Raw genomic sequence first — 72,089 nt, 5'->3', positions numbered from 1 at the left:
GATGGAAAATTATGGAATTATGTGTTTATGTGCATTATTATGTGATTAAGTGAGTTATATTATAACATGACTTGATATGCATGTTTAGGTGTATTAAATATGCATGTGGGCCCATTTCTATTTAATTGGGCAATTTTCATAATTTGGCCCGTTTTTTGTATATTTGGCATATATGTGATATATGTGCGAGACCACATAATTATGTGAGTATGTTTGGGTTACTCGGCACAAGACGATCCTAGAAAGCAAGCTAGTGGGAAAGTCACAACGGGATCCATACTTGACTTGGAGTGAGTCAGGGGTATTTTGGGTATTTAGCACATTACTGGGATATTGGGTAATAGGAATAAATATTTAATGATAAATTGGGAGTTAGTGAGATCAGGAGGGAATTCTGGGAATTTTGGCTATTTTACATCGAGGGAGTTTTTGGGACCCCAAGCATTAGGATTTGCTTGAGGTTATTGAAGCTTGAAGTAACCTGTTAAAATTATAAAAGAACGTTCAAAACGTTCTCTCTCTCTCTCTCTCTCTCTCTCTCTCTCTCTCTCTCTCTCTCTCTCTCTCCCGTTCCCTTTTCGACACTCATTTGCATTTTCGAGGGAAACTCGAGTTTTAGGAATCGGATTCAAGCAAGGATCGAGGCATAGAGATTCTAGGGAAGATTAGAAGCTTATTAGCTAGAGGATTTAGTTGGGAAACGACTCAATCGGAGGTAATCTAAGTTTTAAGTTTTAAATTTTCAAGTTTTTAAGCTTTGATTGGATTTTATGTTTTGATGAGTTTTTGGATGGTTTGAGACTTGGGTTTTAATGGTTTTGGATAATTAGGATGTTTGGGAACTTTGATTTTGGGATTTGGTATGTTTGGATAGGTTTTTGGAAGGTTTTAAGTGGGAAAAACGTAGGAAATGGCTGATTTTGTGGTCAAGTCGCAACTTGGATGAAGCCAAAACTAGGAGGAGGCTGCCTTGGGGGGGGCACTCAAGGTGGGCCAAGTCGTGGCCCGTACCCTGATGCCCGGCAGAGGCTCTCTGTTTGGGGGCAAGCGCAACCCGCCTGTGTAGTTTTGCCCAAATTTGGTTTTTATTCATGGGAACTTAACTCTAAGGGCCTCGGATCGATCCTGCTACCCAGTTTGGTAGGATTCGACATCCCGGAGGCTAGGATTTGTTTGGAAGTATTTATTTGCTCATTTTTTTATGGAATTTTATATTATGGTTGTGACTAGGTTATCACTAGGGGCTTGGAAACAGAATCGTGCTTGAGGGTCATTTATTGGTAACCTGTGCTTGGACCAAAGGTAAGAAAGTTACACCCAGTATGTGATGCATGTGATGCATATGATACATGTGGATATGGCATGGCATAAATGTTAAATATGCAATAATTGATTTAATTATGTTAATATGTGAATTTAATGTTTATGTGATTAGAAATGCATGTTTATGTGAATTAAATATGCAAGCAGGCCCCATCTGGTTATTAGGGGCATATTTGTTATGTAGCCCGTTGAGGGCATATATGTGATATATGTGTGTGTTCTGATTGAGACCACGAGTGAGTGGTGATTTACTTGTGATGTACGATTTGAGACAGTCCTAGGAAGCAGTTTAGTTAAATAGTCACAACGGGGTTGAATACCCGGCTTGGGAGGAGCCTAGGGGTATTTTGGGAATATAATATGTGTTCGGGAATTACTGGGTAGCGGGTAGTAATTTAGCAATTATATGATTATGTCGGAATTGAATGGGGATGTATAGGAATACTCGAGGATTTATCGGGAAGTGGCATATGATGAAATTTCCCTTGGTGGCACTTGAGGACTAAGATAAGCTTAAGGGCATTTTAGACTTTTGGCAAAGGAATATACATGGTTTAGGAAGCTGAGACTCTAGAGGGACTTAGAAGAAACAGAAGGAAAAGAAACAACAAGAACTCTCAACTCTCTCTCCCTCTCTATGGTGCTTGAAGCTTTTGGTAAAACCTTGAGGATTTTAGGCTAAAGAACTAGGGGATTGGACTTGCTGAGCTTAAGGTAAACAGTTCAAGGGAGTAGAAACCACAGAGGTAAGGGCTAAATTTGACTTTTTTTCACTAAATTCTGTTGTGAATTGAAGGTTGCATGAGAGGTAAACTCTAAGTTTGATTTTGAGTGTTGATGAGTGTATGGAGTTGTTTATGAATTTGTTATGATGTTTAGGTTGAGTGAAAAAGAATTCTAGGCTTAATTCTGAGTTTAAATGGTGTTTGGGGTATGAATTTGCAGTTTAGGCTCGAGGGAAAACACAAAAAATAGCTAGAATTTCTAGGTTTGGAGGCTCGGACCGCGGCCCTATTCTTCAGGCGCCGTGGCCCGCGTGCTCGAAGAGGCTGGAGAAGCCTCTGGTTTGCCTAGGCGCCGCGGCCCTTGAGGAGCGCGTCACGGTCTGTGTCCTCCAGTAGGGAGGGCCTCGCCTCTAACCAAGTAGCAGGTCGCGACTCTATAGGGCATGTCGAGGCCCTAAATAGAAAGAAAAGGGGAATTAAGGTTTTAAGCTCGGGAATTCAAAAGTTAAGGCTCAAGAAGGATCCTACTACCCGGATTAGTGGAATTCAAGGTCCTGCAGGCTAGATTAATATTCTGAAGTTATTTGTTGGTTTAGAACTTGATGGATGGTTACTGTGAATGCGTTGTGACTAGGTTTTCAAGGAGGTTTAGGGTAGAGGATTGTGCTCGAGATCGCAGTATTCAGATAGCTCATAACATAGATAAGAAAACTGTTGTACCCATAGAGCAGGGCATGGCCCTAGTGTTTGTATTGCAGGGCATGACCCTAATGTTCATGTTTAATATGCGTTTAAATATTTGTGCATATTATGTATGTTTATGAATGAACGACGAGGACCGAGAACGGCGAAGGCCGAGAATGACGAGGGTCGGGATCAGCTTGAGCACGCTGAGTGTAGGCTGCTAGGGCGAGACCCTTTTAGGGTGCTGCATCCACCCGCTCAGTGAAGACCGCGAACCCAGGGCCTGGGACGGCGTAGGCCACTATGTGTTTAGCCCATTGGCTACTTTGCTATATACTATTAAATGTTATGTTATATATTATATGTTGAGTTATCTTGCTGGGCTTTGGCTCATGAGTGCTCTATGGTGCAGGTAAGGGCAAAGGAAAGGTTGACCAACCATGATTACGGAGAGCGTGGAGTGAAGGGTACATGTTTGGCCTGCCTGGCTGCTAGGGCCATGGTTATTTTTTGGGAAAATGTAATGTAATGGTTGTTTTGTCGCCTAGGTCAGCCATGTGTATACTTTGAGTTATAGTGCAATTTTCTAAACAATATTTTTGGGATCCCAACTGTATAAATTTCTATAATTTCAATGAATGTCCAAATTTTATAATTTTTGTTATTAAATGAGTTTAACTTTAGTTTAGCCACACTTTTAACCAAAAACCTCGATTAGCAAGCTAATGGCACATTTTCAACTCACATAGTAACGACTCTAAGGAAGTAAGGTGTTACAACTAGGGTTCAATTTTCTTACCTCGAATCCCAAGCAGATGGCATATGACAATCCCAAGAGTGATCGTTACTTCCGACCCCTAACGGTATAACCTAGTCACAACACAATAATGGACAACCATCAAGCATTAGACTATTTAAAAGCTTCAGGGTTAATTCCTAGTCTTCGGGATTTCGATTCTACTAAACCGGATAGTAGAACCCTTCCCGAGCCTTTAGATTTAAGTTCCCGAGCTTAAAGACCCCATTTGGAAAAAATCCCAAATTTGAGTCGCGACACCCCACACAAGCGTCGCGGTCCTCTACCAGTCAGAGAGTAAATCCCCTTAATTTCCTAGACATGTGTTGCGGCGTAACCCACCCAGCGTTGCTGCGCTAAGGCAGTTCAGAGAACCACCCCAAGCCTTGAGTTCAAGCAGGCCGCTGCGCTCCAAGATCAGCGCCATGGCGCGACCCCGCAAACCTAGAAATATTAGCAATTTCAGAAATCACAATCTCCTCCAAAACCCTTACAAACTCAGTTTTTACCTCAAATTGACTACCCAAACTATTCCAACAATTCAGATACACAATAGATAACAACCTATAGCTTCTGAAACATCCCCAAACATCAAAATTGACAAAATTACCATTGAGCTTAAACTTTAAGAACTTACCCAAAATATTCTAAAAATTCAACTCTAACTCTGAGTTTCAAGCTTGATTATGAGCTTCTTAAGGGTTTGATAGTATCTAACCACCACCAACACCACTCTAACTATTTGGAAACATCAATGATTTCGAAAAATTAAGAAAGCCTTAATTATTTTCCTCAAAACATGAAGAACACAAAGGAACTTAAAAGATCCTCACCTGAGCTGCAAAATTTGAATCCTTTGGCTAGCTAATACTTCCAAAGCTCCCAATCTCCTCAAATCTTCCAAACCTCCCCAACAATCTCCTTAAATTTCCTAGCAAATCCACTCCAAACTTAAGGAAAAATTTCAAGTGTTTCAAGAGAGAGAAAAGTGAGATGGAGAGAACCTGTAACATCCCAAAAATTCTAATAAGGTTTAGTGCCTTGATTCGCATGTTGGGAAGGCATAGGGGTGGAAATTCGTGTAAACATATCAGATTCATGTCGACACGATTATGACACGACACGATTACGTTAAACATGAACACGACAAGATTATTAAATGTGTCAAAAATACGAACACGACACGATTATTAAACGGGTCAACAAGACATGAACACGACACGATAACACGATTATGACATGATTATTCATAACTATATGAAAAAAAATCATAAAACCTATGAAAATTATTCATGTTATCGTGTCTAACACGATTATTAAACGGGTCAATACGATTATGACACGACATGATTAAGGTAAATACGAACACGACACGATTATTAAATTTGTCACTCAGACCCATTTATTTTCGTGTCGTGTTGTAGAGTCGAAGAACTTTACTTAGCTAAGTTAGATAGTAGTATTATAGTAATTATAGTATTATCTTTATGACTGTGGATTTTTGGTTCAGACCGGGATTTATTTGGACACTCATAGTAGTACTTGTAGATTTTCTAAGTTTAACCTATAGTTTAAGAATATTAATTTTAACCTAAGGTTTGATTAATATGGCTGATGTTGAGGATAATATTTATTATACTATAAGGTTTAGATAAGAACCAATAGGATTTTAAGCACATGTTATGTATGGGTGATTAATGATTAAGTATTTTGAGGATTAAATTTATTAAAGGTAAAGTTTGAATACTCTAAGGTCAGTCAGCAGCTTTGAAAACGTTTGAGGGCTTAGTCAAGGCTGTTTACTCAATTTGAATTAAGCTAAAAATGTGTAATTTCGTGTTTAAATAATCAGCGTATGCCGATATATCGCAGCTATAGGGGGCGATATATCGCAGCACGTAGATACGGAAAACACGAAACGATGCACGTTTGCCTCGGGCATAATGGTCCAGGCGATATATCGCCTATAGGGGGCGATATATCGCCTCCTTCAGCATATTTTGAATGTTTTCAAAATCGTTTCCCATTCAAACCTTCAACCTCTTGATAAGTCCAGCACCTTTCTGAATGAGTCTTCAGCCTCTGCTGAACGATAATTCAAATTATTTTCACTTAAAAAGCCATTATTTTTATTCAAGTTAAATTAAGATCCTTTCATTCCTAAACTCTATAAATAGGACCTAGTACCCAGCCATTATTCATCTTTTGCTCTAAGCTCAGAGGCTGCAAGTTGCTAGGTGAGTGTGAGAGTGTAAACACTTGGGTTGGGAATCATAAGCTTGATCATCATAAGCTTATCAAACACTTGGGGAAGTAAGGTTTTATTGTATTTCAGTTCGAGGTTTAGATTGGTCTTACAAGTCTTCAAGGTATTTCCACACCTTAGTTCATTGGTATTATTTTATTTTAAAAGTTCTCATAGTCTTCTACTCATTCTAACCTTATTCTTATTTTGGTTAGGAAATCTAAGTTCTTGAGCAAAAGTTTTTGGTAAGTATATTTTAAAAGCATAGTTCTTTCACCTCTTTTTCTTCAATAGACTCACCCTTTCATAAATGGTTTTTAGGAGTGTTCCAAAGTCCCAACTCTGTCCTCATATCCCGGTAATTTTGGTAAGGAAAATAGGATAGAATTCATATGTTATATGTTTTATATGTTATCTTATGGTTTTTATGTTATGATATGTATGTTTGTAGGCTTGGGCATATGACCCATATGACTAACAAGCCCCAAATAGATTATGGGCATATGACCTGCTTAGCTAGTAGGACCCCAAATAAATTATGGGCATATGACCTGCTTAGCTAGTAGGACCCCACTAATCTAATGGGCATATGACTTGTTTAGTCTATGGGACCCCAAGTAATAATGGCCATTATAGTATGTGTAAGATATAAGTGTTATGTTATGTTTTTATGTTTCTTATGAAATTTATGTATATGAACTATGTGTTAGATTTTCCTTGCTGGGCATTAGGCTCATTCCTTTTTGTTTATATGTTCAGGAAAATAGTCTTAGTGGCGGGAAAGGTTCTTGGAAGCTTGGAGAATGTGTATTGAGGTCGAATGGATTCAAGAGCCGAGCGTTACGATTCGAGGATGTAGTCTTGTTTTTATGGTTTTACATGTATTTTTCCGCACTTGTTATGTAATTCCTTTTTATTTTAAATTATGTTTTGTTCTGTTTTTAAAACAATGGGATCTCATATCCTAACCTAAATTTTATGTAAGTTTAACTCTTATTTTTATAAGTTTCTTAATAAAGTTATGGTATTTTCACTTGTAAGTTTTATTAAGGACTAATATGTATAGTTTTCGTTAATGGTCCAAGAGTCTAGAGTAGTTGGGTCATTACACGTGTCATCATGTCGTGGCCCAAATTGCCACCCCTAGGAGGGCATAATTGGACACATGTGTGATTAATTGATTAAATGCGTGACAATATGGGATGCATGATTTTTATGATAATATGAATATATATATATATTTATATGCATGTCTGTGTGTACTAAATATGCATGTGGGCCCGTTCTTTTTTAAAATAGTATATTTGTAATTTTTGCCCGTTAAGGGCATAAATGTGATTATATGTGTTAACTGGTTGGGACCACATTATTATGTGAATATATTCGCAGTATACGACTTGAGGCGATCCTAGTGAGTGGATTAGTGGAATATTCACAGCAGTGTTTAATACCCGGCTCGGGGTGAGTCTAAGGGGTATTTTGGGAAGCTTAACAAATATTTGGGATTGATCGAGTAACGGATAAGTATGTGGTAATTAGTTGGGCATGTCGGGATCAATTGGGAATTTGTAGGATGACTCGAGGAATTAGCGGGAAACGGGGCAAATGATTGTTTTTCCCTTAAGGGAAAAAAAGGGGCTAAGTTATTATAAGGGCATTTTGGTTTGTATGTGATAGGATATGGATGGATTAAACTTCAAGAATATGTTAGAATATATCATAAGTCTCACACTCTCCCTCTCTCTCACGTTCTTGTCTCTCTCTCTCTCTCTCTCTCTCTCTCTCTCTCTCTCTCTCTCTCTCTCTCTCTCTCTCTCTTTCTCTCTCTCTCCATCCTTGTGTGACTTGAAGGCTTAGGAAAAAATTGTTGAGGAAAAGGGCTTAGGAATTGAAGCTAGGAGTAAGCAAGGAACAGCTGAGTATTAAGCTATCACTGAGGTAAGATTATAAGCCCTAATATGTTGAATTCTGGTTGGGTTTGGATATGTTTAGTGATGCTTGGGTTAGTGTCTAAATTTGGGTTTTGAGGAAGAATGAACTAATGTTTAGGCTATTGGTGCTGTTTGTAATGTAATATTAAGATTTCTGGACCTAATATTGGCTTGGGTATATGATTAAAGTTGAATTTTGAGGCTTGAGTTTGGGACAAATGCAAAAAAAAAACCCAGATATTTTTGGGTTCACGGGGGCGCGCCGCGACCCAGTTCATGGGCACCATGACCGGCGTGACCCAAAAGGCCCTAGGGATCTTGTTGATTCATGGGTGTGTCGCGGCCCTATAGGACGAGTCATGGCCCGCCTACCCCTAGAGCTAGAGACTAGCGCCTCTAACTTGGGGGCGCGCCGCGACCCTTAGTGCCAGGTCGCAGCCCGCCTAGGTAGCCTTAGCCAAGATTGGTTTTTAGGCTCGGGGACTTAAACCTAAGCACTCAGGGCGAATTCTACTACCCGATTTAGTAGAATTCGAGGTCTCGAACGCTAGTATTTTATTCCAAAGCATTTAGTTGGATTAGATTTTAATAGTTATCCATTGTCGCTTGTGACTAGGGTTACTGTTAAGGCTCGGGAATGAGGATCGTGCTCGGGACCGCTCCACATCCTCCGCACAGGACTCAAGGTAAGAAAATTGCACTCGAGTTGTGATGGGGGCTGAGATCCCCTGTAAATGAATATATGTGAGATCATGAATGATTGTGAATGGAAATATCTGGATAGGCAGGTTAGTTTATGCCACTTTCGATTGCGTGCTTCGCAACTTATATGTATTCTATGTTGATGTGAAAGTCAGGCCTAAAGGAATCGGAGCTGATGTTATTCACACAACTCGGCCTAAGTGAGTCGGGGTCAGCTAAATAACTAGAGGGCTTGGCCTAAGGGTGCCAACACCTAATTAATTGTATCAAGATTGATTTTTATGTTCGGATTAAACTATTATTGTTGCCTAGTTTAGCACTTGTATTCTACTGTTAATTGAACTGGTTGATCTAAAGTTTACTATGTACACTCTGTTGTTATCTATGCTTGTTGAATTTAGTTTTCTTGTTGAGCCTTGGCTCACGGGTGCTACGTGGTGCAGGTAAAGGCAAGGGGAAGTTGGACCAACCATGAGTTGGAGAGCTTTGGGGGCAGTGTATAGATCGACAGCAACTCGGCTGCCACGGTCGAGGGATGTACATGGACTAGAGCCAAAAAAATTATTTTACCATTTAGGCTGGCTGCGGTTGTATTTACCTTTGAGGGTTGTATCCGCCTTGCAAACATTATTTTTGGGATCCCATGTATCAAACTCTTATTTTAATGAAAATCAACCGTAATACGATCAAAATATTTTAACCCTAACCCATCAATTGACTTTAGAAACATGTTTATGTTCAAACGACTTGATTAGCAAGTCTTGCACTATTTTAAACACAAAGTGTAACAGACTTGGTTATCTAGGGCATTACAACTTGGTATTAGAGTGGACTAGGTTTAAGGGTTCTTGAAGATTGGCTAGACATGTACACTCGTCGCTAAGGACAAGCTCGACTCAGGGTTTGATAACCATATATGTGATTGTATGTTTGAGTGTTTAAATGAAATATAAATGCTTTATATGCATGATTATTAGAAAGCATGAGATATACTGATAGGGCTTGGCCCTTGACTGTTATTTGAATATGATAAGGCATGCTTATTAGCATTACTACTGTATGTGAATGGTTGCTTGAATGCTTGTTTGCATTATAACTGTGTGATGTTGGTTGAGTTTCGACGTTGGACCGTGGGGTGATTATAAACCTGCTATCATTGCCTGGCTAGCCAAGTCGTTGATTGCAGATAAACTTGGAGAGTTATACCTCCAAGGTGATCAATTCGACTATCCGGCATTGGGTTTGGAGCTAGAGATGATGAGCAGGACCAGAACCCTCCACCAGTTCCTGGGAACTTGCAGCGATTGCTTGCTGACATGCAAGCTAGACTTCAGAGTCAGGAAGAGGAGATTCGCCTTCTGAGGCAGTAGGCTCCGCCAGGGAGTGCTGCACCTAACTTGCCACCTATTGTGGCACCAATTGTACAGCTGCCTGAGATTAGGAACAGGTGGGAGCCGCTTTACGAAAGTTTAAGGAAGCAACGTCCTCCAACTTTTAAGGGAGGACCAGATCCACTTAAGGCTAAACACTGGATGAGTTTGATTACCTCCATCCTGGATTTCATGAGGTGGAAGGTAACGACAAGGTGGCATGTGCCACCTATATGCTTCGTGATGATGCCCGCATCTAGTGGGAGGTAGCATCACAGACTCGAGATTTTTCTGCAATGAGTTGGGATGGATTTAGAGACTTGTTCAACCAGAAATACTACAATATTGTCGTCAGGGGGAAAAGGTGAATGAGTTCACTAGGTTGGTACAGGGCATCATGACAGTTACTGAGAATGCCCTAAAGTTTGACAGGCTAGTGAAGTTTGCACCTGATCTAGTGCCTACAGATGCAACTAGGCAGGACATGTTTGTTCGAGGGCTTAATGCTATGATAGCCTGAGATGTGAGGATCACATCAGTACCTGGGGAGACAACTTATGCTCAGGCGGTTGAGAAGGCCCTCACTGCTGAGGAAACAAAGAATAAGATTTGGAGAGAGAAAGATGTGAGACGGGATGGTCACAGGGCAGTGCCTCTACTTATAGGGTATGGTAGGGGTAGAGGCCCCAGTGATCAGAAGAGGAAGACCCTTGACTCCTTGACCACTACTTGTCCTGATAGGAGGGGCCAGGGTGCCCAAGGTGGCTGCCAGGGAGGCGGTGAGACATGGAGGAGCTACGCGAAGTGTGCTAGATGCAGGAAGCGCCATCTGGGCGAATGTTGGGCAAAGGCCTGTTACTTGTGCGGGGTGGTTGGACACCTCAAGAAAGATTTCCTGACCTTGAAGAAAGAGTAACTAGGGAAGGCGAAGAACTTGACTCCAGCTCGAGTGTTCGCCCTAACACATGCACAGGTTGAGGCTAGTCCCTCGGTGGTGATATGTCATCTTTCTAGTGTTGGCTCTTCATATACTGTATTGATTGACTCTGGTGCTACATGTTCATTTGTTTCTAGTAAATTTATTGATAGATTGTGTAGACCTAGTGAGTATTATACTGCGGGGTTTGGGACTATATTGCCTACATGGGAATTGGTAGTTTCTAGGAGATGGATTAGAGCACTGCTAGTGATGGTGGATAGTAGAGAATTATCATTAGATTTGATTGAGTTGGGTATGGATGATTTTGATATGATTTTGGGGATGGATTGGCTAGTTAGATATGGGGCCACTATAGATTGCAGGAAGAAGATGGTGACTTTCGAGCCAGAGGGTGAGGACTCCTTTGTTTTTGTGGGTACTATGCACGGACCCCGCATTCATATGACATCGGTGTTGTGGGCTATGGACCTACTACAAGGAGGTTGTATGGGTTTTCTAGCCAGTGTGGTGGATACCACTAGAGTTACGGCAGTGGGGCCAGGAGAGACTAGACTGGCATACGAGTTTTTGGATGTGTTTCCTGAGGATTTACCGGAACTGTCGCCACATAGGGAGATTCAATTCGTCATTGAGTTAGCACCGGTTACTTAACCAGTGTCGAGGGCACCATACAGGATGGCTCTGGCCAAGCTAAAAGAGTTGAAGATACAGTTGCAGGAGCTGCTGGATTTGGGGTTTATCAGACCTAGCTTTTCGCCATAGGGTGCTCCAGTTTTATTTGTGAAGAAGAAGGATGGGACTCTACGGATGTGTATAGACTACAGGGAGTTGAACAAGTTGACTATCAAGAACAAGTACCCCTACTGAGGATAGATGACTTGTTTGATTAGCTGTAGGGTAAGACGGTATTCTCGAAGATTATTCTTCGATCTGGTTATCACCAACTGAGGATCAAGGACGAGAATATTCTGAAGAAGGCCTTCCGTACGAGGTACGGGCATTATGAGTTCTTGGTCTTGTCGTTTAGATTGACCAATGGCCCAGTAGCATTTATAGACCTAATGAACAAGGTATTCAAGGCTTCCTAGATCAGTTTGTGATTGTCTTTATCGACGACATTCTGGTATACTCTTGCTCAGAGGCAGAGCATGAGCAGCATCTCTGACAGGTATTGTAGAGATTGAGGGAGCATCAGTTGTACGCTAAATTTAAGAAGTGTGAGCTCTGGTTACCAGAGGTAACATTCCTTGGACATATTGTTAGTGGAGATAGGATTAAGGTGGATCCAACCAAGGTTGAAGCGGTTAGGGATTGGCCGAGGCCAAGGAACGCCTCGGAGGTTAGAAGTTTCCTTGAACTAGCCAGATATTACAGACGGTTCAGGGAAAGAATTTTTGAAGATTGCCACACCATTGACTGAGTTGACACAGAAGAATATGAAGTTCATATGGTCAAACAAATGCGAGGGTAGTTTCCAGGAATTGAAGCGATGATTGATTACTGCTCTAGTGCTGAGTCTTCCTTCAGATGGGGACAAGTTTGTAGTGTACTACAACGCGTCGAGACTGGGATTAGGATGTATGTTGATGCAGAGTGGGAAGGTTATTGCCTTCGCATCGCGACAGCTTAAGGAATACGAGCAGCGGTACCCTACCCATGATTTGTAGCTAGCAGCAATGGTATTCGCACTGAAAGTATGGCGACATTATTTTTATGGAGAGAAGTGTGAGATATACACCGATCATTAGAGTTTGAAGTATTTCTTCACCCAGAAGGACCTAAATATGAGACAAAGACGTTGGCTAGATTGGTGAAGGATTATGAGTGTGACATCCTTTACCACCCAAGAAAAGCCAATGTAGTGGTGGATGCTTTAAGCCGGAGGGGTCCAGGACAGTTGTTTAGCTCGAAGCAAATATCAAAGGAATTAGCAGAGGAAATGACCAAAGTAAGGATAGAATCAGTTGTGGGCCAGGTTGCCAATATTACTTTACAGTCTACCCTAGTGGAGAGGATAAGAGAGGGTCAGATGGGTGATGCGCAGTTGCAGGAGGTTAGAGGAAATGTCCTAGCTGGAGCGGCTAAGGATTATTCCATTTCAGGGATGAGTTTGTTGAGGTATAAGGATCAGATCTATGTTCCGAAGGATATGGGTATTAGACTGGAGATTCTTGATAAATCCCATATTACACCATACTCACTCCATCTAGGCACCACAAAGATGTATCAGGATCTACAGACTTTGTATTGGTGGCCTGGGATGAAGAAGAATGTGGTTGAGTATGTAGCCAAGTGCCTGTCAACAGGTTAAGGCTGAACATCAGCGACCAGCAAGGTTGTTATAGCCTTTGGGTATTCCCGAGTGGAAATGGGAAGATATTACCATGGATTTTGTAGGAGGGTTGCCAAGGACGGAGGGGCAACATGACTCAGTGTGGGTGATAGTAGACAGATACACCAAGTCAGCTCACTTTTTGCCAGTGAGGATGACCTATATTGTGAATCAGTATGCAGAACTATATGTGAGGGAGATTGTACGTCTCCATGGGATTTTTCGGACCTTTTGAGATCCTGGAGAGGATCGGGCAGGTAGCTTACATATTGGCTTTGCCACCGTCAATGCCAGGAGTTCACGGCGTGTTCCACATCTCAATGCTTCGGAAGTACGTCTCATATACGACCCATGTATTGGGATATGAGGATCTAGAGCTACAGACAGATTTGTCATATGAGGAGAGACCAGTTCAGATCCTAGACAGAAAGGATAAAGTTATGAGGAACAAGACGATTCCTCTAGTCAAAGTTCTATGGAGGAATAGTAGGGTTGAGGAAGTGACCTGGGAGCTAGAGTCAGCTATGCAGGATCTATATCCCGAGTTATTTAGGTAAATTTCGAGGAAGAAATTTTCAGTAGGAGGGGATAGTTGTAACGTCCCAAAAATGCTAATAAGGTTTAGTGCTTTGATTAGCGTACTGGGAGGGCATAATTGGATATATGTGTGATTAATTGATTAAATGTGTGACTACGTGGCATGCATGATTTATATGATAATATGAATATATATTTATATGCATGTTTATGTGTACTAAATATGCATGTGGGCCCGTTCTTGTTTATAAGGCATATTTGTAATTTTGGCTCATTAAGGGCATAAATGTGATTATATGTGTTAAATGGTTGGGACCACATTATTATGTGGATATATTCACAATATACAGCTCAAGGCGATCCTAGTGAGCGGATTAGCAGAATAGTTACAGCAGGGTTTAATACCCGTCTCGGGGTGAGCTTAGGGGGTATTTTGGGAAGCTTAACGAATATTTGGGATTTATCGAGTAACGGGTAAGTATGTGGTAGTTAGTTGGGCATGTCAAGATCAATTGGGAATTTTTAGGACGACTTGAGAAATTATCAGTAAACGGGGGAAATGACAGTTTTGCCGTTAAGGGAAACAAAGGGGCTGAGTTATTATATGGGCATTTTGGTCTTTGTGTGATAGGATATGGATGGATTAAACTTCAAGAATATGTTAGAATGGATATTTCCAATCACAATACATTCGGGTGCAGTTTTCTTACCTCGAGTCATGTGTGGAGGATGTGTGATAGGCTAAGATCCCTTGTAAATGAATATATGTGAAATCATGAATGTATTGTGATTGGAAATATCTGGAAAGGCAGGTTAGTACGTGCCGCTTTCAATTGCGTGCTTCGCAACTTATATGTATACTATGTTGATGTTAAAGTCCGGCCTAAGGGAGTCGGAGCTGATGTTATGCGTACTGAACGTAACTTGGCCTAAGCGAGCCGAGGTCAGCTAAATAACTAAAAGGCTCAGCCTAAGAGCACCAACACCTAATTAACTGCATCAAGATTGATTTTTATGTTTGGATTCAACTATTATTGTTGCCTAGTTTAGTACTTGTAGTCTACTGTTAATTGAACTGGTTGATCTAAAGTTTACTATGCACACTCTGTTGTTATCTATGCTTGTTGAATTTAGTTTTCTTGATGAGTCTTGGCTCACGGGTCCTACGTGGTCCGGGTAAAGGCAAGGGGAAGCTGCACCAACCATGAGTTGGAGAGCTTTGGGGGCAGTGTGTACATCGGTAGCTGCTCGACCGCCGCGGGCGAGAGATGTACAGGGACTAGAGCCAAAATTTGTGTTTTGCCATTTAGGCTGATTGTGGTTGTATTTACTTTTGAGGGTTGTATTCGCCTTGTAAACATTATTTTTGGGATCTCATGTATCAAACTCTTATTTTAATGAAAGTCAACCGTAATACGATCAAATTCTTTTATACCTAACCCGTCAGTTGACTTTAGAAACACGTTTTTGTTCAAACGACTTGATTAGCAAGTCTTGCACTATTTTAAACACAAAGTGTAACGATCTTGGTTATCCATGGCGTTAGAGAACCACAACTGAGTGTTTTGCTTGAATGACTAAACCCCCATCAAAGGGTGGTCAAATGACCAATTTGCCCCTACACACTCTAACCTTCAAGGTAACCTCCAAGGTTAATTCAGTCATTTTGCCACTACTTCCTGCTAATCCTCAAATTATACTTAAGGTTCTCAATTAATCCCAACATACCCAAATAATCACCAAATAACTACCCATCACCCGATAAATCCTGACTACGTACTAGATTACTAAAAACCCCTAGGCTTACTCTGAGTTTGGTATTTGACCACGTTGTGACTTTACCGTTAACTCGCTCACTAGGATCAACTCGTGCCAAATATCGCGAATATATCCACATAATAATGTGGTCTCAATCACATAACACATACAATTACAATTATACCATTAATGGGTCAAAATTACAAATATGCCCTTATTAACGAAAACGAACTCACATGCATATTTAATACACATAAACATGCATATAATTCATATATGCCACATAGTCTTACATATATTCTTAATTTCACATAATTCGCATATAAATCCAATTATGTCCTCCCTGCACACTCATCAAGACACTAAGTCTTATTAGCAAATTTGGGACGTTACAATACGTATCTTCTTTGTTTTACAAAATATAAAAGAAAAATTATAAGAAAATGAAACGATTGGAGTCATGCAACTCAAAACCCAGTATGAAGGAATCTTTTATTTTTAATTTATAACAAAATTAAATAGGTTGTTAATATGGGTCTATTGAATTAATTAAGATGTTATTTATATTTAACTTGTTTATTCAATTTATATTTGATTTTTTAATATCTGGAGTAAATTTTAATTTGATATTTGATTTTTTATTTCATTCATATTCGGTAGATATTTGATTTTTTTTTAATATCTAGAGTGAATTTTATTTAATTTTTTAAGAATTCAATTAAGAATTTGAATTATTTTTATAAGAATTAATAAAAAATATTTTTTTTTATTTTAAATTTTTTTAATAAAAAGGGGCACAATTTTGTAGTAATCAAAGTTGAGCGGGCAAAAATGTTAATTATTCTACACGCGGGATTGACGTGGCAATGCCACATCAGCATTTAAACGGAAAAATACAACGAAAGCTAACAAAATGACTATGTTTCTGTGAATGGAAAAGTTCGAGGAGAATTTTTTAACATGTCGTATATTTTAGGGGCACATTCTAGTAGTGTCATAAATTTGAGGGGCAAAAATGCTAATTATTCTTATTTTAATTAATTATTATAATAAATAGTATTTTTACCCCCGAATTATTATAATTTCAAATTTTGATCCCGAATTATTCGCGATATTAAAAATTCCCCATGAACTATGAACGTTAATGAAACATGGATTTCTGTTAGATTTTGTCCAATGTGACTAACAGAATGTTGACGTATCACTTTAAATTATGATTGCTAGATGTGTAATTCAAAATAAAATTTGAAAAGTTATTTTAAAAGATTTAAAAATTAAAATTAAATTTTTTTTTTGAAAGAGAATAAAAAATAGAATTTTAAATTAAAAAAAATATTTTTATTAATAAAAACAAATAAAAATAAAAAATAAAAATTTACTTTCTCTCTCTAACTACTTCCTTCACCCTCTCTCTACGATAACTTCTTATTTCCTCTACGATTTCACCAAACCGAGATTTTTTTTTTTTTTTTAAGTTAACTTCTTCATTCAACAACACAACCAACCAAAGGATAACTCATACATATACGCAATATATGCACCAGAGGCACAACCCCAATCTAAGTAGCAACAACTTTGTTCAGAAAAATTCAATACACAAACCAAAGAAATCATATATAGAATAAAAAATTCATACACAAACCAAAAAACATTCAAATAAAAAATAAATCATACAAAAACACAAACCCAAAATTGGATTTGAATTTATAGATCTTCAAGCAAAACTTTTACCAAATTTACATCATCAAACCCCAATAGTACGTAGGATACAAAACTCAAATCTATTTCTAAGTGTGAACAAAATTCAGATTTTCAAAATATTTAACAAATTTACAAGTAAAATCCTCAATACTTTACAACACAAAACTCATATTTGTTACAAAGTGTGAACAAAACTCAAATATATAAAGTATAAGCTCAGATTTACTGCAACCACACCCAGCCTTTGGAAACCCACACTTGCAATGATGACATCGCCGCTTCAAAGCCCTAGACGACGACGAACTTGGCTTCAAATCTAGTGTTCTTCGTTTCGAAGCCCACGACGAAGAACCTAGACCAAATTCATTGTCCCTTGTACATTAAGGATTAGGGATCTCAAATTGCATTGTACCCAGAAAAGAGGAGTTGAGGAAGATGAAGATAGGAGTTGAAGAAGACGAAAGGATTGAAGAAGAGAAATCAGGTAAAGAAGAAAAGAAAAATATATGTCACGTCAGCATTCTCTTAGTACATTGGGTTGAATCTAACAGAAGTTTTATGTTGCAATAACGTATCTAGTTTAGAAAAAAAATTTAACATCGCAAATCATTCAGGGAGCATGATTTGAAATAGTAACAATTCGGGGGAAAAATGATATTTGTTTAATAAATATATAAACACACTAATATATAAATTATAATATATTAGTTTATAAAATATATTTATAATTAAGAAAAAATGGGGAAAATAAAATTTTGGATTAGTAGATTTGTAACACATAAATATATATATAATTAACTTTTATTTATTAAAAATAAACAAAGTAGAGAGCTTTGTTTTTCTTTAAAAAAATTGATTTTTGGCCCTAAGAATCAATGGGCTAGTAGATGATATCTATTTTTGAATAAAATGGGACAAGTGGGCACCAATGCAAAAATTATGGGGTAAGGGAGAACTCTCAACAAAATTGAGGGGGGTAGAGGGTCATTTGTCCTAACAATTATTTAGATTGTGATAATTTCTTTTAACCATATAATTTTGAAATATCGTCACTGAATTTATGATGTGATAATTTAACATTGTAGGGTCTACCTATATTAGTCATGCTTACTAGTATCCTATAACATTACTTTATAATTTGTATAAGATGGAAGGATGTTTTAATAAGTTGTTAATAAAATTGTTATATCAATATGTGCACAATTTATGTGTAAAAAATATGTGTTCTAATCTCTATTCAAACAAATACTAAATATATACCTATGTATACTTTTTCTATTTACAATTAGTATTATATGTTTATATTTACTTCCAGCATGTACATATTTGAAAAGGCTTTTCTGAGGCTCACCTCAAAGTGAAGAGTGAGAAGGTGCCCCCAAAAAATGGACGCCTCAAACATTTTCACAAGACTAGGATTGCACTTATTATTCTTTATTGGGAATTTACTTATTAGGTACCCTTTGTTTTCACAAAGTATCATTTTGATACCCTTTATTTTTAATAATACTTATATGGTACTCTGTATTTTGAAAACATAGAGATTTGGTATCCTAATTGATAAAATTTTGTCAATATGACCAAATTGTCAGCAGTTATATATAATTTGTAGCTCGTATAATTGAGAGTAATTTGATTAAATTAGTAAAATTTTATTAAATAAATTTAAGTTTAGAGTACTAAATATGTACGATTTTAAAATGCGTATACAAAAAATGTACAATTTTAAAATGCAGGGTACCAAATATATATGATTTCAAAATGTAGAGTATCAAAAACACAAGGTACCAAAATGATATTTTGCAAAAATACAGAATAACAAATGGTTACCTACATTTATTGCGCCCAACAAAACTAGTCAAATAATAATATTGGGCCTAACAATAGTGCCCAGAAGCTAAAATAGTAATTTTTGGAGTTTTTTTTAATTAAATACATATCTTTTTTTACTTTTTAAGTATTCTTATTTTTTTTAAAATATGTAATCAAGTTTTCAAAAATACAATTTTCAAAATTTTATAATTATAAAAATGCGGTTTCAGGAAAAATAACTAAAAAACAACAAGAAAATAATTCATTGCATCAATCTAAAATAAATTTTTAAAAAAATAAAATATATATACATTTAAACAACTAAACATCGATCTAAAATAAACTTAAAAATAACGTGAAAATAACATACACAAAAAATCTTTAAAATATAAAAATTTACCTAAAATCATAAAATTAAAAGGAAATATTATGTGACCTTAAAATTTTAATTTTTTAGAAATTAAGTATTTTTTGTAAATAAACCTATTTTTTTTATATAAAATCCTAGCGTTAGTTAGAAAATATCACACGAAAACACTTAGTTCCTAGATCAAATATTCAATTGATTTTTTTTTTTTTTGCAATTTAGCCTTAATTTTTTGTGTTATGATTTTATTAATTTTAATTATGAGTGTTTAGAAGTTTACAATTTAAAAAATATAATTTTAATATAAAATTTGATGAGAATTACGCCTCATCTTACCAAGTCAAAATGCCTTGAGTCTTAAACAAGTTTTTAAATATCACATAGACCCTCTAAAATAAGTTGGACATAGTTCAACAACTTGTCTAATTATGAATTTTTCTCCACAAGTAGATACCATTTGGCTAAACAAATTGCAGATATTTATGAACTAAAAAAATAGAACTTAGAATAATACCATACAATAACGTGTTATGCTAGCACTAAAATCATTAAGTTATTTTTATTTTATGCACCAAATTAAGCACATGTCCATAGTGGTTGCCGTATTCAATACACAAATTGTCATACGTAAGACTTCCAAATATCCAATTCTCAATAAACAGTTGACTTATCAATTAATAGGAGCAAAAAATAATAATAATTAAATAGACCTGTTGAATTTAGTAATTAATAACTTTTCGTGTTAATCATAAGATTAACATAGATTTGACAGTGATGGTCCAACTTTATGATCAACATTTTCTGTTTTGGCTCCTGGTACGTTGCCATGCGCATGAGTAGTCGATCTTCAATCATTGGAAAAACAGTGTAACTTGCATCATCATAGTATATGAGTTTATACCTTTCAATCAAAGCTCAACAAAATTGTCATCATATTCCAATTATTTAGGTATGGAATCATAGAATATGATTTTTAATATTTTTGCTTATGAATCATCATCTTCGGCCATTTTCTGATTTAGTCAAGTTTGGAGGCTCCATTATCATCATCATCATCATCATTATTATAATAATTCTATCTTAGTGGTCCCAAACTTAAATTATTACTTCTTTACAACTATGTAAAAAGGAAAGAAAATAACACACATAAACAGTCAATTAATTGAGTTGTTAGCTAGCACCAAACCAAACCCTCCACTTGGAATTCAAAGAAATGTTATTCTAACACGAGAAACTGCAACTACGTTTCTTTTGTTTTTGTCTAATCGAAACCTTCACGAAGGTGTAATCGACACTGAACAAAGTTGGCTTTGACCATTTATTAAGAAATACATTGCACCTCGCCCCATCACCATTGCAACTTAAGAACAAGGACATTGCTATACATATTTATGTCACAGATGTATCTTTTTTCCGATTCAAATGTTTGATTGTCATTGGATTTTATAAATTTTTAAATGATTGGCTAATGTATAAAAGCCTAATAATAGAGACAAACCAACTCAGCTTCGCACAAAAATATTCAAGCACTTATAAGATTGTTGTAAAAGGAATAATGGGAAAAGGTGACATTTAAGTAATTACAAATATTTCTTTTCCCAACTTGTATGCATCGCTAAAACACCTACCTAAAAGTCTGTTTAGATAGGGTTTGTGGTAGGACAAAAGTAGATTATTTTGTACCAATCGGGAGAATTAAGCTGTAGAGATACCCGATTTTATTATCAGGTTATTCTGCCAATTATTTTAGTATAATTATATTAATGCACGTCACTTTATTAAAATTTAATAAAATAAGAATAAACTTTTTCATTATGCCTAGTACTAGTAGGGCCTTCCCTGGCCCACATCCTCAACACCTCACGGCTCATGCTCCTCCATTCTACAAACATCTTCAGACTGACTGTTATTCATGTCAGCATGGCACTCTTTCCCACATCTAAAGAGTCAGATTAGAGAGCATCCATACTATACTTGGCTGCCTTTCGCGTGCATTAGTACGAAGATGCTTTCCACAGAAGAGAAAATTGTCCCCACACTTATGCGTGGTGGAGATTTTGCTCTATGGCAACAATAGGACAACGTACCCTACAAAAGATTCTACTACTACAAAATCTTTCCCAAGTAGAAGTGCTGTGTGAGATATTTAGTGATGATAATCAAATTTAATGACCATTGATAGAGTAGAGACATCGGGAAAAGCAGTGGATTCAAATCGACATAATCCATGAACAACGTAAATATAATAACACATTCATTTATTTATTTAGATAGGACCAATACTCTCAACTCTAGAAGATTAAAAAGCATCTCGCCTATACCATATCAGAAACAGACATTCAAACGGAACAGTAGTAGTTCAAATACATAAAAACAATGACAAAAGAACAAACCATAACCCCAAAAGTTTGTTTTATTCAACGACAATACTAATAGAAAAACCACATCCGAAATAAACGAAGGAAGAAAGAAACTAATTCTCGTCGGATTCACCTCCTGAATCCTTCTCGTCCTCGCTCCAACAGCGTTTCAGAATTGACCGGGGAGATGCACTCTCTGCATCCTTAACAAAGCTGTAGTAGATGATACTTCCACCCATGCCGAGCGCTTCAGTGTTCTTTTCTCCAACAGAGTAGCCCTTCAGGTGCACTGGGAACTTGTGTACAAGGTCTTCGTTCACAACATTAGAGTGCAGAGCCACGGAGAATTCATTTGGCTGGAAGCAAACCAAGACCCTCTCAAGCAGCTGGCTCAGATCAACCTTTTCGAAATCATACCCCATCGTTTCAAAGCTTGCATAGCTGAACCCATCTTCCGGGGTCACATGGATAGTAGAGATTGCGTCCCCTTCAATAGAGTTCATGGAGTAGCCACATGGCTCAAACTCAAAATCACATATTTCAGATTGGGGGAGAATCTTCCTGATTCCAGAATTCTCAGTCATCCCAGTGGCAGAGCTGGCTTGGGTTTTGTAAAAGACAGAAGCACTTTCTCTATCGAGACCTGTCATGCACATCTCGAGAGTATGCACTGACCCAGTCTGCTGAGAACCGAAAACCAGGCTAGCCAATTCAGCGTGGGCAGAGTACACATGCCACTTCTGTGGTTGATCAGGGCTGCCCATCATGTAAGCACTGCTGGACAAACCAAGCTTGCCAAAGTAGCTATCGAGGACAGCAACTTCCTCTGAAAAGCTACGGTGGGGATAAGACTGAGCACCGGGAAAGATAAAGTTCCCACGAGTGTATTTCACAGATCTTACAGCAAGAGATAGGGAGCTAGCCAGCTTCAGTATGGCAGGGATAGAGAGTAGCAGTTTAGTAGTCCCGCAAGTTTTGATAATGACTTTGTAAGGGTACACAAAGAAGCTAGATTCTGAGAGAACATATGAATCAAGTTGATCATTAGACAGCGAAGAAACAATAGTGCACTCAGCTGGCTTTAGAATCTCATCCAATTGAGACTTAGACAGAGATCGGAAGCCCATACCCCCTGGATCAGCGAAGAGTCCAGGCTCAAAAAATGAAACTTCGAGCCTCTTCTCAAAGCCTTCAAACCCGATTGCAGAAACTTGATCGGCCATTTTTAAGCGAACAAATAAAAAAACGCTGAAAGGAGCAAAGGACGAGCGAAGGATGCAGAAAGTTGAAACGGACGAGAGTTAAAGAGAGTAGACAGCAAGAGAAGAGGGGAAGAGAGGGAGGAAAGAAAGAGAGACAGTGTATTGTTTGGATGCAGTTTAAACGAGCTCAAGGGGTTATATCAGAGCACGGGAGAGTCAGGATGGCTTGCGAACGCACTGCAAAAAACACAAAAGTTAAATAAGGTTAGCAAAGCCATTTAGACACAAAAATGCAAGAACGTCCGTGTAAAGAGTAAAGCTAAACCAAAAACTTACGTTGGAGTATGCAGCTGATCTGAATTTCTTGATTCCACCGGCAGGGCGAAGGTCTTCAATGCTGTATCCGAGGGGTGCTTCGTAGATCAATGATTTATTACTACTACTACTACTAGACTTCTTTTTCCCACCCTTAGACTCCATCAGTTCATTCAGATATCTGCAAAACCATTCAAAACAGAGTTAGCAAATGAAAAGCATTACAGAAACAAGACATGAAAAAAGAAACCTGTAAAACTCAGAACAAATTGTTACAATATTATATACGTATGAATCACAATCATACCAAAATAAAAATTAATATTAAAACAAAGACCAAAAGTTTGTCCTTCACAAACAAAAAGGCACAACAATCATTAACGAAGACCAGTAGTTGATCCTTCCCAAAACATAAAGACACAATAATTAAAAGTTATAATTATCTCATACGAGATCCCAAAAGACGAAACATATAAACGTTAAATTCCTAGCAATTTATAATTTTCTAATATTAAAAAAAAACCCTAGTTTCAATACGAGTATAATAGAAATCAAATATCACCTATATCAATTAAATTATTTCACAATATAAAGTTCCGAAATAAAAATCATAATACGAAAATAAAAACAAATCATGAACGGTAGCAATACTTACAAATTAATATGATATCGTGAACCAGAATACGAACTCCTTCACGAATCCCCTTTTGTAACTTTTCGAAGAAAACCTGAAACAATATTTTAAAACAGAACCCAAAATTAAAATTGTAAAAAAAGCGATTAAAGAAACGAAACAACAATTTAAAATATAAGTAAGAAAGACTTACGGATCAAAGAGAAATATAAGGGAAAAAAGTTGAGAACGATTCTGCGGAAACCCTAGAGAATTGAGGAAACGAAGAAAATAACAAAAAATGCGAAATAAGCGTTGTAGAAGTAAAGAATGGAGAAACTTATGGGGAGACTGGCTTTATATAGGGGGGAGAGAGAATGCGAGTTTGCGAAATTGCCAAGCAGTTTCTAACGAAATTACTAAGATACCCTTTTCCAGGCTGGCTGATGGTTTCTTCTCAGCCACGAGTTCTCTACGGTTACTCTAATTGTACCCATTCATGCTTTTAGGTGCCGATAAGTTAGGCGCGTGTAAGCCACGCTAGACGAGAAGATAGATGGTCCTAGATTATCAGTAATATTTAGCCGTGTTATCTGGAAAAAGGGTAGTTTCGACATCCTGATTATGTGCCACGTGGTTTATTTTTATTGGTTAGAGAAAAAGGACAAAAAATTTGGGAAAAAGCACCAGATCCCCGTACGTTGAATAGTGAGAATCTTTTTTTCTGGGCCAAGAGTTTTAATTTAAAAGTGGACTACACAGATATATTGTACGGTCAAGATTGATTAAGTTGACAACAAGATCACACGTATTGGGATTGGTTTGATATCTGAGCTGTCTTTTTTTGTTTTTTCTTTTTCTGCTTTGATTTGATTTTTTTTTTTTTTTTGAAATGGCTCCAAATTTTCTTATATCTCCTACTACACACGTACACCTACTTTACAGATTTCTACGTAGAATATTTAATTTTATTAAAAAAAAATTCAATTTATGGTTTTTGAAGAAAATTTATTCTTTTTTTTTATGTTTACTGATATATATTATTTTTTATATTTATTTTAAGATTATTTTTTCTAAGATTGTATTTTTTAAAATTTGTATTATAAAAAAAATTAAAAGATATGTATTTAAGGGAAAATCCTTACTATTTATGGATAAATGTGCCCAAATGGATGAATCTCACTCCATATCCATTAACTTCTCGTATCCAATATTTATAGTTGATTTTTGGACTGAAAGTAATAATACATAGAGGGTGGTTGAAAGTCATAAATTATGTTATTTATTTTATATTATTATATTATTTGAAAACTTAGAAGAAAGAAAAACATCACATGTACAAATTACAAAAAGCTTATTTTATTATTAGAACATAATAGAAAACATAATAGACAAAATTTTAATATTAATTTAGCTATTGTCAGATTACCTTATCACGTGAATGTGGACGCGACTATTAGGAAGAAAGTTTGAAAAAAATGACAAGTTGACACAATAATGCAAGGAATAAATTCTCCTGACAATTGACAAAATTAGGTAAGGCAAGTTTACCAAATAGCATATTTAATTGACCACGTATTATGAATGTGAGCCCGCTTCTCCGAATAATTCCGGCTACGACCATATATATGAAAGAGTAAGTCAAGCACAATATAGCATGCTATGTTATGGTTCGTGCTGTGGCAGGGCAAATTAGATCGACCCATTGTTCTTATTCAGATTTATTTTTAGGCTTATTTTATTAATACAAAAAATGTGAGAATGAGAAATTAAATTATCGATATCCTCTTTAATAATTAATTGACTCATTACCAATCCAAATATATTTATTTATCTAAATTATAGTTTGAGATATTTTTATATATTTTTCAACAATACTTTACATAAAATTATATCAAATATAATTATTAGAATTTGAATATCTACTAATAAATGCTACAAATCTTAACTCACAAATCTTAAAATAAATTAATATAATTATAAAATTATGAATATTGAGAAAAATAATAGATTTTTATTATCATTTTAGTTTACATATAATTGACAAATAAAATTTATTACCATCATTAATGTCAAAATATTGGACTTTTTATCGTATCGTACTTTCGGGCTAGTTTGTTCGTGCTTTTGTATTATGCATTCGGGTCTGTCGTGCCGTACTCAGACTCATGTCGTGTCTTACCAATTTTCAATTCATGTCATGCCTGACTCAAACCCATATTTGTTTGTGCCATGTTGTGTTCGTGCTTTCCGGGCTCATGCCGGTTTCGTCCCGTGCTAAAAAGTCCGGGCCTGTATTTACAGTTCTAAATACAAGCAACTTGCAATGCATGTTAGCTTTATAGAATTTATTAATTATTTTTATTAAATTTGTATGTTTGTCATATAAATTTCAAATATATAAATAATTTTATAGATAAAAGAATAACATAAACATATTAAAAAAAATTAAACCAAAACATTATTGTTTATGGTTTTTTTTAATATATATAATATGATAACTTTTTTAAATATAAGTGATAACTTTTTTAATAAAAACTAAGATTATGTATTATATATTATTTTTATAATAATATTTTATAATATTTAAATTTATATTAATATAAGTATTAGATATATTCTTGTATTAAATATTATTATTAATATGAATTTAAATATTATAAAATAATTATTTATAAATATGTAGTCTTACATTAAATATTATTATAATGATATTTTATAATATTTGAGTTTATATTAATATTAAATCTATTTTTAATTAGTATCAAAAGTATATTCTGTTAAATATTTAAAATATTTTAATAAGGTTAACAAAAAAAATCCTTAAAATCAATAATTTTCTTTATCTACATACTTTATAAATAGAATAGATGTATAATAAATTCCGAGAAATTATGGGATAAGAAAAGGTATATTAGTAGAATAATCTTTTAAGACTTGGTCATTGGGCTCAAATTATTTTGGAACCAAAATAAATTGAAAACTTGTAAAAGAAAATGATTTTTTTTTTATTAAAAAATGATTATCTGTTATGATTTTATAACTTTCTAGTCGTTCAACATATTTTTTACTTTTCTTATGACGATATTTATTGTAGTCATAGCGAATTTTAGTACGTTGAGTTTTCCAAAAACGTGCTAGAAATTTGTGATAATTGGGATCATAATTTATCCATGCGGTGATGATAAGAATACCCTATGTCGGTTCAAAAAAAAAATCCCTACCACATTCGCCTATAACTTTTTTGCTGTCATTTAAAGCTCTGATTTTATTTTTTTGAATAACAAAATTATTTTTATTACAGATATACCCAACATATATTAAACATCTATTGTACATGAACGAAAAAAGAAAAAAAGAGTGGATGTATATATTTCTAAAAGAAAACTACTAAATGAGAAAGCTTCAATTTACCAAATCCATATACCAATTAAGGCAAAATTTCCTATGTGTGATGCATTTCCTTGAAAAGAGATTTTGACAAAAGGCCTCTTTCAACCATGTGATCCCAGAATATATGTAGGATTTGATGGTCACTAGCATAAGAATCGTTCAAACTTCTATAGAGGTTGCGTGTTATCATCAACCTCCTCTTATACATTTCATCTAGCAACACCATAACAACACTTGACTTCCCTGCTTTCAGGTTGGCATAAGCTAGAGTGGTGAATATGACACTGTCTCCTGAAACTTTTTGGCCTTGCATAGAACTGTAAATGTTTTCAGCACAATCAAGCCTTTCCCTTTTACATAACCTTCTAATTAGAGCTCTGTATAAAGAAAGATCAACACATAGACCTCTTCTAGTGAATTCCTCTGGGAGTTTTGCAATGGCATCTTCATTCTCTTGATTACTGAAACCATCTACAATCCATGAATATGTACAATAACTAGGGGAGAATCCGGCACTGAGCATTGAGAACAAGAGTTCTTTAGCATTCTCCATATCCTGCATCTTGCAGAATCCGTGAATCAGTGCTTTGTATGTGAACTGATCTAGCTTTAGTCCAGCCTCCAACATCTTCTCCTTCACCTTCATTGCGGACTTCATATCTCCTATCTTGCAATAAGCATTAATCAAAGTATTACATGTGACATTGTCAGGCTCAACTTTTCTTTCATTCATTTCAACCAAAAGTTTATTTGCATCCCTCATCTTGCCTTCTTTACACAGCATGCGAAGAACCGAATTATAAGCAACAACTCCAGGGTATAATCCTTTTGCCTTCATCACCTCAAGCAGTCTTAAACTTTCTTCAATGTCATTCTCTCTACAATATCCATCTACTAAAGTGGTGTATGTTATATGATTAGGGGTAGCACCTTTGATTTCTCGGAAAAGCCTCACAGCTTCTCTCATCCTACCTTCTCTACAAAATCCATAAATAAGTGAATTATAAGTCACAATATCAGGACTAACTCCTGTCCTCTCCATTCTATGTTGAACAGACAAAGCTTCATAGTGCATGCTCCTTTTGCAATACAATGATATTAATGTGTTATAAGTGAAAAGATCAGGAAAAATACACTTTAACTCCATCTCACTCACTAAACTCTCTGCCTTCTCTACATCTCCAGAATTGCAACAAGCGTGAATCAGCACATTGTATATGTGAATATTTGGAACAACCCCAATTCGAATCATCTTCTTGTAAACCTTCCAAACCAAATTTGTCAACCTATCCTTGACCAGAGAATTCAGAAGCACAGTGCAAGCTGGCAAATGCGGCTTAAGCCCATGTAACCTCATATGGTCAAAAACCTGAATTGCATCTTGGGCCATCTTCATATTCGCGTAAACTATCAGAAGCCAACTCAAAACATGAGAATTTGCATCTGAGTCACCATGGGTGCTGACCAAAGCATTCAAAACTGAAGGTGAAGACAAGAAATCTCTCTGGGCAATCTTTTCAAGCAATTCTTGTGCAGATTTGAACTGTCTGTGCCTTGTTAGAATGTGAATCATGGTCCATGAGCACTGCAAGGAATGCTTGTAATTTGAATTGGGTATTGATTCAACCCATTTGTAAAAAGCCCAAGTGGGAGAAGGACCGTAGCCATGGAGTGAAAGTTGCATAAGTACTTGGTGGATAGTTGTTGAGCTGAGACTAAAACCGACCTTGGGATTGAAGAGGTTGTTCCACTGACCCTTTAGTACAATGGCGCAAGCACCCAGAATCAACTGTGTCTCACCACTAGGACCAATCAAGCCAACCATGCGCACACGCAAGCTCACAATTGACTTAGAGAGTTTGGAAGAAAATAGTAGCCTGCTATTTGTTTCTGGCTTGGTTTCAAAAGTTGCATCACTTTCATTTCTTCATTTATGAACTAGGATGCTGGAGGGAAATAACCTTGAAAAAAGATATCCAATTTTGATCAAGACTATTTTGAGCAGACACAAACACATATGGTCAGAGATAGAGAGCTTACAACTGGAGGAAGATGGCTTGAAAACGAGCTTACTAATAACAATAGTATTGGAAACGACTGCTTGATCAAGACTATTTTGAGCAGACACAAACACATATGGGACTAATGATTCAAGAGCCTTTATGGAACGATTTTGAAGCTGGTGACATTACGGAAATGGACTTACTTAGAGGTTTAATAGATTAATGAATGTTGAGAAGAAGAAGAATAACATTACAATTCAACAGTTTTGAGATTAGCAGTATTTGAAAAAAACTGGGTGTGGTATAAATAAGATGACTTGTTTCTGAGGCTTAGAGAATTGGTATGTGTTCTGATTCTAGTGGAAAGAAAATCAGATAGAAATAGTTGAAAGAAACGAAAAAAGGAGACATAACCCAGTAATATATACAATAAATGAGAGATACATAAAGTGAAATCATCTAGACATCTGATGAGGAATTTCTTCGAACAGTTGGCGTGCAAATTGAGCCATGAACATAACAGCATTGAGAAACAAAACCCAGCAAGTACGACGCTTCCATGGAACATTTAAAAACACAAACGTTGAGAAATGAAGAGCGAAGGTAAAAAAAACATACCTCCCGTGTTCTTTCAAGCTTGAGAAAATTACAGAGAGTCCGACAGCAGGGACGGAGGTGAGGGCAAAGGCCAAGGAGAGACAACAGCGTAGTCGACTATTCCGTAATTGAGTGTCGTAAGCTACTCTATATCTATTTTAATTCACTAAACTTCTACTTTTTTATTTTTTTTATTTTACCTCAACGAAACACACACCAATTTCTCAATTTTACACCAACAAAACTCTACTTTTATATTTTTTATTCATTTTAAATACTCTTTTCACTTTCAATAATATTTCTATATATTTTAGCATTTATAATATTTATTCATATATGATGTGAATATAATTATACTTTATTTTAAATTAATCTAAATTTACAAAACAAATAAAGTATAAATTAATTAAAAATATATAAATAGTAAAAAATTTATAAAAATATCCATTATAAATATTGTAATAATAAAATATAAAAGATAATATATTGTAAAATTTAATAAATACATAAATAACAAAACATCTAATTAATGAATCATAAAGAATAACATTAAAATATTTAAAATAATATAATATTAATATAATATATATATATCTTCTATATAAAAAATATGCAGATAACGGAAATTCTTAGTTTTAATGGGTTGTTTTGTTAACTTTAATGAAATATTCTAAATATTTAACTGAATATACATTTAAAACTTACTTAAAAATAGATATTTATCAATTATATTAATATAAATTAAAATATTATAAAATATCATTATTATAATAATATTTAATATAAAACTACTTATACAATAATCATATTAATTTAAATTCAAATTCAAAGGTTATAAAATATCATTATTATATAATACAAAATATTTAATAATTATATTAATATAAATTTAAATGTTATAAAATATTATTATGATAATATATAATCTTAATTCTAAAAATTATATTAATATGAATTATAAAATATTATTATTATAATAATATTTAATACAAAAGTAAATGTTTAATACTTTTATCAATATAAATTTAAATATTATAAAATATCATTATAATTGAAATTCCGTTTTTAGTAATTACCAAATGTCAATTTTAGGATTTATAATAATAATTGTTTACTGAGTTTTTCTAAAACTAAAATTATCAAAGATAAGAGAGCAAAAAGAAAGGATTTAAAGAGAATCACACAAGGGTTTTACGTGGTTGGACGTTAAAGAGCCTCAGTCCACGAGTCTGTTGTATTAAAGCTTAGATAACTTTAGCAATGGAGTTTTATGTAAGTTTGAGCAGAGTATGTGCTTACAAAAGAAAATTCGGATCCTCTCTACAATGCACAACTGGTCCTATTTATAGGGAGTTGGATGCACTGGACTTAGGTCGGACTAATCCGGGCCCAATGTAGATATAATTATGATTTGCTCACTAACGGAGGCTTAATATAAAGGATTCTATCAAATAAAATACACTAATCAGGGCCCATTGGGCCGGCTTGAGCATAACCACGCTATACAACTGACAACAGTACGCAGCTTCAGTCTGGTCCACGTGGGCTTCTAAGGAGATCCTGGGGACAGAATCTGTCAGAGTAGTGGCAGTACTATTCTGAATAACGACGTACATTCCGTATGTAACCTCTTCTGCGGGTTAGTTGAGGAGACAAAACTCTGTGTTTCTCGGGGGGATGTCAGTGGCGGGGACAGTCTGTCATGCCCAACCCGGACACCTGGTCCGGGTTCATTTACCAACATCCCGATCCATTTACCAGGACCCTGGTTCATTTACCAGAGCTCGGGTTCATCCGCTATCGTCCCGGTCCATTCTTAGACTTGAGTCCATCACCTTTAATCGCATCCCGGATGATGCATTAGGTTGGGTCCGGGATGACAAATCGGGCCCACGTCATGGTCCCGGTTCCCTTGTGTGTGGGCGCCCAGTGGACAGTGCTGGGCTGGCTGGTAATTGGGCCATTCGGACTTATCCCTTCCCTATCCATTGGGCTCAGTCTGAGCCTTGGATATCTTTAAAATAGCCAGTGTGTCGTGCCACGTGTCCTGGGGGAAAACATGGATAACATTTACCCTCCAAGCGTTCACCTGTGCTTGCACAGTGGAGGCTTGCTTCATTTTCCCGGATCAAACTTTAATATCCCGATTCGTTCCTCAGGAGACGGGTCCATTTCATGGGGGGCCACTTGGTTAAACTCGCATGAAAAGAGTTTGCACCAATGTCCCTGATCACATCCCAACAGCCCGGTTTGTTTCCTAGAAGGCAGGTTCATTTACTTAACGGACGTTCGGGCGACCCCTGTCCTTTCACATTCATCATGCTATACGTACGTGTTTCCCTATAATTGGTGCGTCCATATTACTCGCGCCTGACAGATTTGGGGAGAAACTCTTGATTATCGCGTTGACAGCCAAGCGTCAACATGATTTCTGAGGCGTCTCGTCTATACGAGTGATGCTGATAGGGTAATTGAGTGAGTCATTTAATGTTTATGCACCAATTAGGACCGTTGGATGAGGAAACTCCTAAAATTTCATGTTGTGGATTATTGGATCGGGTGGGCGCAGATCACCAATCGATGAATCCACGATTTGATACTCGAGTGGGCTAATTAGACTCTGCGCAATCTAGGACCGTTAGATGAGGGAAGTTATTCTAAACTGTTGGATCAAACAGTATGCTTTTTGCCCTATAAATACCCCTAGATTTTCATTTGTCACTTTACACATTCTGAACAATCAGAGCTGAGAGAGGGAGTGTTTTATGTCCGAGTTTGCCGACGAGATTCTCCGACGATTGCTTCACCTCCATCGTCGCTTCTTCCCGGACCACATCTTTTCTGCACCACCATCAGACAATTCGATCCCGGTTTAACCAGTGGACGAGCTCCTGCATCGCCTCCGCCGATTCAAAGCCGAGATCCTGCCGACACTATTGCTGGAGACCCCAAGACTTCTAGATCCAGTCCCTCAGTTTCCTGGTCCTTTACTCTCTCTTTTTTCATTTCCTTTGAGACCATAGGATTGTTAGGGTCGGGACCACTGCATTGGGTGGTTCTGAGCAAAATAGAGACTTGTAGAATAGACGATCTATGTAGTATTTTCGGTAGAGTTGTCCCGGATCCTTTTGGGCGTCCCAGACTGATTTCAGGAAAATCGAGAAAAAACCTCTTTCGTAGTTTCCAATCAAGATTCTTGGGATCTCATTTGATCCTGGATCTAAGTCCGGAGGGGACTTCTCCAAGCAGTTCTAGGAGAAAACCCCCGTACCTTAACCAATCTTTTTAGGTTTTGGTGCTAACTGCTTGGTTTTCTTGTTTCCTTAATTGTTCCCAGATCATCAATCATGAGTGGCGGCGTTACCCTTCACTCGGAGGACTATGTATAGTCGGTCCTCATCGTCTTGGAAGGGCGCAAACCTCCCAGTGGTAACACATGGGAGATGGACGGGGAGAAAAACTAATTCCGGAACTACCGGATGCTGGACACTTTGGAGAAGCACTTGGGAGTAGAATCGACTCCCGGACTCTTCTATAACTGGCTAGCCAGGAGGGAGGAGAAAGCCCACACTAGCGTGGGTGAATTCGGGGCTTGGAGCATAGGCCACATTAGTGCAGGAGCCACTCTCTCGCTTCATGACTACTTCACGTGATTCCTTAAGTTTGTGGGGATCGCGTTGTTCCAACTCCTGCCCTAGGCTTACAAGTTGCTCGCGGGGTGGCTCATTTTCTAAGCGTCAAAGGATATCTCGGCGCCTACCTTCGCGGAGGTGCTGTACTTCTACAAGCTAAAGCAACAACTTAACGTTAAAGATAAGACCCAAGATGACTTCTACAGACTAAAGCCCCGCAGCAACTATCCGACTCCTTATAGTTCCTGGAAGCACCCCCTGGATGTCAGGCACTATTGGTTCATGACATTCGGGTTTCTCCTGGAGAAGAACCCCACGTTGGTGCTGGACTTCCAGCGCATGGGTAAGTTGTTTTCTCCCTAACTCTTTTTCATTTTCCTTTTATTTCATGTTCCTCATTCATGCTCCTGGAAAACAGGACCATATGTCCAAACTCTCCTCACCAAGTCCATCCTGGATCGAAAGAAGTATTACGCCAGTCTGAGTATGGAGGAGCTGGACGTGGGGGACTACGTGAACACAGAGAACTTACGGCTAGTTGGAATGCTCGCGACCAACTAGACGATCGCGACCCCTAACTTCCAGGGGCTGCAGTGCGAGAGAGATCCCACCCTGAGGGAGGAATTGGCCCTCATGCATATCGAGGTCGTTGAGGCCGTGGCCCGCGCTGATGCGGCCAAGAAGAAAAAAGAGCAAGCCCGCCAAGCGGAGAGGGTCACATCTGAGGAGCTGGACACCCTCTTTGGGGAGGCCCAGCCAAACACTGGGGCTCCCGGAGCCAGCATCTCAGGGCAAGGTAATTCGCCTTTGCTTTTAACTTATGCTCCTCGCCTCAAGGACTTAGTTAGGGATAGGCAAATTTACCAAGATTATCCGATTGGGGCCGTCCGAGAAGTGGGGCTTCCTTGCCCCATTGTCCTAGATACGTCAGCCCTCATGTATTCGTCCGAGTTCCTGCAATATGGTAACTTTCTGGACCTGGACGACATGGGGGACCACATTCATTCCTTCTCCTTAGGGAAGTTGAGTCGTGCCCGTGGTTTAGATAAGGGTTCGTCCCGGAGGACCTTAGACTAACTTGCTTCTATTTAGTTTTAGTCCCTATTTATATATCTTGCTGACTTCTTTTTGTTTGTCCATTTCAGACGATTCAGACATGTCTAACCCCGTGACCAAGATGAAAGAAATGATGGAGCCCCGAGCAGCCGCAGCCAGAGCCTCGACAAAGAAGGCCGCTAAGGGCCCGTCTAAGAGTAAGGTGCTGGAGTTGGTCCTCGGGGATTTAAGGCCGGACCCGGAGGTAGTCGAGAAGACTCCAACCACGACTGCTCACCCAACGATATGCATTGAAGTCATTCCGTATCCGACCACTCATCTCCCGATCATCAATTTGGAGCAGGAGCCTTCAGCGAATCAGGTGCCAGAGAAAAGAGTCGCGGACTCGGCCGCTAACGAGTCCGCGAGTCGAGCCAGGAGGGCTAGGACCAAAGATCTCACCCCGGCTGAGGAGCATTCTTCTGGGGAGAGCCTTATCGTCACTCGGGAGATCCCAGAGGCTCTTGTGCTCCCCGTCAATTTGGCCCTCCCTGAGGAGGGGGACATGGTCCTCCAGGAGGAAAGGACGGGATTAGTGTCCCGGGCCTGGGAAGATGGCTATGACAAACGGGAGGAGGTCTACTGGGCCTTAACTATCCAGCGAAAGGTGGAGTTCGTCGAGCGCTCGGCCGCCTTTAGTGCTTCACAACTGATTGTGGATCGGCTCGCCACTGAGACCGGGTTTCATCCCAAGTTGGGACAGGATACGGCTCCGTTGGCCGCGGATCTATTAGCCTAGGTTGGAATGACCATGTCCAACCTGCAGTTGAAGCGGTACGCCACTTTGGCCAATCAAGACGCCTTGTTCATCTCCCAGTCCATCCGTCACCAAGCCACTGCTGTAAGTTACCTATCCGTGTGATCTTTTACTTTACCATATTTTTTACTTGTACATTTTCTGACTTTGATTTGTTCCAGGACACACTGCTGGCCCACAGGAACGCTGACTTGGTGACGAAGATGGCGATGGGGCTAGAGACAGCCATATGGAGGTGGAGGGGGCCGTGAAACAGCGGGAAGCCACTAGGGAGGTCCTGGCCAAGGAGGCTACTTGGGTTCAAGCTGACCAAGAGGAGGCCACCCGGGTTAAGTTCCAACTCGAGGAAACCCTGTCCAGGAAGGAACCAACCACAAAAAATTGGTGGACAGTCTGGAGGTGGAGGTCCTTCGTGTTCGGGGCTCGGAGGCATCGACCAGAGCCCTCTTGGAGGCGGCCGAAGCCCAATCTCGCTAGGATCGAGAGAAGGTTGCAACTCTTGACTCCCAGATCCAAGCCCTGGATGACTTACTTCAGCTGGAGGTGAAGCAAATGAGGAGGTTCGTAAAGAAAAGGAGCAGGCGGATGCTTTGCTGGGGGCCACTTTTGATGAGGCCATCTATATGGCCTGGCTCCAGGACAAAATCATGAACCTCCTTGTTTACCCCGATCCTGCCGCGAAGAGAGCCGGATTTGAGGCCAAGGAAAAAGCCGATGCAAAACTCTTGGCCAGGGACGATCAGGATGAAATCCTTCTGGAGGCCCCGGAGCACGTCGAAGCCTAGGCCTAGGCCTTTAAGTTGCACTTGTGGCTTCGTTCTTTTTTTCGTATTTATATTTATCACTTTTATGGATGTGGGTGCATCTGAGACAATTTTCTTTAGTTGCTTTTTTTTTTTATATATTGAATTTATTTCTTGCACAAATTTTTCCCTTTTTTCATTCGTTTGTCTTTCCTCGAAAATTCACTAAGTGTTTTACCACTTTGCATGAACATGAGTCGAATGTTTGGGCCCGATTCCAACAGCAGGGACAACTAGAGAAAAATTGTAGAAGGCATTTAGCCCGTCCGGGGACCCGTGTTTGGGTCCCAACGGGCTGGACCGTTTTGGTTCGAACTCCAACGGCTTGGACCGTTAGAGATTTCTTTTAGGTGTGACTTAACTAATTAACTCGCTTTAATCCTGACGCCCAGGTTCCAATGGCCTGGATCGTTAGGGAGCTAATAATTAACATCACATTTATTTGTCCTAATTTTGGTGTTCAGGTTCCAACGCCCTGGGCCATCAGAGATTTGTTGACTAGCTTCTTTTGAACCTACGGGTTAGGTTTCAACGGCCTGGGCCATTTATAAGACTAATTTTTAGGTATTTTGTATTCTCGGACCATGCATGTCTGAGTTAGGGTTGGGCCTGAGCCGTATTTCCTACTGGGTATTATACCTCCGGACCATGTTCATCCTGGTTAGGGTTAGGCCTGGGCCTTACCTTCTGGTGGGATTTTTTACCCTCTGGACCATGTACATCCGGGTTGGGACTAGGTCTGGGCCTGAGCCTTACGTCCTATTGGGTTTCGTACCCCCCGGACCGTGTGCGTCCGGGTTAAGACTGGGCCTGAGCCTTGCATCCTATTTTGTTGGGAGTTGGGTTTTTTACCCCCAGTCTATATGGTATGGACCAGGACTAAACTTTGCGTTTTGCATCCTGTTTTGTTTTGTTTTTATTCTTAGACTTGTTCGTATAGATGGTCATACCCCCCCCCCCCCCCCCAAGTGAGCGAAGAATGTAGTCTTGGGTCACATGTTCGTAAATAAGATGAAGACGGACGCGAACTTTATTTCTTTACAATATTTCTCTATGATGTTTTGTACACATCATTTTTACTAAATAAGAAATCGCCATGGGGCATACATTGTTTACTAGAAAAACTAAGAACAGAACCATGCCCTCCCGACTACTGATAGTACCGGCGGAGGTGTTCTGCGTTCCAGGCCCTTGGGACCTCTGTCCCGTCTAGTCGCCTTAAGCGATACATTCCCGGACATACTTCATTTTGGATTTCATAAGGTCCTTCCCAGTTTGGTCCTAGAACCCCCATTCCCGGATCTTGGGTTGCAGGGAAGACTCTTCTCAGGATTAGATCACCGGTTTCAAACTTTCGGCTTTTAACTTTAGAGTTAAAGTGCCTGGCGATCTTTCCCTGATACATCTTCAGCTGAACCTTGGATTATTCCCAGATCTCTTCAATGAGGTCCAAAGATTAGTGGAGCAAGGCGTGGTTCTGGGCGGGATCATATGTGTCTCGTCTATGAGACGGGACGACCGTTTCCACTAGGATGACCGCTTCACATCCGTACACCATTGAGTAGGGAGTGTGTCCGGTAGATGTTCTTTCTGTGGTCCGGTATGCCCATAGGACGCGGGGCAGTTCTTCCGGCCACTAGCTCTTGTAGGCTTGAAGCTTTTTCTTTAATGTCCCTTTCAAAATCTTGTTTACTGCCTCTATTTGCCCGTTTTCTTGAGGCCTGGCAACTGCGGAGAAGCTTTTAATGATGCCACGTCTTTCACAGAAATCATTGAAGTGGACGCTGTCAAATTGCTTCCCGTTGTCGGACACGATTTTGTGAGGGAGGCCATATTGGCACACAATGTTGTTGATGACGAAGTCCAGGGCCTTTTTGGAGGTGATGGTGCTCATTGGCTCTGCCTCGACCCACTTGGTGTAATAGCCGATGACCACGATGGCATACTTTACGCCACCTTTCCCGGTCGAGAGCGATTCTACCAAGTTGATTCCCCACACTGCAAAGGGCCAGGGACTGGTCATCAAGGTTATCTCCATCGGAGGAGCTCGCGGGATCTTCGCGTACCTTTGGCACTGTTCACACCTGCGGACTTAATCAACACAGCCCTTCTTCATTGTTGGCTAGAAATAGCTGTAATGCCCCGAATTCTCCGATGTGGTTTAATGGCGGGATTAGTAGGCCGGGAGGGCCATACTTGTGTAATTATGCCATTAGTTGATAAATGCATGTATATGTGAATTTATTATAATATAATGTTAAATGCATGCATGTGGGTCCACATTATAATTACAGGGCGTTACGATAGCCCTGGCTTAGGATTTTCTTGCACAGACTGAGTCCGGCTGTGTGATCTTCGCAGAAACTTTCATGCACTTCGTGCATGATTGCACTCATTTCTGTCCCGGACATGCACCAGAGGTATGACATAGACAACCCTCTATGATAGAGTTTGCCATCCATCATGACGTATCTGGGAGCCTGGTACTAAAGCTTCTTGTCAGCCGCCCTGTCCGCGGGCAACCCCCATGTGGTTAGGTAGTGGATGAGAGGACCCATCCAGGACGTGGAATAGTCTATGGTGTTGACTACGAGAGCTTGAATACTTGGTGCGGGAAGGTGGTTGATTGGGACAAGCCCAGAGAGCTCGGCTTCAACATCCGTGGCTAGCTTGGCTAATGTGTCTACAAACACATTCCTTTCCCTAGGGATTTGGCGGATGAAATATTTCTTGGAAGATTGGAGTAGCTCCAGGGCTCGCGTCACATAAGTAGACATCCTTTCCCCCTTCGTTTGGTATTCCCTCTAGATTTGTCAGACCACCAATTGGGAGTCACTGTAGACTTCTAGACTTACTGCCCCTACTTCCTGGGCCAGACATAGTCCAGCTAGCATGGCCTCGTGCTCGGCCTTGTTATTCGATGCTTCAAACTAGAAGCGTAGGGCACTTTGTAATTGATGTCCCTGAGGGGGATATTAAGATGATCCCGGCCTCGGCCCCATTTTCATTTGAGGCTTCGTCCATAAAGACCTTCCATAGAGGTGTGACGGGATCGACGGGACATATGCAATGTCGAATTGATTGAGTTCTATGGCCCACTTCAGGAGCCTTCCCGATGACTCGGGTTTCTGCAACACTTGTTGTAGGAGATGATTCGTCAGTACCTTTATGGCGTGGGCCTGAAAGTAAGGCCTTAGCTTCCATGACGCAATCAGTAAGCAAAATGTTAATTTCTCAATTAGCGGGTATCTGGACTCTACGCCCAATAACCTTTTGCCCACGTAATAAACTGGGAGCTGGACTTTTCCCTCCTCCCGTACCAGTGCGGCGTTGATGGCGTGTTCGGACACGGCCAAGTAAAGGTATAATGACTCCCCATCTACTGGCTTTGCCAAAATTGGTGCTCGAGCCAAATGTTCCTTCAGCTTTTGGAAGGCCTCTTCTCATTCGATCGACCATTCGAACCTTTGGCTTCTGCGAAGGATGTTGAAGAATGGGATGCACTTGTCCGTGGACTTTGAGACAAAGCGACTCAGGGCCGCTATTCTTCTTATTAGGCTCTGCAGGTCTTTGTGCTTCCATGGCGAGGGAATTTCGATCAACGCTCTGTTTTTGTCTGGGTTGGCTTCTATCCCTCTTGAGCCTACTATAAAGCCCAGAAACGTCCTAGATGCCACGCCAAAAGTACAATTCTTGGGGTTCAGCTTCATCCCATACTTCCGAATGATGGCAAATGCCTCTGCCAGATCATCAGCGTGTCCTTCGGAGGTCTTAAACTTACTAGCATGTCGTCTATGTAGACCTCCATGTTCCTTCCCTGTTGGGCCCGGAACATTTTGTTGACTAGCCTCTGATAAGTGGCTCCGATGTTCTTGAGCCCGAAGGGCATGACAATGTAGCAGTACACACCCTTGTCTGTCTGGAAACTGGTGTGTTCCTGGTCTGCTATGTGCATTGAGATTTGGTTATAGCCGGAGTAGGTGTCCATGAAACTCAACATCTCATACCCGGACGTTGCATCTACCATCTGATCAATCCGGGGCAAATGGAAACAATCTTTGGGGCAGGCCTTGTTAAGGTTGATGCAAGTTCTCCACGTCCTATTTGGCTTTGGCACCAACACCGGATTGGCCAGCCAAATAGGATACAAGGCCTCCCGGATGAAGTTGATCGAATATAACTTTTCAACTTCTAATTTGACGGCTACGACCCTCTCTGCCCCTAAAGGTCTCTGCTTCTGTCGGACCGGAGTTACATTCTTGTCAATGTTCAAGGCGTGACATATGACGTTGCGGTCAATCCCGGTTATATCCGAATGAGACCAGGGCAGGATGTCTTGGTTTTCTTTCACTCGGGCGATGATGGCAGTTGTAACAACCCAAATTTGCTAATAAGGCTTAGGGCCTTGATTAGCGTGCCTGGAGGGCAATAAGTGATTTATTGTTATAATGTGTGAATTTGTGTGAGTATGTGATTAGAAATGCATGTTTAGGTGAATTAAATATGCATGTGGGACCCGTTTGGTTATTAAGGGCATGTTTGTAATTTTAGCCCGTTGAGGGCATAAATGTGATAATTGTAATAATTATGATATACTTGTGATATATATGTATTGCACGATCCGAGACAGTCCTAGGGAGCTGTTAGCCAGAAATTCACAACGGGGTTGAAAATCCGACTCGGGGGGAGTCGAGGGGTATTTCGGGTATTAGACGCTTTATGTGGTTATCGGGTTATGGAAATAAACATTTGGAGATATATTTTAGGTTAGAATGTTTAGGAGGGAATATGGGGGAAATTTACCATTTTTCCCTCGGGGACGTTTTTGGCACCCCGAGCTTTGAAGTAACCTTAGAAGCTTAAGTTAAATAAAACAGAATTCAAGAAACACTTAGAAACTTGGAGAAATCGACCCAAACTCCTTCTTTCCTTCTCTCTCTCTCTCTCTTGGAGTCTCTTCCTTTGGAAGCTTGGGAAATTTTGGTGGAAACTAATCAAAACTAAGGAATTAGGCTGGGAATCTTGGGAGCTAGAAGCTTGAAGCTTAAGGACCTAATTCAGAGACTCAACTCAGCTCAAGGTAAGCTTTAATCTTAGTGAATTATACTGGTTTTAAGCTGAAATTCTAGAGTATTGCATGTGTGTTGAGTGAAGAATTGACTTTGTGTTTGATGAGGTTTTAAGCTTGAATTCTTGTTAAGTTTTGTTGCTGAGTTCATGGTATAACTTCTATGATGGTTAGCTTGAGTTGTTGGGTTGATTTTGGGGTTAATTGGATGGGTTTTCGTGGCAAAAATGGAGGGTTTTTCTGGGTTTGAAAGGTCGGGCCGCGACATTGTTCTTGCTGAGCAGCGGCCCTTTGAAGCATTTTGGTGGCCAGGAAGGAGGGTGGGCTGCGACATGCCCTTGCTTGAGCCGCGGCGCGCCTGCCCTATTTTGGGGTTGCTCTCTGGTTGGGGGCGGGCCGCGGCATGGCCTGATGGGGTCGTGGCTCTTAGTGCATTTTTCGGCTTTTAAGAGGTTTTAGGCTTGGGAATTCAAATGTTAAGGCTCGGGATGGATTTTATCACCCGGATTGATAGAATTCAAGGTCCCGGAGATTAGAATTATAACCCAAAGTTATTTAAGGGATTATAACTTGATGGATGGATATTGTTGGTGCGTTGTGACTAGGGTTTCAGCGAGGCTCGGACTAGGGGACTGTAACGACCCAAATTTATTAATAAGGCTTAAGGGCCTTGATTAGTGTGCCGGGAGGGCATAATTGGAATAAATGTGATTTAATGATTGAAAGTATGCTATATGACTATTTGAATATCTGAGATGCATGACTATGTGTATTAGTATGCATGCAGGCCCTGATTAGGTTAGAAAGGGCATAATTATAATTTTGGCCTATTGAGGGCATAACTGTATATATATATATATGTTATAATTGTTGAGACCACATTATTATGTGGATATATTTGTGATCTGTGATTCGATACGATCCTAGTGAGCAGGTTAGCGAAAAGTCACGGCGGGGATTTATACCCGGCTCGGGGCGAGCCTGGGGGTGTAAATGGGAATTTAGAGAATATATTGGGGTTAATTACGACATTGAGGAATATATTTGGTGATTAATTAGGTATTGGGAAGTAAGCGGTAAATATTAGAGACACTTGAGGAATTAGTGGGAATTGGGTGAAATGACCAAAATGCCCCTAGGTGGATTAAGAGATTTAGAATTAAAGGGGAGGGTATTGTGGTCATTTGGCATATAAGGATAGGCATAACTGAGGCTTTATGCTTAGTGGAGTTTGTAGAATGAAATAGAAGCCTGAAGGAAAGAAAAGGAAAGAAAAGAAAGAGAAAGAAGGGAAAGAAAAGCAAGGTCGATTTGGGCTCTTCTCCACTATTTTTTTTCTTGAGGTTCTTGGAGCAAAGTTCAGAGGAGGGCTAGATCAAGCTGAGCAATTAGGTTTCTGAGTTAAGCTTGAGGAATTGGCAGGGCAACTCATTCAGTGGAGGTAAGATTTTGAGGTTTCTTCAGTATTTGGTTCTTGGTATAGTTGTGGTTTTGAGCTGAGTTTTGATGGGGAATTCTAGGAAGATTGGAGCTGAGCTTTGAGGAGGTGAAGGCCAAGCTAGTGAGGAGGTTAACCTAAGCTAAGCTCATTCATCAGAGGTAAGGAACTTTAGTTTCAAGCTTGATGATTTCTGGTTTTACTGAGTTTCTGAGTTTTTGAACTCTAGGTGCAACTATGGTGAATTCTATGTTTAGGGATGCATGTGGTTGGGTTATGTGTATTTGGGATGCTTGGGATGAGTGGAGTGTGTTGATAAGCTTGTTTTTAAGTTTGGTTGAAGATTGGAAAATTTTTGGTAAGGGTTGGCTCGGGGAAATTGCAGGAAGGAAAAGTACAATATTGGCTGTCTTTGACTAGCGCTAGCCTTTGGGTGCTGTAGCGTTAGGCCATTTGTCCTGGGAAGATTTTGGGCTCTATTTGTAGCGCTGTAGTGCCCTCCTTAGTGCGTTGTAGCGCTACCCTGTTTCTAGAAAGGGGTTTTTGAGTTATTTTCAAGGGTTTTTGCCCGGGGTTCGGGGTTCGATTCCACCACCCCGTTTGGTGGAATTGGGGCTTCCCGAGGGCTCGGGATTGGTCTCGAGGTTAGGTTTTGGACTTGAGGTTTGGTGATGATTTTGACCTATGTTTGTGACTAGGTGCGCACCAGGGCTCAAGGGGGGTCGTGCTCAAGGATCAAGTGAACAAAGCTAGCGAATTCAAAGGTAAGAAAACTACACCCGGTTATATGTTTGTGATGGGACTAAGTGCTCCCAATATTTGTATAATGCATAGATGGTATTATGCCATGTGACATGTGATAAACGGCCCAAGGGTGCCGTATACAATATTTGCGCACAGGGCGCGGCTTGGCCACTGGTAGCCAAGGACAGCTTTATATTCACTGAGCTCGGTTTAAGCGGGCCGGAGACAGTGGGATAATCAGAGGGTGTGGCCTAAGGGTGCTAACCCTAGTTATCATTTGTGAACTGATTATTGTTATGAAATGATAGGTTTGGTATGCTGAATACTTGGTTGTCATGGATGTTTAAACTGTTGAGAACATGTTTATGTGATATGAGATATTGGATTGTCTGTTAATTGTTTATGCTCTGTTATTGTGTTTTCTTGCTAGGCCTTGGCTCACGGGTGCTACGTAGTGCAGGTAAAGGCAAAGGCAAGTTGGACCAATCCTGAGATGGAGAGCTACGGGGTGGAATGTACATAGTCAGTTGTTCGGCCGCCATGGCTGAGGAGTGGATCAGGACAAGGAATGCCTAACAGTCTGTTTTGCCTTAGAGTGGCTAATTACTGTATTTGAAGCTTGAATCTTTGTAAATGGTTTAATCTTATTATTTTTGGGATCCCGTGCAAACAGGAAATGTTAATTTATAAGAAATACGACTTTTAAGACCAAAATATTTTAACCCTAGTTCCACTATAGTCTCAGTAACACGTTTTTAATTAAATGAATTGATTAGCAAGTCTAGCACTTTTATAAACACGCAGTGTAACAGTCTTGGTTATCCAGGGCGTTACAACTTGGTATCAGAGCATCCTAGGTTTATGGGTTCCTGAAGACTGGCTGGACATGTACATTCGCCGCGAAAGACAAGCTCGACTCAGGGTTTGGTAATTGTGTACACATGATTATGTGCTTAAATGATTTGAATGTTCTATGACTGTTGATATCTGTTTGATTAATAGGGAGCATGAGATACTGATAGGGTCTGGCCCTTGACTATTGCATGATGTTATTGAGGCGTGCTTATTAGCACTGCTATGCATGTGAATGAATACATGGATGAATATTTGGATAAATTGCTATGAAATTGATTGCTTGTGAATGATTGGAGTTCCAGTGATGGACCATGAAAGGATTATTACCCTGTCATCATAGTCTGATTGCCGGGTCATTGATTGCAGATTGACTTGGATAATTATGCGTCCAAGAAAATCTACGCAACTAGCCGGCAAGTCCGGAACTAGAGATGATGATCAGGACCAGACCCCTCCGCCAGTCCCTGAGAACTGGCAACAGTTGATGGCAGACATGCAGGCTCGGTTACAAAGCCAAGATGAATAGATCCAAATTTTGCGGCAGTAGGCTCCATCTGGGAGTGTTGCCCCCATTGTGCCACCTACAGTGGTACCTGTTGTGCAGCCAGTTGAGGTTGGGAATAGATGGGAGCCGTTGTATGAGCGGTTCAGGAAACAGCAGCCCTCGATCTTTGAGGGAGGACCAGATCCATTGAAGGTTGAACAATGGATGACTATGATTACTACCATTCTTGATTTTATGAGGGTAGAGGGACATGACAGAGTGGTTGTGCCACATATATGCTGAGAGAGGATGCCCAAATCTGGTGGGAGGTGGCATCACAGACCAGGGAGGTTACTGCTTTGACTTGGGAAGGATTCAAGGACTTATTCAGTCAGAAGTATTATAATGTTGCCATCAGGGCAGCGAAGATAAATGAGTTCGTGGGGCTGGTTCAGGGCAGCATGACAGTTACAGAGTATGCACTGAAGTTTGACAGACTTGCGAAATTTGCACCAGATCTTGTGCCTACTGATGCAGCTAGGCAGGACAGATTCATTAGAGGGCTTAATGCTATGATAGCTCGAGATGTGAGAATTACAACAGTTCCTGGAGGGACAACTTATGCCCAGGCTGTAGAAAAGGCTCTTACTGCTGAGGAAGCGGAGAATAAGATATGGAGAGAGAGTGCAGTGAGGAGGGAGGGCTGCAGGGTGGTACCTCCATACTCTGGTTCTAGTAGGGGCGGAGGCCCCAGTGATTTGAAGAGGAAGACCCTTGATGCGTCGATCGCTCCTGGCTCTAATAGGAGAGGTCGGGGTACTCAGGGAGGCCGTCAGGGAGGTGGTGATACATGGAGGACTTATCCTGAGTGTACAAGGTGCAGAAGACGCCATCCGGGCGAGTGTCGGGCTAAGGCCTGTTATGGGTGTGGGGTGGTGGGACACCTCAAGAAAGATTGCCCGGAAGTGAAGAAGGGAGATGCGGGGAAGGTGGACAGCTTGACTCCAGCTCGAGTGTTCACCCTGACGCAGGCGGAGGCCGAGGCTAGTCCCTCGGTAGTGATAGGTCAGCTTTCTAGCATTGGCACTCCTTTTACTGTATTGATTGACTCTGGTTCTACACCCTCGTTTGTTGCTAGTAAGGTGATTGATAAACTGTGTAGACCTAGTGAGTATTGTGTTTCAGGGTTTGGGACTATTTTTCCTACAGAGGAACTGGTAGTATCTAGGAGGTGGATTAGAGCACTGCCAGTGATAGTTGATGGTAGAGAGTTATCAGTAGACTTAATTGATTTGAGTATGGAGGACTTTGATATGATTCTAGGTATGGATTGGTTGATTAGATATGGAGCTACCATTGACTGCAGGAAGAAGATGGTGACTTTTGAGCTAGAGGGTGAGGATCCCTTTGTTTTTGTGGGAGCGGTGCATGGACCCCGCGTACCCAGGATATCGGCGTTGAGAGCCAGAGACCTGTTACAGGGTGGATGCATAGGCTTTCTGGCTAGTGTGGTGGATACCTCCAGGGTTTCACTAGTAGGACCGGAGGAGACCAGATTGGTTTGCGAGTTCCTGGATGTGTTTCCTGAGGATTTGCCTGGGTTGCCGTCACGTAGAGAGATTCAGTTTGTTATTGAGTTGGCACCAGGGACAGAGCCAGTGTCGAGGGCACCATATAGGATGGCACCGGCGGAATTGAAAGAATTGAAGTTACAGCTACATGAGCTTCTGGATTTGGGGTTTATCAGGCCTAGTTACTCGCCATGGGGTGCTCCAGTTTTATTCGTGAAGAAGAAGGATGGGACTTTGAGAATGTGTATAGACTATCGGGAATTAAACAAGTTGACTATCAAGAATAAGTATCCCCTACCAAGGATTGATGACTTGTTCGATCAGCTATAGGGTAAGATGGTGTTCTCAAAGATTGATCTTTGATCTAGTTATCACCAGCTGAGGATCAAGGATGAGGACATACCAAAAATAACGTTGTAAGCGGTGGGGCAATTCACCACTACGAACGTACAGAACTTGAACAAGCCTTGAATCTCGTTCCCCAACGTTACCGGCAACTGGATTTTCCCCATTGGGAGTATCGAATCCCCATTGAAGCCGTAGATCTGTGTTGGGTATGAGACCAAATCTGCCTCAGTCAAGCCAATTGCAATGACGGCCGGCTTGAACAGCACATTGACGGAACTTCCATCATCTACCAACACTTTGGACACCATTTTGTTGCGATTTGGGCATCGATGACTAGAGGGTCATGATGCCAATTGGAATGACGGTCGGCTTGAACAACACATTGACGGAACTTCCATCATCTACCAACACTTTGGACACCATTTTGTTGCGATTTGGGCATCGATGACCAGAGGGTCATGATGCGAGAAGTGGACGTTCCGGGCGTATTCTTTTGTGAAAGTGATGGGTAAATTCATCAACTTTGGGCGTTGAGCCGGGGTCTGGACCAAGGCGCATACCTCGTGGTCGTGATAGAGTTTGCTGAGGTACCATTTCTGATCATTCCAGGATGGTCCCCCCAGGTGTGGCCCTCCTGATATGGTGCAGTTCCGGAGAGAAATGGCATTCCAGGTCCAGGTGCCTGCACAATTGGAGCCCCCTGGGGGGCCTGTGTTCTCGGGCCTGCAGCGTACGCCCCCTGGGGAGGTCGGTACGATCTAGGCGCGCCCGGGATCGCAGATTGTCTGGGAACTGCTGACAGTCCCGGAACCCCCACTGGCACCCTGACCCATTGGTGGAGATGCCTCAGCTTGATCATATTTTTGATTTCGTCCTTCAGCTGACGACACTCCTCGGTCGTATGACCCACATCTTTGTGGTAGGCACATCTTTTGAAGGTGTCCCTTGAGGTATTTCCCCCTTTGAACATGGGGGTGGATTTTCGGTAGTGGACCGTACTTCCCGTGGCCAGGTATATGTTCTCCCTGGTGTCCACTAGGTTGGTGTATTCTGTGTATTAGGCTTGTAGCCCCTCTTTCCCTTCTTGGAGGGATCATATCGGTTTTGTCCTTTCCCCGATCTTTTCCCCCGGGAGGGGTTCACGCTTGCCTCCGTCCCCCCCATTAGAGACAGCTGGGCTCCACTGGGAGCGGCAATGTATCCGACTGATGCCATACCATATCCGAAGAATGGGGCGGATTGAGCTGGCGCATATCCCGAGGAAATGGGACCGTAGACCATTGGGGCTGCAAAGGTCATTCTGTGAGTGCCAGTTGATCCTGGCGTCACCGGGGGTGTCGAATAATGGTTTGTAGGGTATTGCATTCCATATCCGGGAAAGGTTTTTGGCATTTGGCTGAGGGGTCGGCTGCCATCCGAATGCTTGGATCTGGGCTTCTTCCTAGTTGATAAAGCCTTGCGCCCTCCTTATGAATTCTTCGAAGGTGGCCGCCTTGCTGCGCTGTATGTCGTCCCAGAGAGGGGACCCGGCTGGAATCCCGGACTGGAGAGCCACTAGGTGCTGCCCATCATCCACCTTGGTTTTTGAGGCTTCCTCCGTGAAGCGCAGAATGTGGGCCCTCAAGGTCTCTGTGGGGAGCTGCTTAATATTAGCGAGGGCACTGATTTGCATATCAATTCTCATGGCGGCCACGAACTGTTTGCGGAACACCGATTGTAATCCGGACCAGGATTGGATTGATCCTGGCTTGAGTCTCTTCCACCACTCCTCCGCGGGTCCGTCCAGAGTGATTGAAAAGCATAGGCATTTGTCATTGTCACAGACGTGGGCTACGGTGATCAGTCGATTGTAGCGGGACAAGTGGCCCCTGGGGTCTGTGTTCTCGGTGTAGGCGGGCAGGTTCGAAATTTTGAACCCCTTTGGTAGCACCACATCCAAGATGTGTTTGGCGCATGGTTCTTTTTCCTCCTCCTCGGAATCATAACCTCCTCTCTCTTATTTCCGGACCAAACTGCCCATGACCTTCTTTAATGCGGCCAACTGTTCCATGAATTGTCTGGCCATTCCGCCGTCTAGGGGGAGCCTTTCGTTTCTCTTGTCATTGAGGTTATTCCTCAGATCTCCCCCTCGGGGGCAGATCTTTTCCTTGCGGGCCCGTTCTTTTCAGGCATTCAAACCATCACGCAAATCTATCCGAGACGTGTCGTCCCTCGAACTAATGGCCTCCGGATCTTCCACGTGCTAGCCCCCTCTGTGATCTTTGTTCACAGAGGCACTGGGATGGAGACATTGCTCCCGTCCGGTCTATCTAGGGACAGCCCAAGGCTTGGCACCCTATGTACGCTTCCCTTGCGGATCAATTGGATGATCCCGTCCTGGGACGGGACGCATCCGCTCTTTCCTAGGGAGCTGCCCTGGGTTGGCCCCGGTTTTTGGGACGGGATGAGTTTTCCTCCAGGGGTTTGCTTTTCCCACAAGGCCAGCCATCTTGGCTTTCCCTTTTTCTTGAGCCGGGTTTGGTGGGCCTTCTCCGGGATGGGGTCCCAGAGGAGGGGTCGGTCTCGTGTTTTCAGGTGCACCGGTCCTAACTGGTGGGGCCGGTGGTTGTGTTCCTGAAGGTGGAACGGTTGGAGGATTGGCTTCCAATCCTTGGGTAGCAATGAAGGCCTGAAGGGCCAGGAGGAATCTTGCATCTGGCGGGTGGCCTCCTTCTGTTCAGCTATCCTGGCCTCTTGATCCAGGACTTGTTGCTTCAGTCTGACCACCTCTAGGTCCTCTTGTTTAGGATTCATCTCTTCTTCAGGGATAGTAGGATCTCCAGCATCATGATCCTGGTATCCCCCTTCATTTTCTTCGTCTTCCTCATAGTGACCCTCCTTGTAGTCTGCTCCGTCCTCAAAATTCTGGGAATCCTTAGGCTGAGGCATTTGATAGGGTGTGCCCTCGGGTTGGTCCTGAGGGAATGGTTGATCAGGCAATGGCTCCCCATTGCCTTGTTGTTGTTGGTGAGTAGGATTGAACATAGTGTGTCTGGTGTTCACCATTGTTGCAGATATTCAAGATTTCTGTCAAGCTTTCTTCGGGCTCTCAATGAGAGCAGCAAAATGTTTACCGGGGAGTACCAATGCAAAACAAGCCTACATATCCACCAGGGATAACAATAATAATATATAATACATAATCTTAATTTTTATTGAAAAAATGATCATTTATGTTTAAAAAGCTTATTATATTATATATATTTAAAAAAATCATAAATAGTATTTTGGTTTAATTTTTCATTTAATATATTTATGTCATTCTTTTATATATAATATTTTTTATTTATTTAAAATTTATATGATAATAATACAAATTTAATAGATATAATTAATCAATTCTATAAATAAAACTAATTATTACATGTTTTTGTATCTAGTTATTATATAATACATCACAAACACAAATTATATATATATATAAAATACACACCATATATAACACACACATTTATATATATTAGATACAAGCAACGTATAATACACGTTTACTTAGTTTTATTTATAGAATCTATTAATTATATTTATTAAATTTGTATTATTATCATATAAATTTCAAATAAATAAATAATATTATATATAAAAGAATGACATAAAAATATTAAATAAAAAAAAACCAAAAAATTATTTATGATTTTATATATATATAATATGATAATCTTTTTAAACATAAATGACAATTTTTTTAATAAAAATTAAGATTATGTATTATATATTACTATTGTAATAATATTTTATAATATTTAAAGGGTAGGTAATCGTTTGGTACCCTGTGTTTTTGTAAAGTATCGTTTTGGTACCCTATGTTTACAATAATACTCATTTGGTACCCTGTATTTTAAAATTATACATATTTGATACCATGTATTTTAAAATCCTACATATTTGGTACCCTAAACGCAAATTTAATTAATAAAATTTTACCAATTTAATCAAACTACTCTCAATTATATGAGTTCCAAATTCAAATTTAATTACTTAATTGCATATATCTGATGGCAGTTTGGTCATATTAACAAAATTTTATTTATCAAATCCGAGTCTAGTGTACCAAATACGTATGATTTAATAATATAGGGTACCATATGAGAATTATTTAAAAAAGAGGGTACCAAAACGATACTTTGCAAAAATATAGGGTACCAAATGAGTAAATTCTCATATTTAAATCTATATTGATATAAGTATTAAATATCTAGTCTTGTATTAAATATTATTATAATAATAATATTTTATAATATTTGAATTCATATTAATATAATTAGTTAAAAATTAGGATTATATATTATTATAATAATATTTTATAATATTTGAATTTATAGTAATATAATTATTAAATATCTAGTGTTGTATTATATATTATTATAATAATGATATTTTATAACATTTGAATTTGAATTTTTATTAATATAACTATTATGTATATAGTATTATATTAAATATTAATATAATAATAATATTTCATAATATTTAAATTTATATTAATATAATTAATAAATATCTATTTTTAGTTAGTTTTAAAAGTATATTTTGGCAAATATTTGGAATATTCTGTTAAAGTTAACAAAACAAACCCTTAAAACTAAGAATTTCTGTTATTTGCACAAACATATTCGCATAAATATATGTAGAGAGAGATTAGAAAAACTAAATAAAAAAATAAAAGAGAATGAGACACGATAGGTGGGAGTGTAAAAAATAATAAAATATTCCTTCAAAAAAATAATAATAATAAAATATCTTTACATTTGATGAATAGTGTTTTCTAGATGTAGCTAAGCTCCAATGCTGTATATAAAAAATATGTAAAATACCTAAGGTTTAAATCATCTCATATAGAAGTATTTTACTAGTTTTTAACTAAATATTTGCAAATTAGCTATTATACATATGCTAGTGTGAGTGCTCTAAAGATGCATCGTAGCTAAGATACATTTTGCAATGTTGTGTCGTTTCAACGTTCTTGTATTTTTTTTAAGCCGTTATTTTTTTTCTCATCATCCTTTTATCTATTTTAAAGAAATTTCAGTTTCTAACCTTAATGTAGCACCATAATAAAAAAAATCCTCAACTTTGTTCACATCACAAATGTATACTATTCTTTTCTAAGTTTCCTCAACTACCTTTGTCATTTTTTTCCCACTCTCACTGTAACGACTCAAATTTCATAATAAGGCTTAGGGCCTTGATTAAGGGGCCAAGATGGTGAATTTTGGAATTTATGTGATTATGTAAATAACATTTATAATATGACTTAATATGCATGTTTAAGTGTATTAAATATGCATGTGGACCCATTTATGTTTAATTAGTCAATTTTCATAATTTGGCCCGTTTTTGGTATATTTTGCATATATGTGGTATGTGTGTGGTACTTCATTATTATTTGGTTATGCTAGGGTTACTCAGCACAAGACGATCCTAGGAGGCAAGCCAGTGGGAAAGTCACAACGGGATCCACACTTGACTCGGAGTGAGTCAAGGGGTATTTAGCATATTACCGGGATATTGAGTAATGGGAATAAATATTTGATGATAAATTGGGAGTTAGTGAGTTCAGGGGGAAATTCTGGGAATTTTGACTATTTTACCACGGGGGACGGTTTTGGGACCCGAGCATTAGGTTTTACTTGAGATTACTTAAGCTTGAAGTAACCTGTCAGAATTATAAAAGAATGTCCAGAACGTTCTCTCTCCCTCTCGTTTCCTTTTCGACATCCGATCACATTTTCGAAGGAAACTCGAGTTTTAGGACTCGGATTCAAGTAAGGATCGAGGCATAGAGATTCTAGGGAAGATTAGAAGCTTATTAGCTGGAGGATTTAGTTAGGAAACGACTCAATCGGAGGTAATCCAAGTTTTAAGTTCTAAGTTTTTAAGCTTTGATTGGATTTTATGTTTTGATGAGTTTTTGAATGGATTGAAGCTTAGGTTTTATTGGTGTTGGATAATTAGGATGTTTGGAAACTTTGATTTTGGGAATTGGTTATGTTTGGGTAGGTTTTTGGAAGGTTTTAAGTGGGAAAAATCATAGGAAATGGCTGATTTCATGGCCAAGTCGCGACTTGGATGAAGCCAGGAGCCAAGAGGGCTCTGCCTGGGGGGCGTGCCGCGACCCAAGAGGAATCAAGTCGCAGGCCACACCCTGAAGCCCAAGAAATTGCTCTCTGACTTGGGGGCAAGTTGCGACCGTCAGGGCCAAGTCGCGACCGTCTTGTGCATTTTTGCCCAGATTTAGTTTTTAATCGTGGGAACTTAACTCTAAGGGCCTGGGATCGATCCTACCGCCCTGTTGAGTAGGATTTGACATCCCGGAGGCTAGGTTTGGGTTTGGAAGTATTTATTTACTCATTTTTATAAGGTTTTATATTATGGTTGTGACTAGGTTATCGCTAGGGGCTTGGAAACAGGATCGTACTTAAGGATTGTTTATTGGTAACATGTGCTTGGACCAAAGGTAAGAAAACTGTATCCAATATGTGATGCATGTGATGCATAAGATACATGTGATTAGGGCATGGCATGAATGTTGAATATGAGATTGACCAGAGCTTGAGTCTCTGTAAATGTGCATGATCATAATTATGCTAGCGAATGTTGAGTAAGCATGTTGAATACCTTATATTTGGATATTTGACATATGATATATGCCTGGGTGCATTGCTTACTTGTGAGTGGTACTGACTCATTAGTCAGAAACGACACTGGTCTGATGGAATTGACCTATGAGTCAAGAGCGGCATAAAAATATTGAACGCAGATTCGAAATGATTAGATCTAATCAACCTAAGCATAAAATGCTTGACCGACCCCAAGTTCGATGAAAACTAAAAGCGTTGTTTTAGTCTAAAGGCTAGTTACTTAGAGCCAGGGCCAAACGGCTTAGGTGACTATAACGTCACATGGCTTAGGGTGCAGAGCCCAAGTGCGTGACTCATTAGTCACTTATCTGATTAGGGTGCGGAGCTCAAGTGCGTGACTCATTAGTAACTTATCTGATTAGGGTGCGAAGCCCAAGTGCGTGACTCATTAGTTACTTATTTGATTAGGTTGCAGAGCCCAAGTGTGTGACTCATTAGCCACCTATTCAAAGATGGACTCAATAGTCATCTATACAGGGCGCAGAGCTCCGTAATCATTTATTTGGACTTGCTTGCATGCATGAATAGGGTTATTATTGCTAGGCATGTCTATTATGATTCAGTGACATGTTATTACATGTTCATGAGCATATTGAGTTTTCTTGTTAAGCCTCGGCTCACGGGTGCTATGTGGTGTAGGTAAAGGCAAAAGAAAGCTGAACCATCCTTGAGTTTGAGAGCTTAGGTGACGATGTGTACATATGTAGCTGCTCGACCACCACGGCCGAGGGTTAAAGAGGAACTAGGGTTAAATCTTATTTTATCGCTTAGGTCGACTGGTTGCAAATATTTTATTGTAATTAACCTTTAAAATATTTTGTGGGATCCCAATGCATACAGTAAATGTTTTAGTGAAACGTTGTATCTTTAACCAAAAATTTTAACCATAAACCGTTAATCACACTTAGTTACACGATTATGGCCAAATGACTCGGTTAACGAGTTTAGCACTTAGTTACACGTAAAATGCACAACGTAATAGTCCCTGGGTAGTAGGGCGTTACACTCACGACTTCTCTCTATCAAACATTTTTACTCTCTCACAACTCTAGACAAAATTCTGACCAAAGCTTCTATCTTTGTCCACATTTTTGTCAAACAACGTTGAATTCGTCTCAAATATTGAAGTGAATACAAGAATTCGTCTCAAATATTCCTCTCCATCAATTTATTAGGCTATTGGAGGACAAAATATATGGGTAAGTACATAGGGTGTTAATACTGTAATGGATGTTTTTTTAGCACTTATTAGAACATTTTGAATTGATACGTTGCTACATTTGTGTTTTTACTTGGTTTTATTCATTTATTTTTATTTTCATCGATTTTTTTCTGAAATTTTTTTACAATGTACCTCGATATGCTTCACTTCGCCTCGATGGCGTTATTAGGATTAAACAAGAAAGTCCTCAATGACCTTTTGTATTTTGTTTCATTTTTTTTACATGAATTCACCTTGATACAATGTGATGGATCTCGATGGTATTGGGAGAGAGTGAGATTACACCACCACAATAACAAGAATCTACACACAATAACACTTGAAATAGTCCAAAAAAAAAGATAGAGATAGAGATATGCAAACCCTAGTTGTAGAACAAAACTCCTCGTTCTTCTTATAAGCTTTAAACCCTTTATAAAACACCACTTTTGACCTTTGATGGAGAGAATCAAAACCACAACTTATACATAAGATGTATCATTTTCCAAATCTCTATTTCCTAGCTCTTGATGGATGCTTGAAGCTTTCTCTAATAGGAAAGGAAATTGAGAATGAACAAGCCTTGAAATTCACAAAGACAAGCACTTTTTTTATGAATTTCTTAGAGAAAACTTATGATCTTTAGAGCTAGAGAGAGAGATAGATTTGAAAGAGTGATCAAGTCTATCAAAACTCTAAGAGAACCCTTTTATAGTGTAGAAGCTAAAGCGAACAAAATTCTTATAGAAGTTGTTTTTGCAACAGGCGCATAAGTATCGAAATAATTGATACCCTCTTTTTGCCTAAACCCTTTAGCTACTAATCTAGCTTTAAAGGTTTGGATAGTGCCGTCAGTGTGGTATTTTCTCCTAAATACCCACTTACACCTAATTGGCTTAGACCCCGGTGGGAGGTCTACCAATTCCCAAGTGTTATTGGAAAGAATGGAATCCATCTCATCGTTGATGGCTTCTCTCCAAAATGCACTATCTCTCGATTGCATAACTTCTCTATAAGTCTTAGGATCATCCTCAACGAAAAGTACAATAGGAATTTTCCTAATGACTTCCTCTCTATTTCCTTCTACCATGTAGAATGAAATTCGTTGAGAATCCACTGCTAGACTTTTGTGATTTTTAAGCCTTTGACTTCTTCTAGGTTCAAAGGGTTGCTTTACATCCTTTTGAGAATTCTCCTCTTGTGAATCAACTTTGGATGTAGAAGCTTGAGAATTGTTCTCATATAACAAATTCTCCTTTAGAGATGTTGAAGCTTGAGAATTGTTGTCACATAACATATTCTCAAAAAATTCAACTTCTCTAGATTCAATCACAATATTAGACTCTAAGTCTAATAGTCTATAAGCTTTACTATTGTTAGCATAACCAACAAAAGCACACTTTATAGCTCTTGAACCTAACTTTGTTCTATTAGGTTCATTTTTCTTGCAATATGCAAGACACCCCCACACTTTGAAGTACCCTATGTTGGGTTTTCTTCCTTTCCATAACTCATATGGAGATATCTCATTTTTCTTCATCGGTATTCGATTAAGAATGTGACAAGCGGTTAAAAGCGCTTCACCCCATAAGTTGAAGTTCAACTTAGAAAACACCAACATAGAATTTATCATCTCTAGATAAGTCATAATTTTCCTTTCGGCAACACCATTGTGTTGTGGTGTATAAGGTGCAGTGCACTCATGAATTATAATATTTTCTTCACAAAATGTATTGAATTCATTAGAGAAGTACTCTCCTCCTCTATCACTTCTTAGCACCTTAATCTTTTTATTTAGTTGATTTTCAACTTCTAATTTATACAATTTAAAAGCATCAAAAGTTTCATCTTTATGATTTAAAAGGAACACATAGGTATATCTACTAAAATCATCTATAAAAGTAAGAAAATACATTTTACCACCTCTAGTTAAAACACCATTTAATTCACAAAGATCCCTATGGATTAAATCTAGTAAATTAGATGATCTTTCTACACTAGGAAATGATTTCTTAATCATTTTCGCCTTAACACATGTTTGACATTTACCATAGTTTTTAATATTGCATGCAATCATACCACATTTTACTACTCTTTTCATGGTAGAAAAACCTATATGTGATAGTCTAATATGCCACAAAAATAAAAAATCATACTCAATAATATAGGCGGAATTAGCATTTTTATTGATAACATTGAAAGTTACATCATTAGTGCACAATTTAACCATTCCCTCACAAGAGTACCATTTTCCCAAGAATACATTTGAGTTGGTAAGTATAAGTTTGCCGGACTAAAAAACGGATTTAATGTCGGGCTTGCCAAGCAAAATCACCACTTACAAAGTTTCTACTCATTTTGGGAACATAAAGTACATTCGCTAATGTAACTTTCTTGCCGGAGGTGAAGTAGACTTCAATAGTACCTTTGCCAAGTACCTTGGATTTGCCCTCATTGCCCATTTGAATCTCATGGTTGCCCTTTGAATCTTCAAAGGTCTTGAACAATGATTTGTCATAGGTGACATGGACGGTGGCACATGTATCATACCACCATCCTTTCACCTTGCCTTGGACCGCATTCACCTCATTAAGGGTAGCAACTATGTTTTCCTCTTGAGTTGCGTTAACCTTAGGTCCTTGTTGGTCTTTTCTATGCCTACACTCTCTAGCATAGTGACCCTTTTTCACACACACAAAGCAAGGATCTTTCTCGCCCTTAAACTTGTTTGGGTTGGTCTTTGGACCCAAAGGTTTCTCATTACCCTTTTTCCCTTTGTTTTTGGGATGTTTTGGTTGTGACACCGCATTTGCTTTGGAAGTCTCTCCATTAGACCCATCCACAAGTTTATCTCTACATATCGATTCCTCTTCGATTCGAATATGTTTTTGGATTTCCTCCAAAGAATAATCCTCATTTTTATAAATGATTATTTTCCTATAGCTCTTCCAAGTTGGTGGTAATTTAGCCACTATAGCACCAACTTGAAAGGCCTAGGGAAGCTCAATCTTTAACACTTTCAATTTGTTAACAATTATTTGCAATTCATGAATTTGAGGAAGAATAGGTTTATCAACAAAAAATTTGAAATCGAAGTATTGAGATATCAAAAACTTTTTGGTACCTTCCTCTTCCGCCTTAAACCTTTTCTCAAGTGCATCCCATATCTCCTTGGCCGATTTGGTCTCGGTGTAGAGGTCATAGAGCCTATCGGATAGGGCATTAAGGATATGAACCCTGCAAAGAAGGTTGTCCTCTTCTCTCTTCCTTCTTTTCTCCACCTCCTCGGGAGTGTCTTTGTCGGATGGCTCGGCTAGAGGTGCCAAGGATGACTCAAGGATGTAGGCTATCTTGAGTGTTGTCAAAAGGAATTTTACCTTGTCTTGCCACCTAATTGAATCCATCAAACCTATCCAACCTCACTAGGTTTTGGTTCATGATCTTGATGGTCTCACCTTCCATTGAAACAAACAAGGGATAAGCTTTTGAATGTTAAGAAAATATGTATTTGCCTCGATGGAAATAGGTAAGATAATTACAACTCTAAACTAAATATTACAAATAAATATTATTGATTAAAAAGTGTTACAACTCTACGACAAAAATTACATGTAAATAAAGATAAAGAGGTAGAAGATGATAGAAATAGAAGATACAACTCTAAGACAAAAAGATACAAATAAACTAGAAGTAGTAGAATGAAAGATATAGATGAGATTACAACTCTAAAACAAAATATACATATAAAAGAGTAAATATAGAATAATAGAAGAAATGAAAAGCAATAGAATAAAAGAACAAGAATAAGAACAATGAACTAAGAACTCTCACTCACACAACCAAAGTGAAGAGTGTTGGGGATCACCAACTTGAACAAGGTTTGAAACCTTTGTCCAAAAGCTTATTTCCCCCTAACTCAAGCACCAAGGGATTTCTCACAGATATTGGAAATGCTTTCTGGAATAATCAAGCATCAAGGTGTTTCTAGCCAAGTGCTCTAATGGATAGAAATGTTGTGTCTTACAAGTGAGCTATAGGCTCCTATTTATAGAGTTTAGAGACACCTTTTGAATTTCAAAAACCACCAACCCCCATAGCTGTTACCAATGTTTAATTGGATTAATATAGAATTAAAAATGAGATTTGGGAGTTATATAGGTTTTTTGAGCCATTCAACAAAGATTGAAAAAACTGAAAAATTGGTCAGTTTTTGGCATGTGGCTGCGGCCACTAGCCTCTGTCCCACAGGCCGCGACCACCAACATTCAGTGGTCGCGGCCACCGACCATTTTCAGCACTAAAAAATGTGCTGTTTTTCCAAACGGTTCCAAACCCTCCCAAATGATTTTGTAACTCCTAAAACACATTATTGAGGTTAAAATCATATCTCTAACAGCCATATCACATATGACTTTATGAAATTCATCTCAATATTGTGTAACAACAAATTTACACAATAAAGGGTAATATTTGGAAGTTACAAATTTGTAACACCAAATATGTTACATTATTAGGATATATCTCTTATATCTAAATATTGTAACTCTCTATTATATGTTACAATATGTGACACTCTTTGTCACATTTATTTAATCTAAAATATTATATTACATTATATTATAAATAATATAACATTAAACACATCATTTGGAACTTAAAACACGTATTTGTACGGACACGTCAGGCGACGCATTGTTTGCTAGTAGGCGAAACAAGATTTTGGCGATGCATAGCCTCCAAGGAGGCGACGCAACACCACTTAGGCATGTTCAACTTCTCAAAAGTGACCTTAGACATCTCCAAAAGTTCCCAAACTTTTTGGGCATCCTTAGATACCTCAATGTATCACTTTGGACCAAAAAATACAAATTTTAAATGTCTATAACAAAAAGTCAAATTTCACATCTTCACTATGTGAAACCATTTAGTGTTTTTACACCTAGCTTGTGTAAGACCACTTGAACTTTGTATTTTAACCAATCCTAACATATGGTTCTTTTGAATTTTCTTTCATTTTTTAACACAAATACACCTCGCTAGACCTCTATACTACTTGATGGACCTCAATAGTCCATAGAGGACATTCTTCTTGCTTAATCCTAATAGTGTCATCGAGGCACAGCGAGACATATTGAGGGATACTGAGACACATCGTAAATTTTTTGGAGAAAATTCCATATCAATGAATGAAAAAAAAAACCACAAATGTAGCAATGGATTCATTCGAAATATGATAATAAGTGTGTTTTTTTTTACAATAAAATAATTAGTGTTAAAAAACAACATCCATCACAATATTAACACCCTACCTACTTATCCATTGATTTTGTCCTCCAAGAACCTAATAAATTGATGATGTCATGAAATTCTTTTGTTCACTTCAATCTTGAGGATTTTTGTGGAGCCGGAGATAGAAGCTTTGGTCGGAAATTTTGTGGAGTGGTGAGAATTCGAGAGAGAGAAGTCGTAAGAGTGGGAGAGAAGGAAAAAAAATGCCAGGGGTAGCTTAGAAAACCTAGAAAAAACAGCATACATTTGTGATGTGAATAAAGTTCGGGATTTTTTTTTAATTAGAGTGTCATTATACATAGAAACTGAAATTTCTCCTACTTTATTTATTTATTTTTTTTGTCTAACTTTTTAAAAATTAATTATAATTTAAAAGGTGCTTCAATATATAAACAAAAATATTTGCTTTTTTTTTTATATACATACAACAAAAAACAAAATTGATGAAATTACTATAATAATATCACTCATACTATTTAGAAAACAATATACAATTTATAACAGATCATTAAAAAAAGTTATATAAACATATTCCCACCGATTTAGCACTTTCCTATTTAATTTTTCAGTTTAAAATGAAACTTTCCAAATATGAGGTTATACCAATTATAAAATAATTTGAATAAAACATATATTAATTACACAATTAATATTGATTAATTGCTCCGATGATGACTGAGAAATTACTATTCAATGTACAGTATTATAAACTAAAAAAAATTGTTTATTCTGATAAACGTTTCAATGAATCAATAATCATTATTGTTTTTATTCTATTTTTATTTTGTTTGGAATCATTATTAGGAAAAATAATATGAAGTTAAATAACATATTAAAATATAAAATTTCATAAAAATTTATATAAATACAATTGTTTAATATGATAAACAATTCTGTGCAAAATTAAAGAATAGTATTCATATTTTGTTAAGAAAATAAACATGAAAATTTTAATAAATAACAAAATAATAATTGCTTTTCATTATGTTTTTAAAAATTCTTCAAAAAAATTATTCAATATTATATACTAAACAAAATTGTTTATTCTAATAAACGTTTCCATGAAAGAATAATCATTATTATTTTTTTCTTAGTTTTGTTTGGTTCTGTGGCATTATTAGGAATTAGCATATCAATTAAAATTACCTATTGAAATATAAAGTAACAAAGAAAATTATCTAAATAAAATTGTTTAATATGATAAACTATATTATGCAAGTTTGAAGATTATTATTTTTATTTAATTAAAAAATATAAACTTGGAAATTTTAACAAATAAAAAACATAAATATTTTTTTATTTGTTTAGCAACATTCTTTAAAAAAATTATTCAATGTACAATTACTTATTAAAAATAAAACAACAAAAACGTTTGATATTTTATATAATTATAACATGCTCCTTCAACTTAAATAGTTTTGTTTATTTTAATACAACATGATACAAAAATATAGGTGCATTCTCCGGCTTGAAATATAAGTCCCACACTTGTGAATTAAAGAATATTACATTCAACATTGAAAAAATTAACCATGTAAAAATATAAAAATATAACTAAGCATAAACATAACTATGGATAATGAAAGTTACTATATACAATATTTGAGAACCGCATCTACTAATAAAAAATAAAATTAACAAATAAAAAATAAACACGAATGTTTAATATACAATATCTACATTCAAGAATGACAAATAAACTATATGTATAGCAAAACTAAACATAAAAAAGATGATATAATTTTTTTTTTGAGAAATCGAATCTACATATTAAAAAGAAAATTGGAAAAAAAAAAACAAATCGGTTTAAAATACAATAGCAATAAAAATTAACATACAATATACTATCCAGAAAAAAAAAATCAAACATAAACGAGAAACAAATTTATTACATAGGATCTGAATCATAAAAACATATTGTGCCAATAAACAAAAATATTAACTTATATCCATAACATTGACATAACTGTTTATAATGAAAGTTGCTATATACACTATTTGAGTACCGTATCTACCAATAATAATAAAAATAAACAAATATGTTTAAAGTACAAAATCTTCATTCAAGAATGACAAAATAAACTATATAAAAATATTATAACAAACTAAAACATGAACATTGATGCTATAAACAACATTTGAGAAGGAAACTCCATGAATTGACCCTAACTCTAACCTCACTTTAATGTTTCTCATGTTTTTAATCTTATACCCATGTGAAAGGACTAACATACCCTTATTAATATTAGGACTTCTTCCTCCCTTTTTTTCCCTCCCCATTTCGTTTTCAGCCACCTTCTCTCTCCTCTTTCTCTCTCACAAAGAGAACAAACATTATTCCTTTTCCCTCTCTCTCAAATCATCATCAAAGAGAGATCATCACCATTTTTCTTCTCACGAAGCTTTAGAAAGTGATGTAATTTATCACAATTTTTTTTTCTTTTCACCCAAGTTGAAGAAGATTGAAGATTAAAGAAAAATTATCTCCCAAACTTGAAGAAGTTTGAACATTTGATTTGATAATGAGTAAGTTTTTTATTTATTTATAGGTTATGGATGGGTGTAATAGTTTAAATAGAATTTTGGAACTACTCTACACTAAAAAATCTGTGAAAATAAATAATTTTATGTTGAGATGACGAATTTTCGATTGATTTTCGCGATTTAGGTCATTGCGTTCACATTTTGTTCACACATTGTTCAAACGAGTTCACACATTATTCACACTTGGTTCACACATAATTCATACTTGGTTCACACTTGGTTCACGCATACTTCACACTCGATTCACACTTGATACACACATGATTCACACTTGGTTCACACATAATTCACATATGGTTTACACATTGTTCACATATGGTTCACACTTGGTTCACACACAGTTCAATGATTTCCACGATTTAAGTCACTGCATTCACACATTGTTCAAACGAGTTCACACATTATTCACACTTGGTTTGCACATACTTCACACATGATTCACACTTGGTTCACACATGATTCACATATGTTTACACATTGTTCACACATGCATGCTTCACACATAGTTCACACACGGTTCACACTTGGTTCACACATGTTTCACACATGCTTGACACATGCTTGCTTCACACGTTTATTTCTTATTTCTTTTGGCTAGTTTTGCCTAATAACATTTGGCTTCCGAACCTTTTGTCATATGTTATACAGGTCAAACACATATAAATATTGTGGTGTTATATAATGGATCGTGGGAACAAGTTTTGAATGAAGGTTGGTCATTTAGTGCGAAACAAAGCAAGGGTATGAAGGTGCCAAAGACTATCACTTACAATAGTCTTGTTGATTAATTGTATACTTTAATCGGAGTTGAGAAGTCTTGTATTGATCTTGACTTAAATGTAATCTATCATTTTGGAAGTAAAGGTATCCCTCCATCTTTGATTAGTAATGATGACGATGTTGCTTTTTTTCTTGATGAGATAGGAACATCCATCAATCATCAGACACCCCTATGTGTGTCTACTATAGAGAAGAGAAGTAATGATCATTTGGTTACTAAAACGCGTGAGTTGTATACTATTCCTCCAGTTGAAACCAAAGTGAATGATGATTTTTGTATTGATGGCAATGAAGACAGCTGTGATGATGATAGCAGTGATGCATGAAGCTCAGATGATAATGAAAATATTGATAGGCCTACCTGCAATGATGTACTTGTGAAGCATAATTTACAACAGTCAACCTCCAATGAAGTATTGAAGAGCCATGATTCCTCAAACAATAGAGGTCGTAAAGTAAGACAAGTTGGTGAAGATAATCTATGGAGTACTCCACTTTTGTTGAATCAAGGGGATAAAGGCTCTACTTCAGCCTCAACGGCTCAATTACTGACATCTTCTTCGAGTATCAATTCGTGGGAAATAAAAGAGGGTCAAATATTTGAGAACAAGCAAGAGTTGAAGATGAAACTCAATCTTTATACATTAAAGAAAAACTTTGAGTTTAAAGTAAAGAAGTTTGCAAAAAATATATGGTGCACAGTATGTGTTGATGATAAATGCAAATGGAGGTTGAGGGCTACTAAATTGGTTAATTCCAATATGTTCGAGGTTCGTAAATTTTTCGGTGAACACACATGCTCATTGGATGTTCGACATAAAGATCACCGTCAAGCATCCCCATGGCTTATTGGACATGTCATAAGGAGAAAATTTGAGGGTGATTATGTTAATTACAAGCCAATGTCAATTGTTAAAGATATGAGTTTATCATATGGAGTTCATATGAGCTATGCTAAAGCTTGGAGGTGTCGAGAGCATGCATTGGCTTACATAAGAGGTACACCAGAATCATCATTTCAGAAACTTCCCTCATTTCTATACATGATGGAGCAAAAAAATCCTGAAACTGTGACTCATTTGCAGATGGACAATGAAGGTAGGTTCAAATATTGCTTCATGTCCTTAGGTGTTTCTATAATGAGGTTTAAAACATATATTCGCCCAGTTATATGTGTAGATGGAACCTTCTTGACTACTAAGTGTGGAGGTACTTTGTTATGTGCCATGAGCCAAGATGCTAACAAGCAAATATATCCAATTGCATTTTCAGTAGTTGACTCAGAGAATAATGACTCATGGTTGTATTTTCTACTGAGGTTGAAGGAAGCGATTGGTGAAGTAGAGAATCTAGTATTCGTGTCTGATAGACATACTAGTAAAGCAAGTGCCTTGACTAAAATTTTTCCTCAGGCACACCACGGTGCTTGTATACATCATGTTAGCATGAATATCTGTGCGAAGTTCAAAACTGACCATTGCCATGAAGAATTCTTCCTTGCAACGAAAGCTTATAGAAAGCAAGAGTTTTTATGCTATTTTGAGAAGATTAAATTCAAAGATCTTGCAATTGCTCAATACTTAGAGAATCAAGTGGGTTTTGAAAAGTGGGCTCGTTCTTTCTTTCCTGGTCATTGATATAATTTAATGACTACATGTATTGCCGAAAGCTGGAACAATGTCATTGCTGAGGCACGTGGGTGGCCAATTACTTGTCTCATGGAGTTTATGAGGCACACTTTACAAAAATGGTTTTTTGAGCGTCGAACTGCAGTATCAGCGGCTACAGGTCCTCTTGCCACAGAAGTGGAAGCTGATTTGCAAAAGTTAGCAGACAAGTCCACTACCTCGTTCCCTTATCTGTCTAGTCAGTATGAAATAACAGTATTGGACGGTGATCTTGATGGAGATGTCGACCTAAGGAGGAAAAAATGTAGTTGTAGAAGATTTGATTTGACAGGTCTTCCTTGTGAACATGCTCTAGCTGGTGCTTGAGATCGTGGCATTAGTCCATATACTTTATGCTCCAGATTCTACACAATTGAAGTGTGGTTGTCATCCTATGGTGGATCTGTATATACGCTGGGTAATGAAGAATCTTGGGTGATACCAAATGACATAGGAAGTATGATGATAGCTCCTCCTTTAGTGAAGCAGAAAGCTAGTCGTCCAAAGAAGAAACGACGTTTATCAAAGGGTGAGAAGAATAGCAAACAACGTAGATGTGGTGTCCTCGGCCACAATCGAGTGACGTGCACCACTGTTTGTCCCCCGCCATCTAGACATACTTAGTTTGTACTTTGATTGTTTTACTTTGTACTCTTCAATTGCAGAATTTGAATTTTTAGATTGGTTTAGTAATATGACTTTTTGTGTTAAAGTTTGTTGTTTCGGACACACCTAATTCATACATGCACGTAAATCACACATAATTCACACATATTTCACACGCGGTTCACACATAATTCTTACATAATTGACACTTGGTTCACACTTAATTCATGATAAATGAGTTTTAGACTTGTTTATCTATGTATTTTTCAGGTAAAGTATTAGGTGTCGAAGGGATTAGGTGACTTAGGTGTGGAAACATGGGGAAAATCGAAAAAATGACAAAAATTGGTAGAAAACGGTGTTTCGGAGCAATTTTTGCGACCGCAGGAAGGGTGTCTTGCGGCCGCAATTCCAGAATTTTTTTGGCATTTCTAGGACATTCCTGCGACCGCAGGAATGACATCCTGCAACCGCAGGATATGTCTACAAATGAGAAAAACACAGATTATGTCTATGATTGACACCTAGTTCACACTTAATTCACACCTAATTCACACATAGTTCACACCTGATTCACACATATTTCACACGCGGTTCACACATAATTGACACCTGGTTCAAACTTAATTCACACCTAATTCACACATAGTTCACACCTGATTCACACATATTTCACATGCGGTTCACACATAATTCACACATAATTGACACCTGGTTCACACTTAATTCACACCTAATTCACACATAACTTAATAAGATAAAAGTGACAAAGATTTATCCGCTCCACTATTAAGATGAAATAAACGAAGTCATTCAATATCATTTAATGAGATGAAGTTGACATAGTTTCTTCATACATTCAAAAGTAAGATACATATATTTAAATAAAAGACAATTATGGTTGTAAGTTATGGTAAAACAAATCTAAACAAGTCTTTTTTCTAAAGAAATCCATGTTGTTGTCATTTACTTCGGATAGCAGTTTTCTGGCTAGCAAGTACTCGAGATGTTTGATGACATATACCCCCAATCGCCACTGCAAATGAAATAAAGTTTTTTAATTATTGGAAGACCATAGTGATTATTTACAATATAAATATGGTTAATATAGTTATACTTATTTTTGGTCTGTGGCACTTATTCTGTGCCAGGTCTTGTGAACTTAAAACGCACTTTCTCTGCTTGTAGTTGGACATCATTCCTATGGCTTAACAACCCACTGGATTGAATTAGATATGGTAGCATTTTTCTCCATCTGCTCATTTTATTCTCAAACTCCTTGTTGGAAACCATAGTGATATCAGAGTCATAAGCTTTTATAAGATAGCTTGTCAATGATATCTCTAACAACACCCAATGTGTCCCAAAAAAATTAATCGGGGTAAACACATCCAACTTCTCCTCTATTCTTTGTTGGTTACTTTTCCAAGTGTCAACATCAGCTAACAACTTTTCATGGTAGGTGTTAATTGGAGTTGGTATCTCTTTCTGGTCTTGCTCGTGACGATGCCCATCTGCTACATCGGGCTTTGTGGGAGGTTCCTCACGTTCTTCCCTTTCAAACTCCAATTTCACATCATTGTCTACAAAGCTAAGAACACGACCCATGAGTAGTTCATCTGGTCCTTGAATAATAGAGTCATGAAATTCTTTCTCTTCGGGTCTTGGATTGAGCGTGGCCTTCATAAGATCCTGCAACAAAATAATAAATTAATAAGGTATAAACATTTCTTATAAATCACAAACTCAAATAAAATCTCAACGACTTACACTTTTTTTCTTAAATACAACTTCAATATCTTTCAACATTTTATGCGCTGACCAGCTAAGCATTCTTGGAAAGGCAAGGGGTTATTGATAAGCAAATGCAACGAACTTTGTAAAAATTTCATAGGCCCAATATTGCAGAGCAATGGCATAACCATAAATTGTGTACTGAGGTGCTGGTCTTTTTCTCTTTTGCTCAACATTCTTCAAGTATTTATTCCTTAGCCTTTCTATATCTTTTGTCAAGCCGAATAATGTCTTCTTATACGATAATCTCCCCCAAGGATAGTTGAAGAAGTCTTCTTCATTTTCCACCATGGAAAGGACATCAATAAAGCATTTCTTCTTTGGTTCACTAGGTAATAAAAGAGAGTCTACCAAAAAACATAGACCTAATTTCCATACGTCTTCTTTTACATCGCACCTTTTGAATCCATCTTCCAACTCTTCAGAAGACAAACATTCTTTATTGTTCAAGTATGTCTGGAGAAGTCTTTTACTCTTGGCCATTTCTTTATACTTTGCATGATCCAAAGAAATTCCACAATTCAATCGAGTGATCAAACCAAATTCACTAATTCCAAACCTTGTATTCTGACCACAAATATTAAAATTCAAGCAGTATTCGTTATTTCCTCTACCAACAACTCTCCTAAGCAGTAACTGGTGAATAATAACTCCAGAATATTGTAGAGGTGGAGCTAAGAAGAATTGCTTGAACAGTGACTGTTTCGTTCGTTCCATCAAGTCAAATGTCGTGAACTTCGTTATTATTGTACTCATAATGCTCCCTCCCATATACACAGTCTTTGCTGGATAATGCCTTTCAATAGGAAGCATGAGGAGTGACATCTGAAAAGGTAAATTAAATAAGCGCTTAATACATAATTTAGATATATTCACACTTTCTTCACACACGGTTCACACTAAAATCACACATGGTTCACACCAAATCTACACCTTGTTCAGACACATTTCACCCCAAATTCACACATATTGTCCACTTATTCACAAATGATTCACGTATGGTTCACACATTATTCACACTTTGTATGATTCACACATTATTCACACATGGTTCACACATAGCTCACCCACATTCACCCCAACCTCACACATAATTCACACTAAATTCACCTCTTGTTCACACAAAATTCTAACAAAGTTAGTATTTAACAAATATATACCCATAATAATCCATAAACCATCCCACAGTTGGTCTTGCTTGGCTAAGATATTTCTCAATCAAAAACTAAAAAAATATTACTTACATTCTGCAGAAATGAAATGATATTTCAAATGAGTTTTTCTATATCATTAAAAGATACTAGTTTTTCAATTAAATTCACATATAAACATTAAAAGATCATAAATTGTTGTGAAGTACACACTCCACGAGGATTCAATTCAAAACAGTGGAGATAAATATGGTACCTATTCTTTAGCTACTTTGAGCATGTTTGGCATTTGATAATACTCATTCATATATTTGATAGCAAACTAGTGCATTTGAGTTACAAGTTCCTTCCACAATTGATTTTCACTTATATATCATATATAATATGCTAATAAATTTATTCCAATAAACAAAAAGAGATATATACACACTAGAAATTGAGGCTGTGCATTTTTATAATAGGGTTAGTTAGTGTAGTTTCCCTTTATAATTCACACATTATTCACCATAAATTCAGAACATGGTTCACACACCATTCACACCAAATTCACACATGGTTCATACATCATTCTCACATTGTTCACCATAATTTCGAAACATGGTTCACACATCATTCACACATTGTTCACCATAAATTCAGAACATCGTTCACACACTATTCACACACTGAAATCACACATGGTTCATACATCATTCACCATAAATTCGGAACATCGTTCACACACTATTCACACCAAATTCACACACTATTCACACTGAAATCACACATGGTTCACACCAACTTCACTTCATACATGGTTCACACTAAATTCACACCACAATCACACATGGTTCACACCAATTTCACACACTGTTCACATTGAAATTACACATGGTTCACAACAACTTCACTTCACACATGATTCACACTAAATTCACTCATTATTCACACCAAATTAAAACATGCCTCAAGTAGTTAGAAATTTAACCAAAGTCCAAACCTTACATTCTTCTAACATGTTTCCAACCACAACCATCAAATCTCAAATCTCAAAGCATCAATATGACAAAATCAAAATAAACAAATGAGTCATAAATAATATAACAACAATACCTTGGACTAGGGTATCGGGCTTACAAGGGGAGTGTGGGGTCTTAGGTGTTGTATACCTTGGGCTCCGGCGACGTGGGCTTAACAATATGGCTGCGGAGCACAGCGAGGCAGCAATGTGGGTTTGTGGGGTTGGGAGCAAGCAGAGGGGATGGGGGCTCTGGTAGATTTGAGAAAGAGAGAAGGAAGAGTGTAAAAGGGGCTGAAAACGAAATGGGTAAGAGAGAAGGTGGTTGAAAACGAAATGGGTAAGAAAAAAAGGTGGCTGCGGAGACGACGACACAGCTGGGAGGACATGCATCGGTGTGGCGGAGACGAGGTGGGTGATGGCCGAAGACGACAACACCACCGAAGCTTCGACGACAACGTTGAAGATAGGTGGGTTTGGGAGGGTTTTCAACAGGAAACTTAGAGATGAGAAGGGTAAGAGTTAGATTTGTTTCTAATTGTTTGTTTAACAGAGGGGTAATTTTGTCTTAAAGAGTAAAAAATGAGAAAAACATTAACTAAGGGTTAGAGTTATAAATATAGGGCTAATTAGGGTCAATTAGAGTAGTTTCCCCATTTGAGAACCGCATCTACACATTAAAAAGAAAAATTCGTAGAAAAAACATAACTTATATCCATAACATGTTCAAAGGGATGGGGAATAATAAATATAAATAAACACGAAGATATATGTATATATACTAGGTAGAAGCAACATGTATTGCACGTTTGCTTAGTTTTAAGGTTGTAAACATTGTTTATAATTTTAATAAAAACTGGTTTACTGTTTTTTTAATATATATATAATAAAATGAATTATAGTTCTATAGTATAATAAATATTTATATCAATAATCTCTACATATATGACATATAAACACAACGTTGACATATATATATATATTTACATGGCTACATGACATATATGTAAAATACAATAATATTTAAAAAGAAATTAATAATAGAATAAAATAAGAATAGAAAAAGTCATAGTGTAGACAGTAGTATACATGTATAAATTATTTTTAGTTTCTAATGTATCTCACAATGTCCTTTGGTGAATTTGATGAAGAAAAAAAGCTCCAATCACTTGATAAAAAACAAATTATCACATAAATTTATAATATAAAAAACTGATGTGTATGCCTTTATTATTTTTAAGTAAATATGATTTAATTATTTAAATTATCATAAAATATCTTAAAAATATCATATTTTAATTAATTAATTTATTTATTTTTGTTTGAGTTTATGTTTGTTCTAGTTTTTGAATTTGGCAGTGATAACAAAAAATTATAATATTAAGTTTAAGTTTAATTAAATTTTATTTAAGTTATAAAACATATGTTTTTATTATTTTTAAATAATTATCATAGTAAAATATATCAAAAATATCATATTTTAATTTGTTTAATTATTTATTTATTTAATTTTAATTAAGTTTAATTTATGTTTACAATCTACGGTTAAATATAAGAATATTCTGTTAATGTTAACAGAAAAAAATAATAAACTGTTAAAACCAATAATTTCCGTTATCTCCATATTTTTTATATAGAATATATATTTATATATATATATATAATAGCATGTAATTGATAACCACATCAAGATCTGAAAATAAAAATAAACTAATATGTTTAAAAATCAGTGAGGGATATAATTAACAATAAGCAATAACCAATGAGCAGATACATGATCATTACAGGCCATAAGCTTCTACTAAACTGTCGGTGTTCTAGGTTCAAATGGACCAACAACTATAGCATCTTGAGTACGCATCAGTAAGAAATGATGAGTACATAAACAAAAAAACAATGAGGACTAATTTATAAAGGGGAATTTCACATTATATGGTTTATATTGGGTGTTAATTAAAATATATGTTAGACATATTAAAGATTTCAAAATAATGTTACTTTTGTGCACTTTACTAAAAATACCCTCCTATCTTCTTTCTTCTCACTTCTCTCCCTCTCTCTCTCGGTTTACTCTCTCTCACATCGCAGCACCACCAACACCACCACCACACTAAATACTGCATTCCGAATAGATCTTGGCATGATTTTTTAAGTTTTTTTGCGAATTTTTTTAGATCTAAAACTCTGATATCTACAGAAAATCGACATTGCTCGATGGTGTTCAATGCCAGCTTGATGTGGCCTTCAAAATCAAGATTTTCATGAAAAAAAATGACTTTGCTCGATGGTGGTTTGATGGTGCTCGATGCCAACTCGATGGACTCAATGCGATTCTTGCAATAGATATAATTTTCACTCAGGTGTCCGTTTAATGTGATTTTTTTATTTTGTGTATTTTTTCAATATCTACACGTTTGACATGCTCATATTCACATTTATGAAGTTTAAAACTTGAAAACATACCAAAACATATCTTAACACATGAGTATGTTTGGATTTTGTATTTTTTTTTTTCAAGTGCTACACTTCACAAATGTGCATTGAAAACATGGATTTTGACATAATATGATGTCTAATGATGCATAATGATGCTAGTGTGATGTTATTGCGATTCCAGTGCGATGGTGCATTGAAAACATGATTTTTGGCAAAAACGATGTCTAACGATGCAGTTGCGATGATGCCTTGAAAATTTTGTTTTTGACAGAAACGATGCACAGTGATTTTGATGCGATGCTGCCTTGAAAACTTGGTTTTTGGGCCAAAAAAATCGATGTCTAATGATGATGTTGCGTTGGGGTGCGATGGTGCATTGAAAACATGGTTTTTGACCAAAAACGATGTCTAACAATGCTGATGCGATGGTGTATTTACCAAAA

General features: G+C 37.9%; 4 protein-coding genes across 4 annotated transcripts; 1 reads left to right on the top strand and 3 right to left on the bottom strand.

Moving 5' to 3' along the window:
- Window positions 1-21,464: 21,464 nt before the first annotated feature.
- Window positions 21,465-24,070, bottom strand: LOC133817807 (S-adenosylmethionine decarboxylase proenzyme). Its single transcript, XM_062250410.1, has 4 exons — window positions 23,928-24,070; window positions 23,756-23,828; window positions 23,122-23,281; window positions 21,465-23,022 (listed from the first exon to the last, which is right to left on the bottom strand). The coding sequence occupies exon 4, from the start codon at window positions 22,804-22,806 to the stop codon at window positions 21,697-21,699; it is 1,110 nt and encodes a 369-aa protein (XP_062106394.1). The 5' UTR covers window positions 22,807-23,022; window positions 23,122-23,281; window positions 23,756-23,828; window positions 23,928-24,070; the 3' UTR covers window positions 21,465-21,696.
- A 2,909-nt stretch (window positions 24,071-26,979) lies between these two features.
- LOC133817806 (pentatricopeptide repeat-containing protein At5g38730) lies at window positions 26,980-29,951 on the bottom strand. The gene is made up of 2 exons (XM_062250409.1): window positions 29,728-29,951; window positions 26,980-29,203 (listed from the first exon to the last, which is right to left on the bottom strand). Exon 2 carries the CDS (start codon window positions 28,929-28,931, stop codon window positions 27,159-27,161), a length of 1,773 nt encoding a protein of 590 aa, XP_062106393.1. The 5' UTR covers window positions 28,932-29,203; window positions 29,728-29,951; the 3' UTR covers window positions 26,980-27,158.
- Window positions 29,952-63,277: 33,326 nt separating this feature from the next.
- LOC133814247 (uncharacterized) lies at window positions 63,278-64,632 on the top strand. Its single transcript, XM_062247235.1, has 2 exons — window positions 63,278-63,310; window positions 63,394-64,632. The coding sequence occupies exons 1-2, from the start codon at window positions 63,278-63,280 to the stop codon at window positions 64,630-64,632; spliced, it is 1,272 nt and encodes a 423-aa protein (XP_062103219.1).
- Window positions 64,633-66,405: 1,773 nt separating this feature from the next.
- Window positions 66,406-67,259, bottom strand: LOC133814246 (uncharacterized). Its single transcript, XM_062247234.1, has 2 exons — window positions 67,039-67,259; window positions 66,406-66,960 (listed from the first exon to the last, which is right to left on the bottom strand). Exons 1-2 carry the CDS (start codon window positions 67,099-67,101, stop codon window positions 66,406-66,408), a joined length of 618 nt encoding a protein of 205 aa, XP_062103218.1. The 5' UTR covers window positions 67,102-67,259.
- Window positions 67,260-72,089: the final 4,830 nt, after the last annotated feature.

The sequence above is a fragment of the Humulus lupulus genome, chromosome 2 (genome assembly GCF_963169125.1).
Source record: "Humulus lupulus chromosome 2, drHumLupu1.1, whole genome shotgun sequence".
Classification (NCBI taxonomy): Eukaryota; Viridiplantae; Streptophyta; class Magnoliopsida; order Rosales; family Cannabaceae; genus Humulus; species Humulus lupulus.
This window is presented reverse-complemented; position numbering and strand designations above follow the sequence as displayed.

Excerpts from the sequence above, each read along its gene's own strand:
- LOC133814247 (XM_062247235.1), top strand. The coding sequence starts at position 63,278 with ATGGCAATGAAGACAGCTGTGATGATGATAGCA. Across the intron at positions 63,311-63,393 it reads CAGCTGTGATGATGATAGCA|TCAACCTCCAATGAAGTATT; the intron begins GTGATGCATGAA and ends AATTTACAACAG.
- LOC133817806 (XM_062250409.1), bottom strand. The coding sequence starts at position 28,931 with ATGGTTGGCTTGATTGGTCCTAGTGGTGAGACACAGTTGATTCTGGGT.
- LOC133817807 (XM_062250410.1), bottom strand. The coding sequence starts at position 22,806 with ATGGCCGATCAAGTTTCTGCAATCGGGTTTGAAGGCTTTGAGAAGAGG.
- LOC133814246 (XM_062247234.1), bottom strand. The coding sequence starts at position 67,101 with ATGCTTAGCTGGTCAGCGCATAAAATGTTGAAAGATATTGAAGTTGTA. Across the intron at positions 66,961-67,038 it reads TTGTATTTAAGAAAAAAAGT|GATCTTATGAAGGCCACGCT; the intron begins GTAAGTCGTTGA and ends ATTTTGTTGCAG.